We start from the raw sequence: 72,089 nt of genomic DNA on the forward strand, positions 1-72,089 counted from the left end.
AGGCAACAAACAGAACAAGCAAGCACAAAAAGCACACAACAACCTATCACTAAGCTAACAACGGCTAAGAAAGAAACAACAAGGAAAAAGCGAACGGGGTTACCGCAACACAAACTAGAACTCCTTGCTCTCCGCCTCTTCATGCTCCTCTTCGTCTTCGTCTCTGTGGCTAGAACTGGCTTCAATCTGGTCCAGCCTCTGATGCACTGCGACGAACTGTGCCTTCATGAACGCAAAGCCTTCGGCGATCATGCTGTTCTGCTGTCGAAGCAAGGTGACGACGTCATGCTCCCTCTTTGTGCGAGCTTCCTTCTTTCTCCGGCTTTCCTCACCGTCCGAATCACTTTCTTCAGCTTCGGCGGCCTCCGGTGCTCCTACATCTTCTTCTTGGTCAGCTTCCTCCTTAGCTTCTTCGTCACTGCCCAAACTCTGGACTGCGAGGCTCAACTTCCCGGCATGGATTTCAAGCTCAGCAGCTAACTCCGCCCTCTCATCAGGTGCTTTCCTTGCAACCTCTTCAAGCGTGATGTACTCACCATCATCCAACCAAAACAGGTTACAACTCCGGAGATTGGTGGTATCCAACCCATCTTTCCCACGACCTTCGGGAGGCAACCGTCCACACTAACACCTTTCTTGACCAAGATCCAACTCAACACCATCCCATACGGCAAGCTCTTCCGGTTGTGATCCCGGCAAAACACCATGTGTTGCATCATCAAAGCAGGCAGGTTGAACTTAACCATATTCTTCAGACAGAAAGCAAAGGTGCACTCCAACTTACCCAACAAACTGCTCTTGTTGTTATTAGGCAACAAACAATCTGACACCAACATCACCAAGATCCTTTGCTCCGCAGACAGCCACTTCTTCTCCGACCTAGAGGCTTGAGTGAAACCACTCGTACGGCCCAACAAATAGCTCAAATAGTCACGGTACCCCATGGTATCTGTACTAACCCAAGAATGACCACTGTACTGAGCCACTCCGGTAGCAGACAAACTCAACAACTGAGCCAACCTCTTCTCAGAAAACACAACCTTCACACCTCTCACCTTAGAGGTGATCTCCAACTTATCGCCCTCCTTTGTCACAACCATGTGACGATAAAACTCTTTCACCAAACTCGGGTAAGTCTCGGCCCTTATGGCGAGAAACCCATCTAACAAACCTTGATATCTAAGCATATCCAACAAAGAACTAGGAAAAGATTCCGGATCAAAAGCTTTACCTTCAAGAACGAGGTAATGGGTATCCACCCATTCCGCTTTCCTTGCCAAACTTGACCTTCTAGGCATGATTGAAGATGATCCAAAGCTCAACAAAAAGGACCCAAGGCTTCTCCTCTTTCTCTTCTCTCTCACGATGCTCTCTCTCTCTCTCTCCCTCTCTCTCTCTCGCTGCTCTCTCTCTCTCTCTCTCTCGGCGACACAGCGACGCGACGGGCTCCGGCTGCTGCGACGGCGAACGGCTGTAACACCCCCATTTTCCAAAACCAGAATCTGAGAAAATTTTAATTTTTTTCCCTTTTATTTAATTACAACACATTGTTTAAATTGCGGAAGCTAAAACAAAACGAGAGAATAGGGGATGCTACCGCCACGTTCAGGTATTCCTCTTATACCCAAACGCTAAGGCTAAAAACAATTAATTAACTAAAACAACTCAAAATTATGAACTAGTACATCAACAACTAACAATTCAACTGTCTAACTAATAAATGATATCTCTAGGTGGTTCACTCATTCTCATGCCCAATGCTCATGCCAGAGTTCCTGCAACAACAATTAAGGAATAGAAAAGAAAGAAACACACAAATTTAGCATTAAGCTTGTAAGACCTACTTCACCCCGTAAAACATTTTGCACATAGCATGTAACACATAGGAGAAGATAGTTTGCATCTAGAATGACCCCTTAAATATTTTTATTCTCATCAATAATACCAAATCAATATTTCTTATAATAGGAATTTCAGGAACCTTTCAAACGTAATTTATTTTTCTCCAACATGGAGGAACACCAACTTCAATATAATGGGCAGGGTCTTGTTTCATCAAGCCCTAGTGAACAGTAATCACCATACTGAACACTACACAAAATCCCATTCAATCTCAAATAATGGGCAGGGTCTTAATTATTTAAGCCCTAGTAAACAATAATAACTTTACTGAACACTACGCAGAAATCCCATTTAAACCAACCAAATATTGGGCAGGGTCTTATTCAATAAGCCCTAGTGAACAGTACTCACTCTACTTGAACACTACGCAAAAAATCTCATTTAAGTGGAACAGAACTAATACCTTAAGTGTGCACACCCCCAATGGGTTTCCAAGCCCAATAGGTAGTAACTAGTCCTAGTAGCCAGGATACGTTTCTACTTACTACTACTCAACAGGGTAAATACCCTAGTGGTCGACTCCGCTATCCACTCCTCAAAATACAACAGGACTAAAAGTCCTAGTGAGACAAGATATGTTTTCACTGCTCACTCCTCAAAACAACAGAGAGTTTTTAAGCTCCCTAGTGAGTCGGTGTATTCAACCGCTCACTCCACAACAAACTGGGTCATAACCCAAGTATCCAGAATTCACAACAGGATACTACACAAGTCAACAAAACCTTTTTATACTCCGTATTTATAAAAATGATAACACTAGTGATATTTCTCAAGCACGCAACTTCTCAATATCTCAAATAAGAAACTAACAAAAATTTTCAGAAACTATGACCTAAATTGCAGAATTTACTGAGAAAAATAGGTAACAAATTTTCATATGAAATTCTCCAGATAAGTAGTACAAAGTGTCTAGACTACACAAAAAAAGTTTCAAGCCAATCCAAAGCCTAGAAGTATTTTTCCCGAAATTATTCTCAACACAGCGCCAGACTGGCCAAACTGTAATTTAACTGGCAGAACATTGCCATAACTTTACGAAATTATTCTGGAAAAATCGAAACATATTTTTAACCAAAACTTTTTACAAAAATCAAATATAACAAGGCTAGGTTCTCCATAAAAAATCTCAAGCAAAAACAAGTTTAGGAAGCAATTTTCACGAATTTTTCTTTCCAGCTGCGCCAGTCAGAATTTTCTCAGGCAATGATCAAATTGTGTAAAATTTATCATTTTTAATCACCACAAAATTACCATATTACATATGTAGGCTTTCAAAACATATAAACACATATATCTATTCGCATAATATAATCAAATAACTTTTCACGTTAAATATCACATATTCATTAAAATCATGAATCGCATAAACACATAGGAAAAGTGATTTTTGATTTGGGGCAAAAGAAATTTTAGTGAACATAAATCTTACCTCTAATAATGCCCAAAAGCAATCACCTAAGCTTGATGATCTTTACATCTAATTCTTGAATCAATTGATAAGAAGAAAAGGCTAGGATTTTATCTATTTAGGAGGGAGGGATTGTCGACATAGAGAGATAAAAGAATATATTGAATTAGGTTATCTGGAACAATATGACTACTACTTAAATACTTAACTAATAACTTGTATTATAAATAATAATTCTAGTTGTAGGAGACTACAATACTTAAAAACTTAATATAATATTAATATACATATTAGCCTACTAGTACTTAACATATATATATATATATATATATATATATATATATATATATATATATATATTATAATTTTGGTACATACGTAAATATGTATATATCTTTATATCTGTAACATATATTTATGTACATATGTATATAATCACAAAAGTTTTATATATTAATATTATTAGGCTTAGGAAAATATTTAAACAATCTTTATTATTAGGAAAAGTATATGCGTTTACATATTATATCAGGATTAGGAAGCTATTAGGCTCAAAGAATAATATTCCTATAATAATATGAATTAGGAAACTCTAAATAATTTAGTCATGTACACACGTACGGTCCTCGTACAATGCCCAGAAAATATGGGGTATCACAACGGCGGCGAGGCGGTGGCTCGGCGACGGCTCGACGACGGGAAGGTTGGTGGCGGCGGGTTGCAGATGGAGCTACGGGGAGGGGTGGGTGCTGGGTGGTTCACGGGTAGGGAAGGAAGAAAGAAAAAGAGAGTTTGGGAATTTAGGGATTTGGGTGAAATTGGGGGAAAGATGATTTAATTTGGGGATTTTGGGTAAAGTGGGAATTTATGGTTTAGATGGAATTAAAATTGGTTAAGTTTTAAGAAAGACAATTGGTTTAAGTGGTTTAGAAATTAGATTGACAAAAATTAGGCTCGGGTTCAAAACTCAAAGGTTATAATTAAACATTAGGCTTTCGTTTTAAGCTACACAAGGAAAGGTTCTTGGTATGAATTTTGCTATTTTCCAATTCAAAGAATACTTGGAAAATTTAGGAAGTGCACAAGGAATTGTTGTAAGAACAACCAAGTACAAGGGTTGATTGCTAACTTCACAACGAAGCTCATATACCAACTAAAGAAATTACTTATCAAGAAGAGTCTATACTAAGCCTCAAAAGAATTCCTATCAAAGAAAGCGTACCAAGGATTGCCAAGCAAGAGACAACTATGAAACACAAGGTAACACTCAAGATACAACGAACACGACGATTCTGGAGAAACAAACAAGGGTAGGCTAGAAGAAAAGGGGTTACCTGCCACTTCATCCTCCATCAAGCCCTCCGACTCAGCCTGAGAACGCGCCATCACAAAAACTCTTCCGGGTGGCCTAGCTCCGACAGCTCCGCGACCTGAACTCCCTCCTGGTGCTCCTCCGGCTCTCGGGGGTGGCGGCAACGCTCTCTGACAGGCAAGCTGGGGACACTCCGCGACTCTGTGACCACGATCCCCGCATCGGAAGCACCTAAACGCCTGGCCATAACAATCATAGCCCGCGTGCACCTTCCCACATCTTCGACAACCAACCGACTTAGCTTGATCCTGATGCTCCACTCTGATAGGTCCTTGAGAAGAAGATGACACGGCCTTGACTTGAAAGCTCGGTCGGGGCTTCTTGAAGGTGGAAGAACCTCCGCTCTCAACTCTCTTCCTAGCTAACTCAAACGATCCCTTCTGAAGCTGCTGAACACGATACAAATCCGCGGCACACAGATACGCATCCTTAAGGGAACTGGGCCTACTCACCGTCAGCGCTTTTTGTGCCTCATAATTCAGACCGGCAACGAAACGCTCAACCTTAGCAAGCTCTGTAGGCACAAGCATCCTCGCGAAGCGCGCCAACTCTAAGAACTTCTTGTGGTATTCGACCACAGATAAGGATCCTTGCTGCAGATGAAGGAACTCGTCAAACATGGCGGCTCGCACATGCGCTGGGTAGAACTTTTCGCGCATTCTGTCCTTGAGCGCGGTCCAATCAAACCCAGGCTCTTCAAGGAAGGTCGGACCTTCGTGGACACCCCACAGATCAGCTTCTTGGCAGAAGTAGAACGTTGCCAATTCTACTCTCCTTTCTTCAGGGCAACCCACTACGATGAAGATCTTATCAAACACCCGTAGCCACTCTTCTAGGACTACAGGGTCTTCCTCGCCAGCGAAGGTTGGCGGCCGATGCCCCGACACCAAACGACCTACATCGCGATGCCCAGCAGGGGGAAGAGGAGGCACAGCTTGATTGTTGTTCAGCAAGGCTTCACTGAGCGCCTGCATCGTCTGCGTCAGCTGATGGAGATTCTGAGCGAGCTGCTCGTTGGTCGGGGTCTGCGGGGTGCGAGCGCGGGGACGAGGAGGCATCGCAAACTTCTACAACAACAACGAGATTACCAAAAAGAGCAAACAAGCAAGATAGAAAGCAACACACATCTCACCGCGCAACCTAGAGTTCTAAGCCTAACACTTAGCTTCTTAAGGTCGCTTAGAGGTCTCAAAACACACTTAACCACTTAGAAAGTCTAGACTTAACTCTTCCTAGGCTCAAACCTAGGCTCTGATACCAACTGTAACACCCCCCCCCCCCCCAAACAAGACCTTTATAAAAGCCTTAACACATGCAGATTAAACAACAAAACTAGCACAGCGGAAGATAAAACGAAACTGGATAAAAGAAATCCAACGGGATGTCACGCCACGTCTACCAAACACTGTAAACGCTACGGCAAACAATCTGCAAGTGTATACATCTATCCCAAAACATTATTCTAACTACATCAGCGCACAGGCCACAAAAGCGAGGATAAAGGTGCTAAGCTACGAGGCTCTAGACATCGCGCTCGTCTAAACATCGTCTGAAAGATACAAAGATAAACATTGGGACGACGCCCGGTCAGCGAATAATGCTGGTAACCCACCAATACCGTTAAGTATCATAAATAGATAGATATGAGTCATAAAAACCATTTTCGAAACGGAATACATATATATAAGTCAAAACCAAGATCAACTGTCAACACAAGACTCATCACTCTCAAGGATAACACGGGAACACATCCCAAACCACAGAGGTTAACCACACGCAAAGGATAAAGACTCACCCAACGGCAACACATGCCAAAACAACACAAGCCTCCGTGACTACACACGTCACGAGAGAAGATCACACAAAGCCGGCTTTACAAGCCCTCGCAACATCACCCATCACGAGTTGGTATGCCTTCCTTATGCCCTGTTCCAACCTTATGGCTACCCCCAACCTTGTACCTTCTTTCCAACCATTACCTCCAGGACCCCTGTACTTCTTAGTCCAACCTTATTCCCCCGGGACCGTCGTCCCCCACCAACAACCACCAACGAAAACCACCAATCACGGCAACACATGCCCAGATAACACATGTTATCCCCCAAAAACGTGGACCCATCACTCAGGTCACAACTCCATAATCACGTCACGGCTACCATGAGGACCGCTGCAATACCTTGGTGACTAGTGTCCCATACCACTAATCGTGCAATCCAGGTAGAGCCACACACGCACCACAACTCAACAAGAATCAAACAACGGATCACAACGAAGGTATGAAACATACTCAATCAAGGAATGGGTCACAGCCCAATGACAACAACGATGAATAACACAAGTTATCATCAACCAAACGGAAGGTACAAACCACACACACGCTAGCATTAAGACAATAAACTAGCATGTTTAACGATGGAGAAACTCAAGATAGTTCCGAGGAACACACAAGACACCTCTTGGTCCAACGAAACACAATGTTGAACACTTAGCACGATTCAAGACACCAAAGTCCTACATGGATACCTACCGTATAGTTCTAGACATACGAAACATCAATAAGACACTCAAATAGCTCCACAAAAGAACAACGGGAAGCCAAAAGACCAAATAGCGAGTCAAACAAATCACGGGGAACAAATCCCGAACGAACACCACCGTGTTCCCCGCGGGTGGACCCACGGGTAGCGCCCCACCCGTGGTCCCGCCCGCGGGAACACAATCCCACAGGCACTATACCCGCGGGTGGTGCCCCGCCCGCCATTCCGCCCACGGGAACATCCCTGTTCCACAACAAATCCCTTCGGGGATTTTCTTCTCCAAACACAAATTCAAGTCCAAAACATGCCAAATGTCACCAAACACAACAAAATGACTTGAATCATGGAAAATGCCAAGCAATGACACAAAGGAACCCTAAACACAAGCTCTAGATATGCAATATCACAAGACAAATGCATAAACCCTCACATTTCATAGCAAAGCACATGTAGAATCCAAGAAATCACATATAGGTAAGCAAAATAGGTTTTGTAGAGCATGGGTTACCTCTTGAAGACCAAAAGACTTCACTTTACACCACAACAAGCTCTCCACAAGGCTTACTTTCCAAACCCACTTCAAGATTAAACCAAAAGATCATAAAGATCCTATCTTTAAGAAAAAGACAACTAAGATGGAACCAAAAACACAAGATGAACTTAGATCTTACCCTCCTAGATGCCCAAATAGGTGAAAGCTTGAATCTTGGAATCTTGACAAGGGTCTCAACTTGGCTTGGAGAATAAGCTACACTTCTTTTCTAGAGAGAAGGTAGAACTATTTTCTAAGAATTGTAGGGAATGAAATGAAGAAGTCTTCTAGGTTAGGTTACAATACTAACTCTTGGTGAAAAGACAAGAATACCCTTACTAACCCTTAGAAAGTGTAAGGAACAAGGGAACTCCCCTCAAAGCACAAGGTACAACACAACTTAAAGGTTGACTAGTCAAATTCTAGTCCTTGAGTATTAAAAATCAGGATTTTAGGAATTAATTTCTCAAATAAAATAGGATTAATTACTCAATTAATCCATGGATTGAATGTGGATTTTTGGGGTGTCACATCGTCAGCGGTTCTCAAAGGGTTGGTTGCGATCAACTCCCCTCGTACCACGATACTGAGGTTGGGTACTGCGTGGCCGTGTTAATGCTATAAGCATTAACCCTCATGTTCGGGGCATGCGATTGGTCCCGTGGCACCATCAATGATTATGTGATATGAATGATGTTTGGATAATGATGTGTTTGAATTGAAAAGTGATCTGTGACCTTAGATGTCCATTCCTTATGTTAACTCTACTTAACTGTTTATCATTGATTAATGTGCTTGTCCATATTTGTTGAGTCTATTCCTAGTTTTAAAGCTAGAGTCTCCTAAGTATATATCTTCCTGCTTCAAAATGATTTTTCCTATATCTATATCTATATATACACTTATATCATATTTCATAGTGTTGGAGTGGGTTACCAGCATCTCTCGCTGAACAGATATATTTGGCTTTCAGGCACGGAGGAGTAGGCACTTGAGCGCGCTAGAGATTGGAAGCGTAGAGTAGATAGTTCCCTTTCGGCCTGCGTGCCATGCTTATGTATTGACATTATTAAGGATTTAGATAATTAGCCAGTGCACCTGAGTTCTCTAGCTCAGGTGTGGCATAGCACCCCATACTCTTATATTATACTTTTGGGAATTAATGAGAATTTAACTCTATTATATAAGTCTTAAAAATTGAAAAATTTCGGGGTGTTACACTGGGCTTCTTGAAGCTGGAAGAGCCTCCACTCTCGGTTCTTTTCCTTGCAAGCTCATAGGATCCTCGCTGCAGCTGCTGAACACGGTACAGATCCGCAGCACTCAGGTATGATTCCTTCAAAGAACTCGGCTTACTCACGGTTAGGGCCTTCCGTGCCTCGTAGTTCAAGCCAGCTACAAACTTCTCAACCTTGGCGAGCTCCGTAGGCACAAGCATCCGGGCAAAACGCGCAAGCTCTAGAAACCTCTTGTGGTACTCAACCACCGATAGAGATCCTTGCTGCAGATGGAGGAATTCCTCATACATTGCAGCCCTAACATGCACCGGATAAAACCTCTCGCGCATCCGATCCTTGAGAGCGGTTGTTGGTCCCAAAAGAGGTAAGGTGAAAGTCTAGAGGGGGGGGGGGGGGGTGAATAGACTTTCAAACTTTTTCGCACAGCACAACAATTGCTAAGCCAGAGATAAACCAAAACTCTTAACTAGATTGTTAGAGTATGGTGCACAGCGGAAATAAATAACGATAAAGTGTGTGTGAGATTGTGTGAGCAGTATATCTCATGTAGAGCAATTAAGTAAAGAGCAGTAAGTAAAGAAAGCAGTAAAGAACACAAGACAATTATAGTGGTTCGCGAGGTGGTGTAATCCTCCTACTCCACTTGCTCTTCTCTCCAAGAGCAATTCACTATATCTACCACTTCTTGGTTCCAAGATATAATGAATTTCCGTGATCTAGTGCTTTGATCACAAAGCCCGCACTAATCACGCCCAGTGACACCACACTGCTGCTTCGGGTTTCACGTCGCCGCACTACTATCCCAAGATTTCACGACTTCGCATTACTTTCGCCCCGTTTTCCACACTCCGGTAGAAACGTATCCCGTGATCTAGTGCTTTGATCACAAAGCCCGCACTAATCACGCCCAGTGCCTCCGACACTGCTGCTTCGGATCTCACAGCTCCGTGTGACAATCCAGGATTTCACAGCTCCGTGCTACTTTCCTCCCTTCTCTTGTTTTGCTCCAAAACAAGTGTTGTCTTGCTTCCAACTTCTGAGACTCTGTAGTTGATCTTCAATGATGCGCAGGTCTCTTTGATGAAGATTAACACTCTTGAAAGATTTCTCTTGAATGCTCTGAGTGTTTTCTCCCTTTGGATGTATCAAGTAAAGCACTTGATTTATATGCTCTGTTTAGCTCTGCTTTTTGAACTCTCAGAATATTTCTCTTTGAAGCTCTCTGAGTTCTTTTTCTTTTCTCACTTCTCACTTGAAGATTTTTGGTATGCTCTGTACCAAATGAGATTTTTGCTCAATGTATTTTTGCTCTTTGCTCTATGTTTTTCTCTGCTCTGTTCTTCTTCAAGTCTTCATATCTTCATCATTTTATAGCTGGTAATGAGAATCTGTCCGTTGGAAAGAGACGATCTCATTTTTGAAATATTGTATCTTTTGTCAGAGATCTTATCTTATATTCTGCAAAGTGTCAGAAGAGATAAGATAGCCGTTGTTAGAGCTTCATCTCCATGTAAATGAGTTCCCAAACTTCATTTGATATTCCTCTGGTTTTACGTTAAGTGGGAATATCTGGGTCTCTGTTTTGGTGTAAAATGGCTTCTCTGATCAGCTCAGAAGTGGTCCTTGTATCTTTGGGATTTAAAAATATTCTTCATTCCTTGTGAGAAACCGTCTGGGTGTTCTCAAACTTCAAACTAGCTTTGAACTTTGGCTTCTCAAATTTTACCTTATAGAATTGTTGATGGTGAGTTTCGAACTTGAGCCATTTCGCATAACATATCAAGCATCTTCCACTTCGTCCATACAGCTTATTGGTTATATCTCCAATCATATTTGATGTACTCCTTTCTTTCCATAGATGCTTGATCTCCAAGTCAAATTCATGCAATCTTCCAATCTTAATTTTCTTCAACGAAAATTGTTCTGGGATATTTCTTTGAGTAGCATTGACGTGATTTCATATCATTTATCTTCTTCTTCAATTTGTCATTTTCTCCAGACAAATTCTTGATTTTAGGCTTTATATCTTCTTCTTCTATTTTCATGCATCTTCCTTTGTTTTTCTCATTTCAAATTTAAATAATTTCCCGATCACGGTCTAAGACTCTACTAGACCTATAAAATAAAATTGGGGAGTCTACAAATACATATTTGGCATATCAAAATTGTTACACTTTATTCCTAACAGCAGTCCGGCCAAACTCAGGTTCCTCAATGCAAGCTGGGCCCTCATGCATCCACCATAGATCGGCCTCAAAACAGAAGTAGAACATTGCAAGCTCTACTCTTCGCTCTTCCGGACAACCGACAATCGAGAAGATCTTGTCAAATGCCCTCATCCACTCTTCCAAGATAACCGGGTCTTCCTCACCCGCAAAGGTCGGTGGCCTATGACCCGACACGAGACGCCCCATGTCCCTGTGCCCGGCAGGCTGAGGAGGTGGCACGGTGTGGTTGTTCTGCAACAAGGCTTCACTAAGGGCCTGCATCGTCTGCGTCAACTGCTGGAGGTTCTGGGAAAGCTGCTCATTCGTCGGGGTCTCCGGCGTACGTGCACGAGGACGTGGAGGCATCGCAAGCTTCTACAAAAACAACACGATTACCAACAAGACAACAAACAAGCAAACAACTATAAACAACGCTCAGCTCACCGCGCATCCTAAGAAATCCTAAGCTTAAACACTTAGATTCTTATGGTCACCATAAGGTCTCACACCACACTTATTCAATTAGAAGTCTAGAATTTACCAACCTAGGCTCAAACCTAGGCTCTGATACCAACTGTAACACCCCCTAATTTCCATGCTAAATTAAGCCTTAGACATGCAGATAACTAGTCATAACATCATTCACAGCGGAAGACTAAACAGGGAATATATGAATAGGAAATAAATGGTGTTATGCCACGTCCACTCAAAGGTGAACGCACAGGCGAAACATCTGCATAAATCCACAATCTAAATTCGTTCAAAAACAGGAGTACTAGTATCTAACATTGGCACACAGGCCACAACATCTCAAAACAAAGGGATCTAAGCTAACAGGTTCTAGATCGCGCTCTCGTCTACTCATCACCTGAAAGAAACGCATAAAATAAGGGACGACGCCCGGTCAGCGAATGATGCTGGTAACCCACCAATACATGTGAAATACCATATGTAGATAGTTAATATATATACAAAATCATTTGCGGAACGGGATACAGTATATATCAATTTCAAAAGCCAAGATAGAGATCAACACAAGAGTCCATGCACTCACAAAAGATAAGGGAACACATCCCAATACGACAAGAAGCAATAACTACTCACAAGAACGGCTCAAGGTATAATCTACCATCACACATTAGATTAACACCTGACATGCATAACACAAGAGAATAAGAACACAACCATTGGCAACACATTGCCTTTGTGACTACACACGTCACAAAATAGAGAAATACACAACAACGGCTACACAAGCCTTCGTGACATCACCCATCACGAATTGAAATGCCTTCCTTATGCCCAGTTCCAACCTTATGGCTACCCCAAACCTTATGTCTAGTTCCAACCATTACCTCCAGGACCCCTGTACTTCTGAGTCCAGCCTTTTCCCTCCTGGGTCCGTCGTTGTAACACCCCGAAATTTTGAAACTTTTAAAACTTATATAATAAAGGTGAATTCTAAATAAATCCCAAAATCAAACATAAGAGTGCGGGGTGCTCTGCCACATCTGAGTTGGAGAACTCAGATGCACAGGCTAAACTAACTAAATATCCTCAAGTAATGTCAATACATAATCATGGCACGCAGGCCGAAAAGGGAAACTAACTAATCTACGCTCCGGATCTCTAGCGCGCTCCAGGGTCTACTCATTTGTGCCTGAAAGCCAAATATATCTGTTCAGCGAATGATGCTGGTAACCCACTCCAACGCGTTAAAATACAATATAGGTAAATATATATGTAGATATACGAAAACCATTTTGAAGCATGAAGATATATACTTAGGAGACTCTAGCTTTAAAATTAGGGATAGACTCGACAAGTAGGGGTAAGCATATTCAACAATGATAAACAGTTATATAGAGACAACATCACAAAGAGCATGTATCTAAGGTCACAGTTCACTTTCAAATCATTTACATCATCATTCAATCATCATTCAAGTCACACAAGCACACTTTGGTGGCGCCACGGGACCAATCGCATGCCCCGAACATGAGGGTTAGTGCATATAGCACTAACACGGCCCCGCAGCACCCTACCTCATACCGCAGCATGAAGGGGTTGATCGCAACCAACACTACAAGAAAAATCATGATTCGCGACGGAAAAATTCCGTCGCAAAAATGCAAAATTCTGTTGCGAAACGCGTTTTGCGACGGAATTTTGCATTTTCGGGTCAGAATTCATTCCGTAGCCTCCAGGCTTGTCATATTTCATTTTGCGACAAAAATAATCCGTCGCGAGTGGTGGTAACGGAAAATGGCAATGGAATTTTCAGTCGTGAAGTTGGCGACAGAAATCATTCCGTCGTGAGTCCGTCGCAGTTTTGGCAACGGAAATGTTTCCTTCCGTCACCATTGCATTAAAAAATATTCCGTCGCTAAACTCATATTTCCTCGCCTATTGCTGTCGTGATGTATAACGACGGAAATAATTGTTGTCGCTATTCCGTCGCTAACTTTTCTGTTGCAAATTTTATATTCCGTTACAAAATTCCGTTATAAGAAAACGATGTAACAAATTTCCGTAGCAATTCCGTCGCTAAATATTTCATCGTAAAAAATTAACGGAACTCATTACTGTCGTCATTTTGTCGCGATTATGCTAAATTATCCTCTCTTTTTTTTTTAAATATTTTGATAATTATTATTTAATTTATTAAAATTCTAATGCTTGTTTTTTAAATGTTAATATTCAATTATATTTATAAACAAAAGCACTATTTAAACTAAAATACAATCTAATTTGTAATATAAAAGTAATACTATTTTTTTTTGGAAACAATGTAATACTACTTTATTGTTCAATAAATTGAATTTTGTATTTAATACCAAATTTATGTCTAAACAACAATATAATAATCCATAAAAAATTCAATATCAAGTTTAATCCCGTTGTGATGAAGGTGATGAAGTACCAGCTCTCTCACTGTCAAGAGCATCTAATATTTGCTGCATAAAAAAGCATAAAAGCGTCTATATTCTCAATCTCATCTTGCATCTTTGCAGAATTAGCGTTGTCTGGTGGCTATGAGGCCAATGTTATATTGTCTTATGTGTTAGCATTTATTGTACCACAAATGAAGCTACTCTCTATCAATGCACTTCCTATATTCATTCAGTAAGTTGCTCCAATACATCTAAGTTCACCACGACCAAGCATTGATTTCAGTAGATTTCCAGCATCCATTGCCTGATTGTCCCACCGGTAGCACCTATTCATAAATCATAACAGAAAAGCCTAATTCAAGCTTTTACTTTAAACAACAAAGTGAAAATAAACACGTGACTTTTGCTTAGGTTGAGGCCAGTTTAACAAAAGGTTGTGTGAACTGACTAATAAATAAACGGAAAACAAAACTAGTACATAACATAAAAGGAAAAAGATGAAGAACTGGAATTAACTTGACCTGCACTAACAACAATGTCGATCTCATCAATAAATATTATAATCTGCCCAGTGTGGAGGTAGCAAGCATTGAACCTATATCCAATGATAAAATATTTGGATCGCAACTGGGATTATAACACATATCAACAGGACAATAGACAGTTTAGTATTTGGTTTCACAAAATATGAAGCTGTCAACTACAAATAAAACATACCGCAGGTTGATCTGTCTCTAGGACTAGATTCTTCAAGGTTCAATTAGGTTGTCTTTCAAAAAGTTTAAACATGATATCGTCCAGTTCACTACGGGCCCTCCTAATTCTTTTTACTTCATTCAGGAACCTTAACTGGAGCTGCTTTCTTCTTCTCCTGCAGAGAAAGGTTTAAATTAAAGAGGCTATACATTATCCTAATTACACAAGCTTATATGTACTGGAAGGAGATCATTGAGCAAAACCACATAGGTTGTGTTATTGTGGACACAGACAAAATACATATTTCTCCACCATATTCAAATATTCTTTGGTTACACATGTTTATAGATAGCAATAGTAAGCATTCTGTATACAATTTAAGGACTGGATTTATATATATATAAAAAAAAATATCCAGTCAGTGTGACATAGAATCATAAAATCCAATTATGTGCTGAAGCTTTTCTTATATAAGCACTACAACAACGCAAGTATGTAATTAAACAACTCTTCTCTTATCATTGTAGAGAACTGATAGCTATATCATGTATTCATGTATGTAATTAATTCTGACCATAAGTTACAGGATATCATTAAATTTCCCCAAAAAAAATGAAAGAAAATAATTAAAATAATGAAATTATGAAATTAGCAAAGATTTGGATCAAGAAATACCTAGCCTTTTTCTTCGTCGTTGGCAGGGGAGCACGACAGTGTTGGCTTCTACTTCTGCTTCTGCTTGCTTCATCGACGGCAATGGAGGAAATGTTGCAGAATCACAATGGAGGTAGCGGCGACAGGGGAGGATGGGAGAAGGCGGCGTCGACTTCTGCTTTGTGGACGGCAAGGGAGACGACGGCGTCAGCTTTGGTGGAGAGCTACGGCGGCGACGACTTTGGAGGAGAGTTGCGACGTGACCGGCTTCTACGGCATCGACAGTTGGAAGACTAGTCTTTAGGTGAACATTTAGAATATAAGATTTTAGTATTTTAGGGATTACAGAGTTTAAGTTTAAATTTAAATTTTTAATTGTTAAAGACTTAGTCTTTTAAATTACAATATATATATATATATATATATATATATATATATATATATATATATATATATATATATATATATATATATATAGGATCCGGATCAAGTGAGGACCTAATCTTAGGTGAGGACGTGAGGACTAATCTTGTGCGTTTGTTTTTTTTATTTGGATGACCCACATTTGAGTTCCTAAGATGACATGAATTGATCTTTTTTGTTAAAGTGGTGTAGTAGTGTCTTTTTCTATTTTTTTTTTTAAGTGTGAATGCATGTGTAATCCTTGGCCAAATTGGTTTCCTATTTTCTTGCATCATCACCGTTGCAATTTGGAGCCGCGATTTCTTCATAATTGATTGAGTGTTCGCCCATGCAAACTAATCAGTATTTTTTATTTTTTTCGCTCGTTCTTTTTATTATAATATTGTCTATATTTGGATGGTCGTGTATATGTACAAATGCCTGGGTAGTACGATTTTGCATTCGTGTGTGCTGATTGTGCAACCTAGTGTTGTAAGTTGTGCACCATAGGCTAGAGAGTTGTGCATTATAGCACATAGTTCAGTGCATTGTAGGACATTGGGATGTCCACTAGGATTTTTTGGCGGAATTTGAATGCACAACAGTAAAGTTATCGATGCACAACACTCAATATAGGAATGCACAATATTTTGTATAGGAATGCACATCTTTTAATAAGGATGATTTACCCTAAATTTATATATTTTAATATTTTAAAGAGATTTGTTTCCTTAATCCGTGTGATTTGTTCCTTTTAATCACAGCCATACATCATTCTGATTTAATAGTCTTGATTAGTCCTCACGTCCTCACCTAAATTAGGTCCTCACCTGATCCGGACACTATATATATATATATATATATATATATATATATATATATATATATATATATATATATAGACTACATCCTTATGGATTAATAATTACAATAAATATATTTCTCAAATAATTGAAAAAATTAATTATTTAATTATTTAATTATTTTTCTCATTTGTGGATGATCAATATCTTCTTTTATTTAATATTTACACAAATATTAATTATTATCTTTTGGAGCGTATACAATTTGGTAAAAATTGATTAAACGATCAAATCGAATTAACAAATCGATTAATTGAATTGTTAATGTGTGTGTGTGTGTGTGTATATATATATATATATATATATATATATATAGTTATAATGTGTACATTGAACGATTAAATTAATATCCTATAAGAAAATTAAAATCGGTAAATGTTTAGTACAATTGTTAAATATTAAATAATTAATAGAAAATAAAAATGATTATTTTTGATATTATTGTAGATATTTATATTTATAATCGAACTTAACTTAATTGGTGTTGTGAAATAATCCTTTTATTATTATTATTATTATTATTATTATTATTATTATTATTATTATTATCTTTTTTTTTCTTTTGTCTTTTTCCTCCTTATGCACATAAATTTGTTGTTAAAAATAATAATAATAATAAATAAATAAATAATAATAATAATAATAATAATAATAATAATATTATTATTATTATTATTATTATTATTATTATCTTTATTATTATTACTAGTTTTTTACGCGCATTGCGCGATTGGGATAATGCCCAATGTTTTTTTCTTTAAATAAGTACTTTAAAGTACATTAAGACAAGATTATATTGAAATTGTTCATGCATAGATAATTGAAGGTTGAATTTGCGTATTTAAATAGGTAATTCTTCTCCCAAAGGTTGAGTCTCCTACCCCAAGGGCCCCCCACACTCTGACCCGACAGAGCATTGTAGGAAGTTGTAAATTACGGTGACTCAATGGTTCGGCAGACATGACCAAATGCCGGTGCGAACAAGGAATCTGCCCACTTTGGACATAATTCCCGCACTGCCGCCGCCGAGGTTCAAACCTTGGTCTCTTCTCCCAAATACTGCCCACTAAACCATTGAGCTAAGCCCGTGTGGGTTAAATAGGTAATTCTAAGTTTACAAATGCAAGATAATATAGTCAAGATTGATTATAATTGTCAATAAAATAATTGTATAGGTATGGTGAAACCAAATACGGGACATAAGGGAGAACAAATAAAAATTAGGGCATAAAATATTAAATATATACTAATATTGTTTGAGGAGATTTCGACATTAGGATTTGTGGTTAAGTTCTATTAAGACTTTAATATTAGAATTAGATTAATGGTGTAATTATAATTCTATATTAGACGTTAATATTATAATTAGACTAACGGTGAATTAACGGTATTTAACCGGAAAAGTTAAATGGATAATCATATAATTAAGGATAAATTAGAAAAATTTAAAAAAAAAAATTAAAACCTGAACAATTTGAACCATTCATTTGATTTAATAATTTGGCGGTCATTTTGTCTACCCAATGTTAATAATTAAATAAATTCGTTGGTCAAATCCGCTAATATAATCCGTGCGCTAACTGCTGGTTGTCAAACAAGGACATTGCAAGGTAGTTCTCACTTCAATTTGTTGTGTGATTTGAATACTCTCTTTGTCACAAAATCTCTCAAGTAGTTAATATGGTTGGCTTTATTAATTATATATTTTTTTAATTTTTTCATGGTATTAATAAAATACTTGGTAAATAAATATATAGCATTATTTTATATTATAACTTTGATATTTAATTAGAAAAATAGTGCACAAAAAAGATAATAGACAATGTAGTGAATATAATCAATTGATGAATTTGAATGTAAAAATTTTTACATTTGAGAAAAATAAAGACAATATAACTAATAAAAATATTTCTCTTAATTAATTTATTGATAATGAATAATTTTTTTTCACTGAATTAAGACATTGTAAGGACAATGTAGCGAATATAATCAATTAATAAATTTGAATATAAAGAATATTTATATTGTAGAAAAATAAAGACAATATAACTAATACAATTATTTCTCTTATTTAATTTATCGATAATGAATAATTTTTTTTTGAATAAAGGCATTGTGGACACATAATTCTAAATTAAAGAAATGCATATCTATAATTTTTTGTTGTAGCTACTAAATTATTATGTATATAATTTAATAAGAGTAAAATAGAGTACTAATTATGCCAACTTTGATTGGGATGAGGTTCGAACCTAAAACCTTTTTTTTTTTTATTGAAATCAATGAGTAAGTTAACGGTGAACTAACGGCAATTCTTAAAATTTTAACGGAATTAGTAACGGTGTGTGGGTATTTTAGAAAATTTTAGTGTAAAATTTAAATCTTATCAATCTTTTAATCAATCTGAGCCATTCATTTGATTAAAATCTGTGACCGCCATTTTTTCTACCCATTATAGGCCTAACACTCTTGGGCTCTTATTAGTATAGTAGATTTGTTGTATAAATAGGAAAATGAAGGAATGGAGAAATGGAAAACTATAGGAATGGAGAAATGGGGAAGGAAAACTGAAGAAATGGAGAAATGAAAAACTAGAAATGGAAAAAAAAAAAAGGAGAAATGAAGTAAACGACCCCTAAATAATTGTGCAATTTAGTTATAGCATATGAATTCATGTGCAATTTAGTTATAGCATATGAATTCATATGCAATTTAAAATTTGTCACATTTAGAACCAAACATGGTGCAAACTTTGACCATTAAAAAATAATAAATTTTACTTAAAAAATTATATATTCTCGTGACGGACATGTAGGGCGTCGCATTTTTTGTCGCCAATGTGTCAACATATTGCGACGGAATGATTCCGTCATTCCATTTTGTAGCGAAAATAAACTTTATTTTAAAAATTAAATATTTTAGCAATAGAAAAAATGATCGTCGCAAGTTCCGTCACCAACTTCAAACATCAAATTTATCTTTACGCCAAATATCGCAACATAAACAATTCCCATTGCTAATTCCATCGTCATATCACGATAGACATTTATGACGTCACATTTTTTATCGCCAATGTGTCAACGTATTGGCGACGGAATTGCTTCTGTCGTCCCATTCTGTAGCGAAAATAAACTTCACTTAGAATATTAAATATTTTCGCAACGAAAAAAATAACCGTCGCAAATTTCGTCGCTAACCTCAAACGTAAAATCTATCTTTGCGCCAAACATTGCAACAAAAATCATTTTCGTTGCTAATTTCATCGCTGTATCGCGACAGCCATGTAGCGCATCACATTTTCTGTCACGAAGTGTCAACATATTAGCTACGGAATTGATTCCGTCGTCTCATTTTGTAGCGAAAATAAATGTTACTTAAAATATTAAATATTTTCGTGACGGAAAAAATAACCGTCGCAAATTGTGTCGTCACCCACTCACCCTCCGTCGTCAATTCATATCACAAAGATTACATGAGGTTATTTCCCACTTTGCGCCAAACATTGCAAAAGAATTCATTCTCGTCGCTGATTCTGTCGTAGAATCGCAACGACCGATGTTTCCGTTGCCTTTTCCGTCACCACTGTGGTGACAGAACTTAATTCCGTCGCAAAATCTGTCACCAAAATGTGGCGCCAAAATTTCCCTCATTTTTTTTTTCATTTTGCGCCAAAAATCGCTACGGAATTGAACTCCGTCACCATTTCCGTCTCAAAATCGCAACGGAACATATTCCGTTGCAAAATCCGTCACGAATCGACAACGTATTATGCTCCGTCGCGATCTTTCCGTCGTGATTTGTGATTTTTCTTGTAGTGCAACCGTATAGACCGCCGATAGGTCGACGGCGGATCACAGTCCTACACACCGTTGACGCGCTCAGTTGGTGGACTGCGATCATCTTTTGGGGACTATGACCCTACACACCGTTGACGAGCACAGTCGGTGAATCGTAGCGAATCAAGCCCTACACATCGCCTGAGGGACTCATTCGATGGGCGATGATCCTCGGAGACTACGACCCTACACACCGCTGGCCCTTCACTGGGTGGATCGCAGCCAACCATAGCCCTATACACCGCGTGATCACTCATTCGGTGGGCTATGGCCTTCCTCAGTCGGTGGACCATCTGCACACGAGGCCCATGTGGGCTATAGCCCAAGAAGTGAATCACTGACCGCGGCCAGGAAAATGAACCGCAGCTCATGAGTAACCAATTTGACCGCAGCCAACTTCTGAACCGCAGCTCAGGAACTCCCAATTTGATCGCAACCAAATTGGGGAATCATGCATCATATAACACATAGTTGCACGTATTGGCACATTGGGAAGGGGGGAACGCATAAATAAACTTACGTGTGATCATTCACATACTAAGAATAGTCCTAAGGGGTTCATACAACTTTCACCTAGGCCAACGGGTTACCGATTCAGCTAGCATGCAATTCCTAAGACTCTTCTACCTTACGAATGGTACCCGAAACACCAAACAAGACTCAAGCACGACAAACGGGGTCCGTTGGGACACCACGGGGAATGGGGAACATCAAACGGGGAAGCCAAAGACCGGGGTGGGTGACAAACTAGCAGGTAGCCGGTGGGTGGAGGGCAACCCGCCGGCGGTGAACTTCCGGGCAGCGGGTACCCGGCGGGCAGACGTCTGCCCGCCGGCTGCCCGCTGCCTGGCGATTTTCCTTGGGCAGCGGGTAGGTGGCGGATCCCCCTACCCCCCACTGACTCTTTATCAAATATAACGTCATGGGATCCTTTGTGGAACCCGAAACCATGCTTAGACACTTTTTATATGCAAATAACGACACCACATAGGCAATTAACGGATCAAAAACAACAATCACATAGAACATGACCTATCATGACTCCTAAACATAATCAACACCCGAACATGTGAATTCCCACCCAAATATACCAAGAAAATCCCAATACGAAATTCATGATTCCACCTAGGGCTCTAATCATATTTAAATCACAAAATCATGCTTCATCTTTAAATATCAAGAACGTCAAGACTTATCAAGAACACCACATAATTATCAAGATTCCCTTATCATCATCAAGATCAACAAGATCACACATAAAATCATCAGAACAATTATCGAGATCATATCATAATTATCATAGAAGATTTCACCAAGACACAAGTATAGAATAGGGAGCCAAAGAAGGAGAATATAGCAAGGAATATAGGTTTTGTTGAGACATGGGTTACCTCATTCGCTTATTAGTCCAAAACACCATCAACGGAACCTGTGAATCAAATCGGACTTTTCACTAAATAATCGAGCTAGTAAAATAGTTAAACCCTAAGGAATTTGATCCCTAGATTTCCCCTCAACACTGAGAGCACTCTACCCAACTAAGCTAAACACCCCTTTGATTAATTAATAAAACTAACCTAAATTCCGCCTTACCCAGATTCAAACCCTGGTTGGATTTACAATGAAGCCTGCACCTTACTGACTAGGCTAAACACCCTCTTGGTGACTTTACTAATAATAAACCTTTTTATTCTAAGTAGTCAGGACTGACTAAGGTGGCAACTTACCTTCATCTTCTTCTTCGCTTCTGCTTCGTCGAGGTACCGCGGTCGCTCCACTGTTGCGTCTTTCTCCGGCCAGTCACCCGCTGCCCCCGTACCAGTACGCACGCTAGATGGAGGAGGGTTGTCGTCGTAGCCGAAGGGCGCTCGAAGGGGGAGAGCCACCGTCACGTAAGTCCGCCGTTGCCGTCGTTGAGCCGTCCGTGCTGTATATCGTCGTACCACGATTGCCCGTCCGCAGCGGAGGGTCGAGGGAGAGAAAGGTTCATTGTTTAGAGCTCAGGGAAGGGTTTTTGTCATGGTGAGTGTGGCGTGAGAGAGGGCGAGGGTGGTGGTGCGTCGGGAGTTCGCCGGCGGCGAGAGAGGGAGAGAGAGCGACGTGATGGAGGTGGGGGGGGGGGGGGGGGAAGAGGATCATCCGATACGTATGTGTGTGTATGTATTTCGTATTGTATGTCTATCGTACGGGTAGGGGTATTGTATGTATATACATATATATTTATATATGCGTATATAGAGTATATCCTAATCCATCTATGTATATATGTATTATTATTATTATTATTATTATTATTATTATTATTATTATTATTATTATTATTATTATTATTATTATTATTATTATTATTATTATTATTATTATTACTACTACTACCTTTAGTAATAGGATTAGGTTTCTTGGTTTAGATGGGCCAAGGTTGAACAAGTTTGGGCTTGGTATAACACTAATTGGGCATATGGGATATAAATATATATATATCCTATGTATATATTTGGGCTCAGGATTTGGGTATCTAATATCATAGCCTATATACTAATTATCCAAGGTCCATAGTGACATATTTAGGCTTTATGGTCTTTATTATAGGCAAGGGTACATGGTCCTCCGTGGACAACATTAATCGATTAATGGAAATTAACTCCCTATTAACTGTTCTTGGCGAAATTAATTATATAATTAATCTCGGGTTTGGAGATCGTAACACGGGTTGTTACACTCTCCCCGCTTTACAAGAAGCTTCGTCCTCGAAGCTTAGAAATTATTTTGGGACAGAGGGTCGAAACTGGTATGGTGGTCATGAGGGAATATATTCAACGGGGAAGTATACGTAAGCATCTACCTACGTACCCTAGGTCTTGGGAGTGGTGTGGGTTAAGAGGATAAAGAGAGTGAAGGATTTAGGTTTCAATCTCGAGGGCAGGGTTGGTTAGGAATGGGATCAATCATCAAGGTTTTCAAAGTTGCAACTTAGGAAAGAAGGTTGCCCCCTTGTATGGGATCGTTTGGAAATGAGGGATCAAGAGGGAGGTTTTGGAATGGTAGGATGGAGTTTCTCAACGAAACGGTACTTGGCAGACAAGGAAGGAAAGGATTTTGGCTGGAGTAGGGCTAAGGACTCTCGTCTTCGGGCGATTATTCCTGTTTGAGGATTGATTGGGATGTAAAGACGAACTGATGATCCTTTTTCCTCTGTTTTGGCTTTGTTCGATTCCAAGATTTTCGTTTGATCTTTTCTTCCCATGCTGTAGTTTCCTTCATTTTTATCGCTTTCGAAGGAAATCTCGTGATGGATTACACGCATATTCCCCCAGAATGCTTAAAAGTCTGGACCTAGTCAGTTAGTAAGGCCAATCCCCAGGTCTTGACTCTCAATTCTTGCCGAGGGTTCCTAAGGATCAAGGGGTTTTCGGGTTGGCTTCCTTGTTCTATCGAGTTTCATCCCTTCCTTGGCGGATGAAATTCTTAACAAGACCTTATGTCCTCCTTGAAGTTTGGCTTGTTGCGCCTTTCTAGTGATGCTTTTAGTAGGGAGAGCACCTGACACACCTTTCTTTCTCTTGGAACGCAGTCATTTATTACGGGATGGCTTGGTGATCCGTACGGTTGTTCTATTTCCTTGTTGGTCCTTAAGGTCATGGGGGTCTTAACATGGTTTCCCAAAAGAGGGGGATATAAATTTAGAGTAATCGTAACGATTCCAATGCTCGTCATAGCTTAAGGTTTCCAAGGGCTCAAGTTAGGTGTAACAAAGGGTGACTAAGGGCGTAATGGATGCGAACTGCCTTCAAGAATAATTAGGGATTCGAGGTAGGAGTTTCAACAAATAGGGATATCAAGATGCTGAGATTTCAGGGCGGATGATATTTTAAACTAAGGTGAAGGGGTCACAAGACGACGCGATATACTTACCTTGCACCTAAGGATTTAACTAACGGTGTCATCATCTGCCACTTCACTTTCTCGTATTAATTAGCGTCCTAGTTCTCTTTCCTGTTTGTTGTAGCTGTAACCTGTGCTTGCCGAGATAAAGCAACTTGCCGGAGGGTGCATGCCATTTGCTTGAATCGGGGGTCACGGTCTTCGTCAAGTCCTTGGCGGGAACTAGAGCGAGGAGTCTTACCGGGCATGTGTATGTTACCTAGTTATGGAGGTAAACTTATCTACTTGCACCCTTACCTGGTGCTTTAACTAAAAGAATTGAAGCTAGGTAAAGAACGAGTACGGGAACTTAAATGGAAGCGGTAAGCTCACAGTCTCACCGCGTGTCCTAAGGCTCCTATACCCTAAGTACTTTAAACACCTAGAATTCAAGCCTAATGTCCTAAAGTCCCTTCCTAAAGATCTCTAGTACTGAAAATTCAAACCTAATGTCTTAAAGTCTCATCCTACAAGCATTGTCCTAGGGTCGAACTTAGGCTCTGATACCAACTGTAACACCCCGAAATTTTGAAACTTTTAAAACTTATATAATAAAGGTGAATTCTCATTAAATCCCAAATTCAAACATAAGAGTGCGGGGTGCTATGCCACATCTGAGCTGGAGAACTCAGATGCACAGGCTAAACTAACTAAATATCCTCAAGAAATGTCAATACATAATCATGGCACGCAGGCCGAAAAGGGAAACTAACTAATCTACGCTCCGGATCTCTAGCACACTCCGGGGTCTACTCATCTGTGCCTGAAAGCCAAATATATCTGTTCAGCGAATGATGCTGGTAACCCACTCCAACGTGTTAAAATACAATATAGGTAAATATATATGTAGATATACGAAAACCATTTTGAAGCAGGAAGATATATACTTAGGGGACTCTAGCTTTAATATAAGGGATAGACTCGACAAGTAGGGGTAAGCATATTCAACAATGATAAACAGTTATATAGAGACAACATCATAAAGAGCATGTATCTAAGGTCACAGTTCACTTTCAAATCATTCACATCATCATTCAATCATCATTCAAGTCACACAAGCACACTTTGGTGGCGCCACGGGACCAATCGCATGCCCCGAACATGAGGGTTAGTGCATATAGCACTAACACGGCCCCGCAGCACCCTACCTCATACCACAGCATGAAGGGGTTGATCGCAACCAACTGTATAGACCGCCGATAGGTCGACGGCGGATCACAGTCCTACACACCGCTGACGCGCTCAGTCGGTGGACTGCGATCCTCTTTTGGGGACTACGACCCTACACACCGTTGACGAGCACAGTCGGTGTATCGTAGCGGATCAAGCCCTAAACACCGCCTGAGGGACTCATTCGGTGGGCGATGATCCTCGGAGACTACGACCCTACACACCGCTGGCCCTTCACTCGGTGGATCGCAGCCGACCATAGCCCTACACACCACCTGATCACTCATTCGGTGGGCTATGGCCTTCCTCAGGCTGGTGGCCCTACACACTGCTGGCGCGTCCAGTCGGTGGACCATCTGCACACGAGGCCCATTTGGGCTGTAGCCCAAGAAGTGAATCACTGACCGCAACCAGGAAAATGAACCGCAGCTCATGAGTAACCAATTTGACTGCACCCAACTTCTGAACCGCAGCTCAGGAACTCCCAATTTGATCGCAACCAAATTGGGGAATCATGCGTCACATAACACATAGTAGCACGTATTGGCACATTGGGAAGGGGGGAACGCATAAATAAACTTACGTGTGATCATTCACATACTAAGAATAGTCCTAAGGGGTTCATACAACTTCCACCTAGGCCAACGGGTTACCGATTCAGCGAGCATGCAATTCCTAAGACTCTTCTACCTTACGAATGGTACCCGAAACACCAAACTAGACTCAAGCATGACAAACGGGGTCCGTTGGGACACCACGGGGAATGAGGAACATCAAACGGGGAAGCCAAAGACCCGGGGTGAGTGACAAACCAGTGGGCAGCCGATGGGTGGAGTGTAACACCCCGAAATTTTAGAACTTTTGAAACTTATATAAAGAAGGTAAATTCTCATTAAATCCCAAAACATAATATAATGGAGTACGGGGTGCTATGCTACACCTGGACTAGAGAGCCCAGGTGTACAGGCTAACTAACTAATATCCTCGATAAAGTAAATACATAAGCATGGCACGCAGGCCGAAAGGGAACCTATCTACTCTATGCTCCAAATCTCTAGCGCGCTCCAGTGTCTACTTCTCTGTGCCTGAAAGCCAAATATATCTGTTCAGCGAGAGATGCTGATTACCCACTCCAACGCGTTGAAATACAATACATATAGGCATACGTATAGATATAAAAAAAAAACCATTTTGAAGCATGAAGATATATCCTAAGAGACTCTAGCTTTTAAACAGGGAATAGACTCGACAGATAGAGATAAGCACAGCCAATAGTCATAACCAAGCATATACGGTTTACTAGCATGTATCCTATGGTCACGCTTTCATAACATTCGTAACACCAAACCATTCATATCTCATCACATAGCACACTTTGATGGCGCCACAGGACCAATCGCATGCCCATACATGAGGGTCAGCGCATATAGCTCTGACACGGCCCCACAGCACCCTGCCCCGTATCGCAACACGGAGGGGTCGATCACAACTGACCGATGAACCGCAGCTCATCATAATGTTTGATCGCAACCAAACAGTGGACCGCAGCCCAAGAGTAGTCATCTGACCGCAGCCAGGAATATGAACCGCAGCTCATGTAAAACGTATGATCGCAACCAAACGGTGGACCGCAGCCCGAGAGTGTAATTCTGACCGCAGCCAGCTTCTGAACCGCAGCTCAGGAATAACCAATTTGATCGCAACCAAATTGGGGTATCATGCACACATAACACATAGCAAACACATGCAACCCACATTGACACATTGGGAAGGGGGAGAAATCGTATAACGAAATCTATGCGTGATCATCCACCTACTAAGAATAATCCTAAGGGGTTCATACTTCTTACACCTAGGTCAACGGGATACCGATTCAACTAGCATGTAATATATAAGACTCATTCATCCTACGAATGGTACCCGAACATCAAACTAGACATAGGCACGATAGACAGAGTCCGTTGGGACACCACGGGGGGTCGGGGGAACAACAAACGGGGAAGCCGGGACGTCGCCCGACGGGCAGTCGCCTGCCCGCCGGTTGCCCGCTGCCAGCGACGTCCATTCTGGCCGCGGGTAGGTGGCGGGTCCCCTACCCCCACCTACCCCCCACTGACTCTTTTTCACAAGTAACGCCCCGGGAACCCTTGTGGAACCCGAAACCATGCTTAGACACCTTTAAACGCAATTGATGACAACACGTAGACAATTAACGGATCAAAAGCAAGAAACATACGGCACATATCCTATCATGCTTTCTAAACATAATTAACACCCAAACATGCGAATTCCCACTCAATATATCAAGAATAACACCACACGAGTTTCACGATACATCCTAGGGCTCTAATTATATTTAAATCATCAAGAACGTAATTCATCCTTTAATAATCAAGAACCAATCCAATTTATCAAGAACATCACACAATCATTAGGAATCTAGGTTTATCAGGAATATCACACAATCGTCAAGAATCTTTTTCCATCATCAAGATTATCAAGATTACCCAAGAAATCATAACATCAATTATCAAGATCACACCATCAATATCATAGACGAATCATCAATACACAAGAATGTAGAGGGATGCCTAGAGGGAGATCATAGCTAAGAAAATAGGTTTTGTTGAGACATGGGTTACCTCTTAGCCTTAATTAATTTCCTTGGCTATGAAGGATCTTTCTCTAAGTCTTTCTTCTTTCTTGATTTCTCCTAGGGGAATTCTTGGAGCTCCTTGTGTGGTGAGAGATTATTGTGGTGTGGGTTCTAGGTGCCTCCTATGTCCCCTATTTATATATCTAAGAGTCCTAGTTAGGGCCCAATACTATAGGCTTGCTAACTCTATTCCTTTTAGGACTAGGGGTTGGGTTTAGAGATGAGGGCCCATGGACTATGGTGGGCCTTTTCCTAATTAATTATTGTAATTTAATTCTTTCTTTGGATAATTGGTTAAATGATTAATTGGTTTTAGGGGTCGTAACACGGGGTGTTACATGGAGGGCCACCCGCCGGTTGCCCGCTGCCTGGCGGTGTTCCTTGGGCAGCGGGTTTGTGGCGGGTCCCCCTACCCCCACCTACCCCCCCCCCCACTGACTCTTTATTAAATATAACGTCACGGGATCCTTTGTGGAACCCGAAACCATGCTTAGACACTTTTTAAATGCAAATAACGACACCACATAGGCAATTAACGGATCTAAAACAACAATCACATAAAACATGACCTATCATGACTCCTAAACATAATCAACACCCGAACATGTGAATTCCCACCCAAATATACCAAGAAAATCCCAATATGAAATTCATGATTCCACCCAGGGCACTAATCATATTTAAATCACAAAATCATGCTTTATCCTTAAAAATCAAGAACGTCAAGACTTATCAAGAACACCACATAATTATCAAGATTCTCTTATCATCATCAAGATCATCAAGATCACACATAAAATCATCACAACAATTATCGAGATCATATCATAATTATCATAGAAGATTTCACCAGGACACAAGTATAGAATAGGGAGCCAAAGAAGGAGATTATAGCAAGGAAAATAGGTTTTGTTGAGACATGGGTTACCTCATTCGCTTATTGGTCCAAAACACCATCAACGGAACCTGTGAATCAAATCGGACTTTTCACTAAACAATCGAGTTAGTAAAATAGTTAAACCCTAAGGAATTTGATCCCCAGATTTCCCCTCAACACTGAGAGCACTCTACCCAACTAAGCTAAACACCCCTTTGATTAATTAATAAAACTAACCTAAATAAAACTAACCTAAATTCCACATTACCCATATTTGAACCCTGGTTGGATTCATAATGAAACCTATGCCTTACCAACTAAGCTAAACGCCCTCTTAGTAACTTTATGAATAATAAACCTTTTTAACCTAAGTAGTCAGGACTGACTAAGGTGGCAATTTACCTTCATCTTCTTCTTCGCTTCTGCTTCGTCGAGGTACCGCGGTCGCTCCACTGGTGCGTCTTTCTCCGGCCAATCACCCGCTGCCCCCGTACCAATACGCACGCTAGAGGGAGGAGGGTTGTCGTCGTAGCCGGAGGGCACTCGTAGGGGGAGAGCCACCGTCGCATAAGTCCGCCGTTGCCGTCGTTGAGCCGTCCGTGCTGTATATCGTCGTACCACGATTGTCCGTCCGCAGCGGAGGGTCGAGGGAGAGAGAGGTTCATTGTTTAGAGCTTAGGGAAGGGTTGTTGTCATGGTGAGTGTGGCGTGAGAGAGGGTGACGGTGGTGGTGCGTCGAGAGGGTGGTGCGTCGGGAGTTCGCCGGCGGCGAGAGAGTGAGAGAGAGCGACGTGACGGAGGTGAGGGGGGGGGGGGGAAGATGATCCTCCGATACGTATGTTTGTGTATGGTTTCTTGGTTTAGATGGGCCAAGGTTGAACATGTTTGGGCTTGGTATAACACTAATTGGGCATATAGGATATATATATATATATATATATATATATATATATATATATATATATATATATATATATATATATATATATATATATATATATATAGCCGGGTTCAGGTGCGGCAGTGTCTTACGGTGCGGCAACACCAATAGTTCACCAAATATGCACCATCAACGTTAGGAAATACACCACTCAAAACAGAGTAAACAGAGCCCTGCATCACCAAACACACACCATTAGGTGTGAGTAAAAACACCATACACTGTTCGGAAATACACCATTGGGGGTGGTGAGTTATATGGTGTGTTTTTTTGAGTCTGTGGTGTATTTTGTGATGTTTTATTACATTTCATTGGGGTATGTTTTTATTACACTGTTGGTGCATATTGTTAACACTGTTGGTGTATTCTGGAATTTGACCGCACCGCCGCACCGTAAGACCCCGCCACATATGAGCGCTCTTCTATATATATATATATATATATATATATATATATATATATATATATATATATATATATATATCCTATGTATATATTTGGGCTCAGGATTTGGGTATCTAATATCATAGCCTATATACTAATTATCCAAGGTCCATAGTGACATATTTAGGCTTTAGGGTCTTTATTATAGGCAAGGGTACATGGTCCTCCGTGAACCACATTAATCGATTAATGGAAATTAACTCCCTATTAACTGTTCTTGGCGGAATTAATTATATAATTAATCCCGGGTTTGGAGATCGTAACACGGGGTGTTACAGTCGTCCCCCACCAACAACCACCAACAAGACCACCGATTCATAGTACACAAGGTAACGATCACACACACGGAAACACATGCCACCCAAGAAATACGTGAACCCATCACTCAGGTCACAAACTCCATAATCGCGTCATGGCCACCACGAGGACCACTGCCGTACCTTGGTGACAAATGTCCCATACCATTAATCGTGCAATCCAAGTACAGACACACAAACCACACCACAACAGGAATCAATCAACGGATCACAACGAAGATATGAAACCATACTCAACAAGGAAATAGACCACAGTCCAACAACAACGATGATTAACACAAGTCACCATCAACAATAGGAAAGGACAAACAACACACACGCTAGCATTTAAACATCGAACTAGCATGCTTATCAAACGGGTAAACCGAAAGTAGTTCCGAAGAACACACAATTCTCACCATGATTCAACGAATCACAATGTTGTACACTTAGCACGATTCAAGACACCAAAACCTACATGGATTCCTACCATATAGTTCTAGACATACGAAACATCAAGAAGACACTCAAATAGTTCCACAAAAGAACATCGGGAAGTTAAAAGACCAAATACCGAGTCAAAAGAATCACGGGGAACAAATCCCCGCACAACCAACATAGTGTACCGTGGGTGGGGCCACGGGTGGACCCCCACCCGTGGTTCTGCCCGCGGGAACCATATCCCACACCACTTGTACCCCGCGAGTGGGGCGGCGGGTGGACCCCTACCCGCCGTTCCGCCCGCGGGTACATGTCCTGTACCAAAATAATCCCTTCGAGGATTTTCAACTCCAAGCTCAAATTCAAGTAAAAAACATGCCAACTCTCACCAAATACAACAAAATGACTTGAATCAAAGGAATAGCCAAGCAATGGCATACAAGAACCCTAAACACATGCTCTAGATATGCATTTTCACAAGACAATGCATCAACACTCACATTTCATAGCAAAACACATGTTGAATCCAAGAAATCATCATATAGGTAAACAAAATAGATTTTGTAGAGCATGGGTTACCTCTTGAAGACTTATCCTTCACTTACAACACTCCACAAGGCTCCCAACAAGGTTCCCTTTCCACACCCACTTCAAGAACACACCAATACAACATAAAGATTTCACCTTTATAAAAAGATACCATAGAAAATACTAAAAACACAAGAGGAGCTTAGATCTTACCCTCCTAGATGCTCAAAAGTATGAAAGGTAGAATCTTGAAAGCAAACTTGAAAGATCTTGGTAGCCCTAGGTGTGGCTTGGAGAGAAAGCTAACTAGCTTTTAGAGAGAAGAGAGAGAGCTTATGATTTTTCTCGTGTAGAGTGTTTGAAGAAATGAAATGTGTCTTCCTAGGTTAGCTTGAAAGACTATTGCCAAGGAAATGTCTCATTTACCCTTACTAAGATGAAATGTGTAAGTGAACAAGGGAACAACTCACAAAGCTTTAGGTACAACTTTTGACTTTGTGTTGACTAGTCAATTACTAGTCCCCGACTATTGAATTTTTAGGAATTTAAGGAATTAAATTAGCAATTGGATTAGGATTAATTACTTAATTAATCCCTTAATTGAATTTGGATTACGGGGTGTCACATGAATAAACTTTTAAACCGTTTTCGCAAATACAACAATTGCAAAGGCGACAGAGAAACCAAAACTCTTAACTAGATTGTTAGAGTCTTGTGCATAGAAGAATAAATATATAAGTGTTGTGTGATTGTGTCAATTATATCCACGTGATAAGCGAGTAAGAAGCAGTAGGTAAATAAAGCAGTAAATGACACAAGACAATTTATAGTGGTTCGGAGGTGATGTAATCCTCCTACTCCACTCGCTCTTATCCTCCAAGAGCAATTCACTATATCCACCACTTCTTGGTTACAAGATACAATTAATTCCGTGATCTAGTGCTTTGATCACAAAGCTCACACTAATCACACCCAGTGCCTCCAACACTGATGCTTTGGATTTCGCAACTCTGTGCTACTTTCACTGGATTTCACAGCTCCGTGTTACTTTCCCCCCATCTTCCATGATCCGGTCGACGTATCCCATGATCTAGTCCTTTGATCACCAAGCCCGCACTAATCACGCCTAGTGCCTCCGACACTGCTGCTTCAGATCTCACAGCTCCGTGTGACAATCTAGGATTTCAGAACTCCGTGTTACTTTCCTCCTTCTTCCAAGACTTCACAGCTCCGTGTGACAATCTTCTTCCTACACTCCCGTAGGGATATCACTTGTTTGTAGAAAAACAAGTTTTCTTCTTGCTTCCAACTTTGGGACTTCTTGACGGATCTTCAATATGCAGCAAGTCTCTCTCAATGATGAAGATTTTAAACACTCTTGGATATTTCTTTGAAGGCTTCGAATCTCTGAGTGTTTATCTCACTTGAATATTTTCTCACTTTTGAATATAACACTTGTTCGTATGTACTATTTGTTGCTTGTGTTGGAAGTATATGGTAGTGCTTTGATCTGCTTCAATCTTCATCCTTTTATAGCTGGTTTTGAGAATTTGTCCGTTGGAAAAAGACAATCTCAAATTTGAATTCTTGTAGCCTATTCAGAGGATTTGTAGCTTTTTCAGATGATCTTATCTATGAATTAATGTAATTTGAATTCTTGTAGCCTATTCAGAGGATTTGTAGCTTTTTTAGAAGATCTTATCTCAGAAATAATGTCTCTGACATTTGAGATAAGCTCTTAAAATCTTATCTCAGAAATAATGTAGTTTGAATTCTTGTAGCCTATTCAGAGGATTTGTAGCTTTTTCAGAAGATCTTATCTCAGAAATAATGTCTCTGACATTTGAGATTGCTCTTACTATATAAAGTTTTTGAAACTTCATCTTGTAGAGAGTGAGTTTCAAACCTGAGATTTTGGAGTTAATTTGTTAAGCTTTTAACCATCTTGTCTGTACGAATTATTGATCATTGTAGCATTCTCTTTGATGTACTTCTTTCTTTCCACAGATACTTGATCTCCAAGATAACTTCATGCAATCTCGTTTCTTTGTATGAGATTATCAGTATGACTTCTTCTTTGAGTTGGGGCGTGTGGGCTTGTTTAAGTATACATATCATATGCATACATCTTCTTCTTCTTCTTCGTATTTTTCCCTTTTTCTATATTTGTTAATTTTCCTTCCATGGTCTATGACGTACCTAGACTTAACAAATCAAATTGGGGATTCTAAAATACAATTTGGCATATCAAAATCTATTACAATATATTCGTAAAAGCCTTTTGTTGGTGCGGTAAAAACTTGTTGTTGTTGTTGTTGACCTCCAAGGATAAATTCCTGTTGTTGTAAAGCCAGATGATTGAGAATTTCTTCCCCCCCTTTTGGCATTATCAACCAAAAAGTCAAGGGTTTTGGAATCACGTTCCTGATTGGCTTTAACAAGGTCAACACCATCACGTGTTTTGAGAGAAACATCCTACAAAACAGACATTTTATTAGCCATAGATGATAATTCCACCTCAAGGTGATTTATCCTGGTCTCTTGATCTTGTATGGCATTTATTTGCCTCAAGTGTCTTTCATTGTTGATCTTCTCGGTTGCTTCTCGTTCCTTCCTCATGAGTTGGATTATCTGTAATAATCCTTCAGTAAGATCTTCTTTCAGATGTCTTTCGGTTCTGTCTATTCTTGTCTGTAAAGTATTTTGGTACTCCAATAACTCCTTTAGATTGGTTCGTGTGTCCTCAAAATGTTTCAAAGAGAGATGTCATTGCCTGGTTAAAGTGTTTCCAATCCTTTGACACACTACATCACTTGTATCTGTAACTTTTGCAAACAATGATGTCAACAAATCATCTTCATCTTCTTCACGGCTTCGGGTTGCACTTAGATTCAGAGAGTGCAAAGATTTGAATAAATTTCTTCATGAATCTGGTAGGACTGGATTTTCAACAAGCTGCATATTTCCTTCTGGTAAATCGATTTCTAAATGTTGATTTCCAATTTCTTCTTCTTCAATGATCTCTGTTCTTGTGATGACATCTGTATTTAAATTGACTTCCAGAGAGATTTTTTGATGTGACATCACAGGGTTGTTATCATGTACGGGGGCTTTATACAAACATCCCCCCCAATTGATAGTCTAATTTGACCGTCAACTTGGTCCCTTACTGAAGCCATAGTAGGGTCCATTCTCTGACTTTTACCATATAACGTGATGAGTAAGTTTGTTCATTTTATGGTTCTTTTTAAAGGGGTAGGAATCAAGACATTTTAGAGACAACCAACAAGACATTCTTTTATTTAATACTCCTTTAGTCAAGAGTACAAAAACAATCACATTGGTTTTTGGCAATACAACCACATCAGCTGCGATTTGTGGAACAACATTCATCTTCACTGTTGTCCGAATTGGTGTGGGGAGGAGATGGGCAGTATCCGGGTCCTGAGTCTTCACTGAGCATGTTTGAGCTTGAGGACAAGTACGTAGCATTGAAAAACCTGGTGAAGTTAACAGGAGGGCGAATACGCGGATTCATTGGTGATGGAGGAGGTGGAGGAGGCAGAATGAGTTCCAGTGGTATCGGTGGTAAGTCTTGTTCAGTTGCCGGTGGTGCATCAACTTGATCAGGTGCTACAAGAGGTTCGGGCGTCGGTGGTCAAGAGAGTCCTTCAAAGCCGGGTGGTGGCTATAACACCCCGTGTTTTCCTAAATATTTATATTAAGTATAAATATTATCCAAGTAGAACTATTTAATTATAATTAAATAGTTTGCTAAAAATATATACATATAGCTAAATCCCTTAAGTTATTGATATGGTCTATGGTGGACCGTGGACCTTTGTCTAAAATAAAGCCCATTAGCCTTTTGGATAAAGTAAGGAGGGCCCTCTTACCTTTTCAGATTTGTATTACGAATCCTAAACCTCTTACCTTTTCAGATTCGTATTAGGAATCCTAAACCTCTTACCTTTCAGATTCGTATTAGGGATCCTAAACCCCTTACCTATTCAGATTCTAACTGGGAATCCTAAATTTATTTAAAGGGGATTAGAAAGCATTCAGAACCCGTTCCACCCATCCCTATTCCCTCACTCGAAAATCCCTCCCCAAAACATAGTCAAGGAAATCCCCATCACCGAGCTTAGGGAGGATCAATTGAGGAAATCTCGTAGGGATGTACTCGATTTTTAGATATTTCCTTTCAACATGGTCCCTTATGAAATGATGTCGTATGTCGATGTGTTTGGTTCTTGAGTGAAGCACCGGATTGTGAGTGATAGCGATTGCACTTGTATTGTCACAATAGATGATAACGTTGTCGCAATTCACTCCATAATCCTTCAATTGTTGCTTCATCCACAAAATTTGCACACAATAACTTCCTGCAGCAATATATTTGGCCTCGGTGGTACTAGTTGCAATGCAATTTTGCTTTTTGCTGAACCAAGAAACAAGCCTTCCCCCCAAGAATTGGTGTAACACCCCTGAATTTTAAGATATTTAAAACTTATAAAATAAAGACGAATCTATCATTTAAATCCCAAACAGAGTATAAACTATCCATAAGAGTCGGGGTGTTATGCCACACCTAGGTTTGAGAACCTAGATGCACAGGCTAAACTAACCAAGCATGGTCAATCCATAAATCGATATTCAATTACAACCCAAGGCACGCAGGCCATCTATTATGCTAGAACTAATTAAACTAAGTCCAAGGTTCTGACTAGCGTGCTCCGTAACTAATGCTCATCACCTGAAAAAACATTCGGTGTAACAACCGTCTGCAAATAATGCTAGTAACCCACTCTAACGCGTTAAGTACAATATAGGTAGATATAAGAAACTCATTTTGAAACTGGAATATGTATATATTTACGATACTCTAATTTAAATCCAAGATCAAGACTCAAGGCACATTAACAGACTCAACAGTATAGAATAATCATACGGACTAACATGCATCCTAAGAACACAATGCACGACATAACAGGCAGATAAACATATAAATAGCAATTAGAGGCAAAGAAGGCATTCAAGACAAACAATTAGCAAGTAGTCATCAAATCACACAATTCATCCTCCAACCTTATACCAAGTTCCAACCTTGTAGCTCCCCTCCGTCCTTATATCAGTTCCAACCTATACCTCCAGGCCACCCTTATACCACCACCCCTTATCCCTCTGGGCAACTACATGCCCCCACCGACAAACCACCTATCAACCACCAACATATCAAGATGGTGCCGCAGTGCCATTCACATGATCCGCACCTCTAGTGCCAATATCAAGGGGTTAGCGCGTATAGCTCTAACATGACACCGCAGCACTTATAACCTGACTCATGCTCAACGGCAAGCTAGTCGAAGGTGGGTGTGTGCCTTCAGCACAGTCACCGCTATGGCCTGTACCTTTAGTACAATGACTGGGCACAAGTGGTGCCAATCTCCAACAATTCATTTCCACCAATCACAATCTCATCATCATCATCATCATCATCATCATCATCATCATCATTCACACCGGCCATTGTGCAATGACCACGATACTCATCACCAATCAATCAATCAACACATAATCAAATAACAATCAAGACACAACAACAATGACACGTATTACATATAAATTCGTAAAACGATAGCTAAAATGCCAAACGAGACTCATACAGGACAAACGGGACACAACGGGACACAGGGAAACAACAAACGGGGGAAAACATCACGCCCTACACCAAGATTCCAGTGGGTGGGCGGCGGGTGGAGGATCACCCGCCGGCGGCGGACATACCTTCTAGCGGGTAGTCGCCTGCCCGCCAGCTGCCCGTTGGAAGGCAGCTTGGGCAGCGGGTAGGTGGCGGGCCCCCCTACCCCCCACTGACTCTCAGACAACTTTTCGGTCCCGGGATCTCTCGTGGAACCCGAAACCATGTCCAGACACATTCAAACACATAACGACAACACCACGTATTCAATTAACGGGATTAAATCAAGAATTATACCAAAAATGTTCTAACACAATTCCTAAACATGCCAAGACCAACACCCGATCATGCATAATCCCACCCAAATATACCAAGAACATCATAATACGAAATTCACAATACAAACCCTAAGCCTCTAGACATAATCAAAATACAAGATTATTCATATAATCAATCACAATATCAAGAACATCAAGATTATCAAATAAACACAATATAAATCCTATGCAAGGTCTCTATCAAGACTCAATCACAGAATTACACATACGATTATCAGATGAGCCAATGAATAAGATATAGCGAGGAAAATAGGTTTTATCGAGACAAGGGTTACCTCTTAGCCCTAATCAATATGCTTGGCTACTAAGGTTCTTCTCTAAGATTTCCCTCCAGTGGATTCCTCTACGTTTGGTGGCAGGGGGATTCCTTTATAGGTTTCCCTTCGGGAATATCGTGTGTGGTAGAATTAACTGTGGTAGGGTTTTCAAAATGCTTCATAAGTCCCTATATATAGATTTAGGAGTCCTAACTAGGGCCTGAATGGTAAAGGTCCACTTTTCCTATTCCTTATAGAATTAAAGACTTGGTTAAGGATAAGGGTTCATGGTCCATTTGTGAACCACACTAATTAATTAATGGGGATTCTAGTCTAATTAAATCCTTCTTAATTATATGGTAACGGAATTAATTAAATAATTAATCCCGAAGCTCGGGTACAGATTACTCTTTTCGCTCCTAGGTGTCATGCAGAATGGTCTTCTAATTAAGGAAATGTGGCCCAAGCTTGCCATTTAACGAGTGTAGGGTGGGGTTTGATTAGTTCGGTGGTAAGTGAGGTTTGAGATTTCGAGTATACCTTGGTTTCCCATTCCCGAGCTCGAAGCTCCACGTGTGCCCAACATGGTTGTGATTGCCGCCACTCTTTTGTCCAATGAGCTCGTCGCGAGAATCAAGGACGAGAATCCCTCATCCATGATCTGATTCTGCCTCATGAGTTGACGAGGATGCGCTCATTGGTGGGCCTCTCATCTCGGTCCTCCGTGTTTCCCCTTCCTTGTGCGGGTTCAGGTTGGCTAGGCTCGCTCTCTTCTTCCTGCTCCTCCTGCTCTTCGCTTTCTTGCATTGCCCGTCTCATTTTCTTGTTGGAGATGTCCAACTAATCCATTAACATCCGTCGTTCTTCAGGGGTTTTCAGGAAAACCTCCTCGAGGGTGATGTACTGTCCCTCTCCGACATGGTAGATGTCGTTGCGGCGAAGGTTTTGGGCAATGAAAACCATTCCACTCATGGGTCTGGCTTCAGTCCGGCTTAGGTCCACTCCCTTCCTTTCCATGATCCAACTTAAGATCATCCCGTAGGGTAAGCTGAGCTGGTTGCTAGATTTACAGAATTCCATGTGCTTCAACATAAGGGCAGGTAAATTGAACTTGACCTTATGCTTAAGGAAGTAGGCAAAGGTACATTCCAAGCTTCCCATGTACTTGCTCTTGTTGTTAGTGGGCAACAAGCTGTCGGACACAATCATAACTAGCAGTTTCTACTCGGCGGTTAGCAACTTCTTGATTGGCCTTGTGGCCGAAGTAAAACCGCCTTCTCTTCTCAACAAATACCCGAGGTAGTCCACGTACCCCGTGTCTCGGTTACTAACCCATGCCTTTCGGTCGTAGTCTGACACACCTGTGGTGGTCAATTTCAGGAGTTTAGCCAAGCGGCCCTCGGAGAGCACTATCTCCTTGCCTCGGACTTTGGAGGTGATCTCCAACTTGTCCCCCCATTTGGTAGCTACCAAATGGCAATAGAATTCCTTAACCAAGTCGGGATACGTATCCCCTTTAATTGTGAGGTAGGTATCTAAAAGGCCTTGGAATCTAAGCATATTAATCAACTCTGGAGAGAATTGGTCGGGTTCTAGCACTTTACCTCCCAATACCGTGTAGTCGGCATTGTTCCACTCCGGGACTCGAGCATTGGTGGATTTCTACGACATTGTAGAGATTTTTGGAGGTGGCTACGGATGCGGGGTCGACTTTCTGGCGGGATTTTCCGGCGAGCCCAGCCGATGGCAGCTACGGGGGAGGTCTTTGTGCACGGCGCGGTTATGGTGGTGGCGCGGTGGCTGGCCAGTTCGGCAGCGGGTGATGGCTGGGCGGTTGGCGGGACGCGGCTGGTCGACGAGCGGGGGCGGCGGTGTGACCGGTGGCAGCAGCTCGGGACGGCGTTGCGTCGGCTGTGGGCGGTGGACGGGCGTCGAACGGGAAACTCGCGGATGGCGTACGGATTTTGGGCGGGGTTTGGGTGGTCGGCCGGCGTGGAGAAAGAGAGAGGAAGAGAGAGAGAGGGAAAGAGTGGGAGGAAGAAGAAGAAGAAGAAGGGTTTTTGATTTGGGGATTTTGTGGGTTTTAGGGATTTGGATTGGGTTAAGAAGGTTGTGTCCCCTTAAGGTTTCAAGAAACAATGGTAGTTTAATGGTTAAGGCATTTATTTGGGAATGAAAGGTTAGAGGTTTGATTCTCACTACTTACATTAAGTTTTTTAGTGCACTCCTTCTATGTTTTTGGGGACTTCCTATTATTTGGTTGCCCTAGGGTGGAAAGAGTTTCGAATGGGCTTAATGGGCTTTCTAGTTGCACATTGCCGAACGTTGGTTTCGAGAGTTATAGTTTGTTGGAGGCCCGAACTTAATTCTTTAATTAATCCGAGGGGTGGATCCGCAAGAGGGATTTAAACGGATTACACTAATTAACTTTGGCTTTTATTCAAAAGTACGAGGACTCTAAATAGTCGAACTAAGTAAGCGATTCTACTTAAAGGTAGTTTACAAGGGTTCGTAGTTTATCCTAGACAGAATTCTTCTTCCGGATTCTCTTCCAGTTGATTTGTGGGCTCCTCGTCTCCTAGAGCTACGTTTTCTGTGTCGATCCCGGCATCGGCTTTGAGGTCGGCTTGGGTGCGGCTACTGACGAATACTTTTCCGGGTGCCCCGTAATTCCCCCGATTGTTCGCGTTCCCTTGTTGGGCCATAACCGTAGGCTTCACACTTGGGGGTTGAGTGCATTGGAAGGCCTTATGTCCTTCTCCCCCGCAGTTCAAGCATCGTAAGGCAGTCCTTGCCCCTATGGTCCTTATTACATTTTCTGCAAAGGAATTGCCTTGTGTTGGTTTCGTTGTACCTCATGGACGATCCTTGATTAGGTAGATTGACCGTCCTTGTGTTAGATTGTACCTCATAAGACTTTGGGGCATTAAACTTGAACTCTAGGTATTCCCTTTTTGGTATCATAAATTGCATCTGTAACACCCCCATTTTCCATTAACCAAAATAACTTATAAAAAATGAATTTATTTTATTAAAAACCATTTTTACTTGCGGAAGCTAAACAAAACAAAAGGAAAAAGGGATGCTACCGCCACGTTTAGATAACAACCTATATCCAAACGCACAGGCTAAAAACAACACTACTAAAAACAACCCATAATTTGTTCTATTACAACGCATTAAATACAATTGTCTAAGAATTCACTTCTAGATTTTTCTAAAATAATATAAAACTTCAAAGTTCTAAAAGATGAATCGCTCTCATGCTCCAGATACTCGTGCCACATTACCTGCAAAATAACTAAAGAGGGGACAAATTCAGCAACAACAGCCGGTAAGACTTACTCCACCCCGTAAAACATTTTACACATAGCACATAACACCTTGGAGCACATAATTCCACATTAACCCCTTATTCATATTATATTTGCAATATTCCTTCATACCACTTCTTCACATTTAAGTACCAATTATCAATTCAACCACATAATAAATCTAATTTATAATTTCACATAACATTTCAGAATTTACCATAACATCAATTAATTTAACATAAAATACAATAACTTTCATGTTTTACCACTTTTCTCAATATTAGGATTTAATCCTTTATTTACCACCAAGTCAATGAGGAGGAAAAATACAAGGCAAGAGCCATTACTTCGGCCCCAGTGACCAAAACCAACCAACCAGAGACCAACCCAGTTGGCTCGAGATCAATCCCTTAAGTATGCATACCCCCATTGAGAGACCAACCCCAATGGGTAGAACGAACTCGATTGTGAGAGACCAACCCCACAAGGTACATAATAATATTCCAGAATCAAATGTGAGAGACCAACCCCACAAGATCCATAACCAAAAGTGAGAGACCAACCTCACAATAAAATCCAAGTACAAATCCTCCATGACCAAAGTTAATTAAATGTAAGTTTTATACCAAATAGTTTGTACTCTTCACCATAATCAAATATATATAAATATATATATAACAATACAACGATTACACCATTTATCATCCCATCTACGAAGTACTCGTTCCATGTACTAATATGTATTAGTATAATATATAATCCACGCACAACCTAATTGATATGCTTGAAATGTACATATAAACAAGTAATATATGTATTCATACAGTACACCAAACACACATACATAATCACGTCCTTAAACATCATACAGATCAAAATTATATGCACATCCTAATCAAACATTTTAATCTAATCCATAATTCTTGAAGTTGAAATATATATATATATATATATATATATATATATATATATATATATATATATAATCGAACATGGAATTAATCAAACAGCCCTATAACATACGATGCACTAATATTACATATACATAAGAATTAACATATTTGGATTATTGAACATATATTCACGAATCACGATCATATCACATGTACCAAACATACAGATTAAAAGTCCATTCTAAAATCTATGTTATCTATTCAAACAATTTACATAATAACAATTATTCGAAAATAATAACGAATTAGAATAATATTAAAATTCTAAATAATTAGAATAAATTATAAAAAGAAATCAATTTTATTAGTCAATAAGTAAGCCATGCTCCCGGGCATAACATAGAACTGCTTTAATTTTCATCCAAAGTGATAATATGGCATTTCTTTATGAAAGTGTTTATTGGGTTGAATAAAAAGAATTATGAAGCATTATTCCCCTCCTTGGGCATGCAGCAATATAATACTTGTGCAGATTGAATTTTGTTGTGTAGTTCCAAAGCCATTAAGACGAGATGAATCTTTTAACCATGAAGACAAGAAAAAATGACTTTAATGCTATGTGAAGTCATTCATAAACTCCCCACTCAACTCCCAATATGCAAATCTTTGATATATGGAGTGCACAGGCCCTGCCTGCCCACAGAGTCCAAAATCTATAATTCATTACCCGCTTCTCAGGTCAGACATTTTTCAGATAAGATTTTAGCTCGGCAAATAATATTCGCTGCCTCTGAAGCTTTTCCTTTTGCTTGCTTAATTCCATTCACCAAATAGGTAAAAAAGAAGCCTACTCCCTTGCTGCTTTGGCTTTTTACTTTTTACTGCCCACAGATTCTTTCCATCTCATATTTGTTGATAGTATATGATACAATCAAATATTTCATACTTAAAAATGAAATATTTGATGGAGTAATATTAGAACTAGTACATACTAATAGTACTCAATATAAACGTATTGTTTTTTATTTTATAATAATATTGATTTTTTTAAAAGCAGAATAGTCAAATAGTCTCATCTACTACCATTAACACTTCAATTCACACTTTAGACTAAAATAAAATCTAATTGGACATATTTACTTTTAAAATTTTATCCATTTAGCATTTTTTCCAGGTTTTCCCCCGGATAACCATCCCACAATGTTGACATGCAATTTAAATAAAAATAATTTTGCTCAATTATTGTTAATTGTTTTTTTTTTTTGAATAAAAACCATTTGTTAATTGTTCTTAATTGATACCCGTGCCAATAATATTTGGTACGGTTAAGTATTTCATACTTGAAATATTTATTTGTGCCAGGTAATATTAACATTAATATTAATAGTGTTCGATACAATCAAATATCTATCACATTAGTTTTATATGATACTAATTGAAGCATGTGTTACATAATTAAAAAAGCTTAAGCTAATTGTTGGATTGCATATTTATGTTCTATATATTATATGTTCAGCACGCCTCACACATAGGCTAATTTCTTTTTTATGAGTTCCAAGCAACACGTGGACTATATTCTCTTTCTTATCAAGTGACACAAAAATTCGAACCCATGACTTTTGGCATGGGATCGGCTCACCAAATTGAAGCGTATGTTGAACTAAAAGTCTAAACTAATAGTTGGATTATACATTTATGTTTTAGTTAATTCCACCAGAGGTCCCTTGTCTTTGGTGTCAATTCCAAATTTAGTCACAAACTACTGTTTTTGCCATTCAACATCCCATACTATTATTTTTTGGACACTTTTAGTCATTCTCATTTCTTTTTTCTATTTTTAGTAAGGGCATTTTTGTCTCTTCATATTTTTTTCTCTTGTTATTTTTTGTGATTTCAACCGGTTTAATTAATTTAGGACTTTACTAAAAACTGGTTGAAAAAAATTATTACTAAAACCAGAGGTTACCTAAAGTTCTAAACCAATTAAACCGGTTAAAATCATAAAAATAAAAAAAACAAAAATATGAAAAGACAAAATTACCCTTACTAAAAATAAGAAAAGTTATGAGAAGGACTAAAAGTGTCCAAAAAATAATAGTCTGAGATTTTAAATGCCAAACAAGATAGTCTGAGACTAAATTTGGAATTGCCATCAAAGACAAAAGACTTCCGGTGGAATTAACTCTTTATGTTTTATATATTATATGCTCAACATATTATTCACACTATAAAAAACTATTATAATAATAATAATAATAATAATAATAATAATAATAATAATAATAATAATAATAATAATAATAATAATAATAATAATAATAATAATACAACAACAACAACAACAACGACAACGACAACGACAACGACAACGACAACAACAACAACAACAGCCTTGTTTTGTCTTATTCATTCTTTATCTACCCTCGTATGTATTTTCTGCCATTGTTTGCTTTGGTTGACAACGTATGCTTTTACTTGTATATAAAGGAAGTTTTGCATTGCTAGTAGTTGCAAGGTTTGATTCTTATCAAGTGTAAAAATAGAAGTATGAAATGGCTTTGTTAATTCATTATAGATACTGTTTTCAAAAAAAAAAAAATCATTATAGATATTAATATACAATTATTTGAGGATTTGTAAACCGATTGGAGTACATTTTGTAATTTATATTATCCATCAAATTTTAAGATATATATGCAAGAGCAGGACTCAAGATCAAGGTGTAATCCTTTATAAAGAGAATTTATAGTAACTTTTTGAACTTCTAAAATATTCTAAACTTTCACAAATTATGTTCAAAAAAATAATCTCTTGAAGGCAACTAAAATATCATACTTGTTTTACATATGCACTTCATTTAGGGTGCGTTTGGAAACCCGAAAAATGATTTCCGAAAAATATTTTCCGAGTTTTTAGTGTTTGGCAAGAGGAGGGAAAACGAGGTCAATAAAAAAATGATGCATTAGTCAAAGGAAAATATGTATATTTTAGGAGAAAATAACTTCCCCTTTTTTTTGGGAAGTCATTTTCCAAGGATGCACATGTAAAAATTTTCAGGGCTAATTTTTTGTAGGCTTTTGCGAGTCGGCCCAACAAACCCACAGACTAGGGTTCATGAAACCAAAGCCGCCCCATGCGGGTTAGTGGGCCCCGCGGGGCAATCCTCGGACTTTTTTTTTTTTTTGAATTTAAAGTTCAAAAAAGTAAGTAAAGTCTACAAATAATATTAATTTTTTCGTATTTCAAAATATAAAAAAGATTATATTTTTTAAAATGTTAATATTATATATATATATATATATATATATATATATATATATATATATATATATATATATATATAAAACAAATATATCTATCATGCAAATCACAATCATGCATATCATAAGAACATATATATATCTATCTTTGTAGAAATCCATAAAAAAAAAAAAAAACAAATATATCTATCATGCAAATCATAAAAACATATATATATATATATATATATATATATATATATATATATATATATATATATATGTATATATATGAATCAGAGCGCGACACGTGTCCAGATCTAATAACTTAAAAAAAAATGCGGTGGCATTTTCGTAAATAATTGAACATCGAAGTGCAAGTAAAATCACTACCAGGACTATGTGGTCCAATGGTACCCGGGTTGGATTTTCATGTGGAAGATTGTGAGTTCAAGCCTCAGTGGAGGCAATACTACATTGTAATAGAGCTAGTAGCATTCAAAAAAGTTAATACTCTCTCTATTTAACTTAATAAAGTTCACTTTAAAAAAAAAAATGTCTATTATTAAAAAAAAAAAAAAAGTAAAATCACTTACAAGTGCACCTACTTTCACCTATAAGTGCATGTAATTTTGCCTTGTTAGCATTCACTTTCTGTAAACATTCATGCACCTGGGTGTGCTTATAACTATATGTGCAACTACTTATAACTATAGGTGCACCTACTTTCACCTATAAGTGCATGTAATTTTGCCTTGTTAGCATTCACTTTCCGCAAACATTCATGCATCTGGGTGTGCTTATAACTATATGTGCAACTATTTATAACTATAGGTGCAACTACTTATAACTATAGGTGCACCTACTTTCACCTATAAGTGCATGTAATTTTGCCTTGTTAACATTCATTGATCTGAGTTTAGCGGGTAGTAATACCCCTGAAAACCACTCGCAAACATTCATACACCTAAGTGCAACTACTTATAACTATGTGTGCAACTACTTAGAACTATAGGTGCAACTAAGTATTGATGCTAAGTGTAAATTTTTACTTGCACCTATAATACATTTTACATGCACTTGTAATACATTTTACTTGTACTTCGATGTTCAATTATTTACGAAAATTCCACCGCGTTTTTTAAAAAAAATCAGTGTTTCTCATCCATTAGATCTGGACACGTGGACGAACAGAATTCATTCCTATTTCGCGCCTGGGCAAAGCATTCGCACCTGAGTGCGATTCTATATATATATATATATATATATATATATATATATATATATATATATATATATATATATATATATATATATATATATAGATTTCAAATTCTGTGCACCCCCTTACCAGGTGAGCTTGTGAGCCCCTCTTACTATCATTGATTTTTTTTAATCAATGGCTCAGATTATGTGAGTATTCTGCCCACGTGCGTTATGGGGGTTGGGAGCAAGGGGCGGTTTTGTAATTTGCCATAGTGTTTAATTGTGCACTGTCTTTATTGGCGCCGAGCTTTGTGCGTGTGTTTATTTTTATTCTTGGTATCTCCAGTAGAAATCATCATCGCTTCGTAGAGTAGGCATCAAGTCTCCGTCTTTTCACCGCCCGTTGCAGTGTTCTTCTTCCTTCGCAGAGGCCGTCGAGTGTGGTCGTCATGGCTGGGTCGAGCGTCCGGCGGTCTAAGCGGCTTCGGAGCAACTCTTCGGGTGCGGTGTCAGGTATTCCATTCGTCGCCCTTTTTTTATAGGTATTTTTTGTGCTATTTTCTGTGATGTTTGTCCCGAATCGAAGGGGTGGGTGTTCATATGCTTGGGTGTGTAGTCATATTGCTTAGTGGATGAGGTTTCTGGTGTTTTTTTTTTTTTGGGGAGGGGGTGTTTGCCGTGGAATTGGGTCATCGACGGTGGCCGGAGCCGGGGTAGGCTCGTGCGTGGTCTCGTCTGTAGCGACGGATACAGTTTTGGGTTCCGATTTAGGGTTTTTTTTTTCTTTTTTTTTTTTTTGTTTTTTGAAGCGTTGGGGGTTTATTTTTTGGGGAACCATTAGTCCCGTACTTAGGTCAGTAGGGTTGGGTTGGTGCATGTGTGTTTGTTTGTGCGGGTGGCGATGTTGCAGCGGTTGGCGGACGGGTAGTTCGTCCGGGTTTTCTTGGTGTTTATTTTTTTTTTTGTTTATTTTTTTTTGTTTTTTGTGTTGAACTTCTTGGCCGTGTGGTGGTGGGTGCGAATTGCTGTTGTCACCGGGTGGCGGGTGCTTGGCGTGTGTTGATTTTTTGTCGTGGGGTTGTAAAAGGTGGATTTTGTCCAGTACTGGGCATATGCGGGGTTGTTGTTTTATGGTCTTAGTTGGGGGGGGGGGGGTGTGGTCGACCGTGTCCCCTTTTTTTGTTTGCATTATTGTGGTGCTTTATTGTGGTGGTTTTGGCGTAGGGTTGAATGTGGGGCAATTATTGGTGTGAATTGTGTGGTTTTTGGTTAGTGCATCGATGTGTTTCAAATTGTGCATGATAGGCTATTTGCAATTTCCTATTCCGGGTTTGTCCCCCCTAGTATGTGCGGGGGGTTAGGCGTGGCTGTATCTTCGGGTAGTATTTGGATGTTAGCTTTATGCAGTGTTGGTATTTGGTATGTGCTTAGTGAACTTGCTTTTTTAATTTATTCGATGGTATGCATTTGTGTTTGTGTTTTAAGTTTTTGTTTAATTTTAGGATATTTGGTTCGTGGTTAGAACTATGTGTGTGTCAGCAGAAATGCTAGGCCCCACGTGTGCGCAGATGTATGTCACTGTTTGCATATCTGTCTAAATGGTGCTATGTTGTAGTTGGGTCTTTATTTTATGGGGTTTATCGTGTTTGGTTATGGCTCTTTGTTTTGTGTCATTTTTGGCAGTAGATGGTGGAGTTGAGCCGGTAGATGTAGTTGATGATGTCGCAGCTTTGCTAGAGTTGGAAGCAGTGGAAGTACCATAAGGACCCGCTCAACCGGCGCCGGATATGGATCTAGAGGATGTAGAGGATGCGCAGCCTGACGAGGGTGTAGAGGATGCGCAGCCTGCCGAGGTTTATGAGGCAATTTTTCTCCCATTGAAGATTCGCGCCTCTCCGAAGCATCCGGTCAAACCCATCAAGCATTTTAATGCCTGTCAGCGGAGAGCTGTAGTCGAGCTGGGTTTGGGAGAGATTTTAAACCTTCAAGTAAAAGACATCCCAAAGCCGTTGGCTAGGTGGCTGCTTACGAACTTTGATCCCGTGGACATGGTTTTGCGAGTTGAGAATGGGTTGACCATCCCTGTGTCCGAGGCTGATGTTTATTCTGTTTTGGGGCTGCCGCGCGGTGATGTTATCATCACCAAAAGGCAGAAGGACAATATTAGTGACAGTTTGAAGCTATGGCGTTCGAAGTTTGAGAAGTCCAACCATTCCATCACTTTGGCCATGATTGCCAAAAAGTTAAGAGGTAATCTAGAGGGGGACGTCTGGTTTAAGCGGCACTTTGCGGTGTTGGCGATTAGTACTCTGGCCACGCCTATGATGAATGGATAACCGCCACTTTGAAGATGTTGACGAGATAAAAAATCTCAATTGGTGCAAATTTGTGATTGAATGTTTAGTTGACAAGCATGCTAAGTGGATTGTGGATCCTAACCAACCGTTCTCCAGACCCTCTATATTCTTACTGGTAAGATTTATGTTGTAGCCTATATTATATTGTTCGGTTGTTTGTTAGTGTGGTATGGGTGTGAGTTCCTAGCATGTGTCATTTTTCCAGTTGCTCTATATTGATAGGTTAGTACACTCGGAGAGGGTTGTGCCCCGAGCGTCGCCAGCCTTGAGGGGGTGGTCTACAAGTTTGTTAAAGGCCAGACAACTTGCTGAGTTCGGGACGGGTGGGTTTGGACGTGGTGAGGTAGTTGGTCCATTTATTCCGGAGGTATTGGTGTTATTCTCCCCCTTTGGTGTTTATACTCGCTTACGGGGTTGCTTTGCGTCCTAAAGTGGTTGGTTTTTTTTTCTTTAAAATGGTTCGGTTTAGGCGCTGGATGCACGAGGGGATATTCATTCACCTGCTGTTGATGCTCCTGCTAAGGTAAATTGTTTCGGGGTTTCTCAGATGGGGAGTGGGGGGCCTTCATATTGTTGTGTCTACGTTAACTGATTACGGTTGTTGCGTTTCGCTGACTGGTCTTACAGGGTGGTCTGGTTTGTGCATTCCGTCTCAATAGTATGTGTATATTGCTGCACAGGGGGTGTGTGGGTCTCCAATTAATGGGTTTTGATTGGGCTATTGCTCTTTTGGCATATAGGTGACTGTTTCCTTTTTCTGGTGATGTTGGTGTGTGGGGGGTCGAGGCTTGTTTGTGTAGTAGATTTTTCGTATGCGTACCATAGCATGTTTGTTTTTACTAATATGTCGCTATTTAATTTGTGTCTTGTTTAATGAAATTGTGTTACAAAACTGTAGACTGAGGCAGAAATCTATGCTGAAAAGACCATCAAGCTCTCTAATATCTCCATCCTAGTAAGAGGAACTTCAAGTGTTGTAAGAGGAATTGACAACTTCTCTGGTAAGCTTGGATTGTCTTCTTCATTGATTATTGATTGCAATTGCTATAGAGTAGGTAACTTCATTGCATTTAATTCTTCTAATTTCTTCCATTGATTGCTCAATTGCTTTTGTTATTCAATCTAGATCAATGATGCTTGGCTAGAATTTTCATGTGAATTGGATCCTATTTCATTGTGTTGTGTATGAATTGATCAAGGTAGTTGTGACTATGTGTTGATGTCTTCTTGGAAATGGAATGATTATATTGACTCTTGTCTGTGAAGTGCAACACATGCAATAGGTTTAGGTAGGGTTATGCTGCTTGCAAGAGATTAAGGCCTAATCGTAAACTCCTTCCCCTTGCAATTCCCGCCCTAGATCCGAGAGGACAAGGTCCGGAATGAAATGTAGACAACATGTTTGATTAAATGCCTCATAGGGAATGTTGACACTAGCGTGCTTCCTTGCCCTATGATAGTCCGTGTAGACCGAGATGTACATGGCATTGGAAGTCATCTCACATAGACTTAATTCCTCACATAGTTCCACATCATGCCTAGGTTTATTCATGTCACATGATCAAGGGTAGGCAATCCAATTCACCTCACGGTTTCTTTGTTTACTTCTTTTACTAGCTTGCACTTTTACTTACATTGCTCTTTACTTTCTTGCACTCCTTACCATGAACTCTTCTAGCTTCCTAGTGCAAATGTGTGATTGTGTTTGATAATACAACATTCAATTCTAAGTGTCCATCCTCGTGAGATTGACATCCCGAGAATCTTCATTCACACCTTTCTTTCCATCCACCGCTAAATTACACCTTGTCTTGATCAAAGCCTAACTCCCCAAGATACTGAAAAAGTTTTTCAAAAGTAGTGGCAAAATTCCATGATTGAGTTTCGGCTATTTGAAGGAGTAGTTGGATCAACTTCTAGTCAGGCATTGAAATTGGAACAATCATCAGCTTTCTGAGACGATAGAGTACCGAAAAGTGGACCAGTTATACAAAAGGAAATTTTGAAAAGTTGTGGTTCGGAATATCATGCAAATGCTATGGAAAGTCAAGCAGTTGTTCCGGAAAGTGATCATCCAGAAAGTGAAATGGATGTCGTAGTTCTAGAAGGTGACCATCTAGAAAGTATATTGAAAATTCTGAGAAATGATGAGCTAAAAAGTTAGACAGATCCAACAAGTGCACTACTAGAAAGTCATATAGATGAAACCATCCAAGAGGTTGCATGTGACACCCCGTATTTTCCTAAAATAAATTATAGTCCCGATATTAAATACTTTTATTAAAAATATTTATATAGCTATTTAATTTAAAATGGGCTCGGGTCTACCTATTATTGTGAATCAGTATTTTTGTGCCCAAATGCCTTAAGCCCAAAAGTGATTTTTAGCCTAGAAGTTTATTTGTTATCCTAAGCCCAAAATGTATTTATTTATTATATGTTATGTAAGCTTTGAACCCAAACTAGTCAAACCCATATGTTTGTATAAATATATGTGTTATAATTATTTTTGTGAGCCCAAGATGTTTAGCATAAAATTCATATTTAGCCTAAGCCCAACCCAACCCACAAATAGAATTCTACCCTACTCAAAATAGATGGAGTATACATGTACTATGTTTCTTCCTCTGCCGTTGCACCCTGTTGGTATGCATTATCCTGGTGAAGTTAATTTACATGAGAAATTTAAGTGCTTATCTTTTTTATTTTTTTTTTATGTGAAAAGTTTTGGGTAAACTTGAATTATTTGTACCCAATTTGTATGGAATCCTAATATAGAAATCATTTGGAGTAACCTTAAAAAAATAATAATAATAAAGTACTGCCTCGTAGAGATGGCTTCGGTGAGGGATGTTGAAAACCAAGGTGCTCCGACCAACATTGAGTTGGAACAAGAACTACAGCAGTTGACACAGTTAACTCAAGCCAAGTATGAGGAATTCATTAATTTAAGACAAGGCGATATGACGGTCCAGGAGTACTATGCAAGATTTATAGAACTTGCTCGTTTCGCATCTACTCTAGTCCCTGACGAGGTGTACAAAGTTCAAAAATTCATTAGCGAGTTAAACTTCGAGACTCAAAAAGCCATATGTGTGTTTCAGTGTCAGACTCTGAGGGAAACTTACGATAAAGCAGTTAGCTGCTATCGGGTTCAGGCGAGGTACCACGATGTAGAATCAGTTAAGAGTTTAGTTACGAGGACGTAACTTTTTCTTTAAGGGGGGTAGAACAGCATCGTTCTTTTAGTGTGTTAATTGCATCATTCTATTATTGTGTATGAAACTCGAGTTTAAGTTTCTTTGTGAGGTTGAGTTTGAGTTTCTTTCCTTGTTCCCTTGTTCCTTGTTGCTTTATGGTTCTGCTTCGGGGACGAAGCATCTTTTAAGGGGGTAGAGTGTGATACCCCAGTTATTTGAGTATTTTGTTATAAATATTATTATGCTAAATAAAATTTTACAATATAGTCGTTATGTGAAATATAATATTTTTTATTGTATGATCCATAGTGTATTATTTTATGAGACCCAAAACTATTTGAAAGTAGTCTACTATTATTATTTTATGGTTATTACTATTCCTAAACCCATAATACTTATATGATATAATAAACTAATCTTTAAATCCTAAAACTAAGGTGTTATATTATAGTAAATAAACTTAAAGTTTTAGTATAATATAGGTTAGTCCCGTACAGCTAAAAGTATATATATGTTACGTGTATCCATGTTAGTTCATATATATGTTTATGTATGTTAATATTATATTTAAGCTTTTAATGGCGTGTTTGGTTCATGGAATAGGTCAGGAATAGAATACCGTTTCCGGGAATAGACCTATTCCATTGTTTGTTTTGTCATTTTATTCAAGGTAATAGCGTTCCCGGGAATGAGCTATTCCCTTTGCAAGGGGAATAGTCATTCCTAGGGGACCCCCTGGTATTAGCTATTCCCAAGTATTTGAGAATAACTTTAGTACTATAATACCAAAAATACCCTACCATCGCCACCACTGCCGCCGTCTCCACCACCACCCCACCACCACCACCACCACCACCACCATCGCCACCGCCACCAAAACCACCGCCAGCACTGCTACCACTGCCTCCACCACCACCTCCACTGCCACCACCGCTACCACAACCACTGCCGCCACTGCTACCACCGCCACCACCACCACCACCACATATTTTTATAAGGGTATTTATGTATTTTGAAACATATTTCATTCTATTCCTTAAACCAACCAAACACTGTAATATAATTGCTAAAGTCTATTCCTTTCGCGAACCAAACAATAGAATAGAATTCATCTTCTATTCCTTGCTTATTCCATTCCATATGGAATAGCATTCCTATTACCTCAAAATTCATTCTGTGAACCAAACGTGCTGTAAGTATTTTAGTTCCATACAACTAGAATTATTATTTATAATACAAGTTATTAGTTAAGTATTTAAGTAGTACTCTAATTGTTCTCATCCTAATTGTTTCCGTCCTCCTCATCAGTAGCCGATTCGTTAAACTCTCCCCTCCTTCATCATCATCTTGAGCCGAAACATTCTTATTTTTTTCCCACTTCCGGCTTCAACGAAAGAGAATTTCTGCACGTCAATTTTCGTTCTTCTATCTAGTGTCATCTATTCAAGGAGAGTTTGCAGAGGAGTAAACGTAGGACTAGATTCTGGTGCATGATTGATTGTACGAATCCAGGTAAGTGTTTATGTCTATCAAAATTTATTTTTACTCTGTAAAAATGTATATATTTTTCTTGTTTTGTGGGGATATGTGATATGGTGATTTTGTGGTGATTATAAAGGAATTTTTTTTTTATTCAATTTGATTATTGCCTGTGAAAGTTCTGACTGGCGCAGCTGGGAAGGAAAATTCGTGAAAAATGCTTCCTAAACTTATTTTTGCTTGAACCTTTTTCTGGAGAATCTAGACTTGATATACTTGATGTTTGTAAAAATTTGTTATTAAAAATATGTTTAGGTTTTTCCAGAATATTTTGTGAAGTTGAGGCAGTGTTCTGCGAGTTTAATTTCTGTCTGGCGCAGTGTTGGGAAACAATTTCAGAAAAATACTTTTACACTTTGGATTGGCTTGAAACATTTTGTGTATAATCTAGACTCACTTTACCTCTTATCTGGAAAATTTCATATGAAAATGTATTACCGGTTGTTCTCAGTAAATTCTGCAATCCAGGTCGTTTCTGAAAATTTCTATCAGTTTCTTATTTGAGGTGTTGGGAAGTTGCTTACCTGAGAAATATCATTGTTGTTATCATTGTTATAAAGATGGAGGATAAAAAGGCTTTGTTGACTTGTGTAGTATCCTGTTATGAATTCTGGGTACTTGGGCTGTGACCCAATTTTTTGAGGAGTGAGCAGTAGAAACATATCTTGTCTCACTAGGACTTTTGGGCCTGTTGTATTTTGAGGAGTAGTTAGCGGAGTCTACCACTAGGGTATTTACCTTGTTGAGTAGTAGTCAGTAGAAACGTATCCTGGCTACTAGGACTAGTTACTACCCGTTGGGCTTGGAAAGCCATTGGGGGTGTGCACACTTAAGGTATTAGTTCTGTTCCACTTAAATGGGATTTTTGTGTAGTGTTCAGTAGAGTGACTGTTCATTAGGGCTTATTGAATAAGACCCTGCCCATTATTTGGTTGGTTTAAATGGGATTTTTGCGTAGTGTTCAATTGAGTGATTACTGTTCACTAGGGCTTAAGTAATTAAGACACTGCCCGTTATTTGATTTGATATTCCCCCATACTTCCTAAAAATGATTTCTTTTGGAAACGTGTTATTTTGAAAAGGATTGTTTTGAAATCTTAAGTTGAAATCTCCATGTGGATTGTGATGTGGAGTAAGTGTTATGTTGAAGTTGAGAACTGTTAAGCCTTGTGGCTAATTGTTTTGGAATGTGAATATATACTGTATTAAACTCGTTTCACGGGGTGGAGTAAACCTTACTTAGCAATGTTTTGCTAATTTTATTGTTTTATGTTTCTCTTATTTGTGATTTGTGCAGGTGAATTAGTAAGTTGTTGGCTGAGAGCACGCGATAGAACTTAGTAGTTGTTCCATTTATGATGTTTTAGAGTGGTTGATCCAGATTGTATTTCTTTCTTTAATTTCTGGATTAAGTTGGTGATTGAATGTTATGGTTTAGAGCCTTACATCTAGTCAGTGTTAGATTAGATGTGGTGGTTTCACCCTCATTTATATTAAGGACTTAAATTTATTTTGTAAGTTGAATTGTTACTTAGTTTCTAAATTGAGGTATGTACTCTTTGGGAATTCTATTTTTTAGCAGTTTCTATTTTAAGTAAGTTTGTTTATAGTTTGTTTTGAGGGTGTTACATCCGGTCTTCATCTTCTTCCGGCGAAGACAAGGATGTAGCTTCGGATTGAGCTCCGACGACGTGGTGGCTCTGGTGTACCCCGCGGGCAGTTGGATAGGGTGGTGGTGTACCCACCGCACCACCCGCGGCTCAGGCAATATGAAGAAACGAAGATGATGATGGTGAGACTCTGCTTCTTGTTGTTTGTTGCTATCTAGTTTGGGGTTAATTAGTTTTATGGCTGATTAGGTTATTAATTGGTTTGTTAACTTAGTGGTTTATTGTGTGTTTATTATGATGAGAGGCTAGGGTTCAATTCCCACCTTATTTAATTAATTAAGTTTAGTTATTAACTTTTAATTAATAGCTTTACCTTATGAGCTTAGTTATTAGCCTAATAATTAGTGTTGTGATTAAGTTACTAATAGGGTGCTTAGCCTAGATGGTTGTGCGGGTGAGTAATTTAAAGAAGGATTAGGGTTTAAATCCCTTTATAAGCTTAATTAGTTTTTCTTAGTGTTTTGCTATTAAAGTGAAGGATCAGTTTGATTCACAGGTTCTCGGTAGATTGGCTTTATGAGTTGAGCCCAAGTTGGCGTTGTTTTTGGATGGTTAAGCAAAGGAGGTAACGCATGCTTTACAAAACCTATTTTCTTACTTATATGATGATTTCTTGGCTTCTGCTTGTGATTCTTGTGTTGATTTGTGAGATTTGATGCATTGTCTTGTGGTGATGCATGTTTAGAGCTTGTTCTTAGGGTTCTTGAATGCCATTGCTTAGCTATTTCATGGGTTCAAGTCATATTAATGTTGTGTGTGAGATTTTGGGTGTTTTGGACTTGAACTTGGCCTTGTTGTTGAAAATCCCCGAAGGGATTATTGTGTACAGGAGGTGGTACTCGCGGGCGGAACGGCGCGTGGAGGCCTACTCGCCGCCCCACCTGCGGGGTACGTGGCTCGTGGGTTGGGTACCCGCGGGTGGAGGTCCACCCGCGAGGAACGTGGTTGGTTGTTAGCGGGGATTTGTTCCCCGTGATTCTTTCTTCCCGGTATTGATGTTTTGACCTCCCGATGTTGTTTTATTGGGCTATTTGTGATTCTTCTTGATGTTTCGTATGTTTAGAATGGTATGTTAGGAATCCATGTAGGATTTGGTGTCTTGAATCGTGCTAAGGGTCCAACTTTGTGATTCGTTGGGCTAATGTGAGTCTTGAACATTCTTTGGAACAAATTTTGGTTTACCCGTTTGATAAGCATGCTAGTTTGACGTTGACATGCTAGTATGTTTGGTTTGTTCATTTCTAATGAGATTGCCAATTTGTGTTGATAATCATTTGGTGTTGGATGGTAATCCTTTGTTGATTGAGTATGGTCTCATATCTTGATTGTGATCTCTTGATTGATTTCTATGATAAGATCGTATGTAAATCGTTGTTGAGACTATTGTTGAGCCTTAGTCTTCTTGGTAATGATGATGATCTTGTGTGACTATGATTTGAATGTGGGTGGTTGTTACTTGAGATTTGCTCACATGTAGGTGGTTGTGTGAAATGAATAGTACCCTCGTGTACTGAAATGTAGGTGGAATGTGGGTTGATGTAGGTGGGGGGACGACGATCCCCAGAGGCATAAGGTTGGACTCAGAAGTACCGGGGTTACTTGGAGGTAATTGTTGGAACTGAAATAAGGCTGGGGGTAGCCATAAGGTTGGAACAGGGCATAAGGTTGGAACTATGATACTCGTGACATGTAGTTGTCACCTTGTGAATGTGCTTTCCTTGCTTATGAGCATGTATTGATGTATTCTACTTTGTGATCAGTAGAATGCCTCGCGAGTTGTATTGTATTTCATGTTTGTTATCTTGTTGTTGTTGAGGGAATGGTGATTCCTATTTCTTTGGGAGTGATTTGATGAGTCTATGAAGTTGACTTCTCTCCTTGGTTTTGAAATGATATATACTATATTCTGTTTCAAAATGGTTTTGATTATACTTATCTATATATGTTATTTAACGCGTATTGATGGGTTACTAGCAATATTCGCTGACCGGGTGTTATCCCCATGTTTATTCCCTTGTTCTACAGGTTTTGACTACATGTCTGAGAGCGCTAGACGTGGATCGCTATATAGTTCAGCTGTCCTGTGTAGACGTTATCTTTTGGTTGGCCTGTGAGCCTAGTATAGTGGCCTGTGTGCCTAGATACTTTATGTTTTGATGATTTCAGAGTTTTTCCCGCCTGTGCACCTATGTCTGAGATAGGTGTGGCATAACATGTCCCGATTTTATATAGCTTCCGTTTGCTTTATGTCCTGATGATTAGATGTTTTCCTATGCAATTAAGTTTTTAAAATGTGGTAAAAATCGAGGGTGTTACATTGCAAACCAGATGGTGTTTGAAAAGTTGAAGTTACTCAAAGGTAGAAGCACTAGGTATTGAAAATGTTCAGATGTTTGAACTGGAAGGTCAAGTTCCCATCATTGAAGATCAAGATGGTGACCTTTCGCCAATTGAAGCATGTGCTCCATTTATATGCCCAACACGCCCCCTCACGTGTGCGAAGATTCAAATCCTTGACCTTTGGCATGACTCTGATACTAAATTGAAGCATGTGCTCCATCTAAACTAAAAACCTAAGTTGATAGTTGGATTGCACATTTATGTTTATATATATAATATATGCTCAACATCGCCGACTCCAACAAAATGAAGTCACTTTTGTTCAAAGCCCAATTCTTGCCAGTGATCAAAGAATACAAGTCTTCTAGCATATATCACAAGGTGGAATTTCGGATGCACCTCTGGGAAGAGAAGATAAAGAAGGCTTTATAGTTGATACTGAGTAGGTTGCTGGTGGAAACAGGGAAGCACCAGCCAATCAATTTGATGCTAAGGATGAACCATCTCAACCCTATTCTTTCAGATCAGTTCCCCACTTCCCCATGATTTCTTGACCTAAGAAATAAAAAATAGTGCAAAAGAATAGTGTTCTTTCTTCAAGTAGGTCAAGAAGTCCCTCAAGGCCAGTAATGTGAAAATTGTTGATACAAGGAAGCTTATGCCAGTACAAAGCACAACCTTGGAGGGGATTCAAACTATGAACAAGAGCATAAGGATGATTTGTGCACCAAGATGTGGAAGGTGGTGAATTATGTGTGTAACATGGTGGAGGATATGGAAATGAATATGGATGATTTGTGCACCAATCAAAACACTCTAGGTGAAAATCAAAGCACATTTAGAATGACACCAAGTAGATCACAAATGTAATTGAGAAAATAGACAATTTGATTGAAGGTCTGGTCCAATTTCATAAGAAAGTTGATATGATAGATAATGCAAAAAAAGGGGGGAAGGAGGTAGGACCCTTGCATCTCAGTCAAGGATTAGTGATCATTGCACAATGGACAAAGATTTGAAATTTGTTTCCCTCCAACGAAAAATTTGAACATGTCTATAAATACCTACATTCAAACTTGAATGAGGTGCTAGTCAATTTAAGAATTTATACAAGAAGTGCAAAATTGTAGTCAAGTGAACCTAGCTGACCAATGAGAGAGAAAGTTCTATATTTCAATATCAAGAAAGACTTTGGTAAATACAAGAAGCATTCAATGCCAAGTCTACATCAAGTTGGAGAAGAACAAATCCTTTGTGTTCAACCCGACATCTCTACTCGTTGAAGTAGAAAGATGAAGAGTAACAAGTGAAGCTTGTGAAAACATTGAGGCTTGTGGCTGGCTTTGTGATCAAAGCAAAAGTCCTCTCCACTTGTATAGGAGTGATATATTAGTGGAACCTCCTAGGATTTCTAGGAGAAGATTGGATTAGGCCAGATTGACTGAACCACTATAAAAGGCTCTCTATCTCTAATATTTATTTTTAAGCATTTACTTTACTATTTACGCATTCAAAACGTAACAATTTGTCAAGACAAAAACATGTTAAATTAAAATGGATTATATAACAATCTGTTGTGTTGTTTCTAAAACTCTATATTGGCCCTGTTTGGTAAAAAATTGGCCTATAGGCCGATTTTGGCTTATTTGACCACTATTAATTGTTTGATTTAGTTAAAATATCAATACAAATGTTTGGTTAATTAGCTTTTTGCAACTCCAAAAGGCTAAAATTCAAAAAGCTACTCCAAGCAACTTTTTCAATTAGCTTTTTGAGAAAAGAAATTATACCAAACAGCTATCAGCTAACATCTAATTTACCAAACACTTTTTTACAATCAGCTGTTGTTATCAACTATTTATACCCTCTAATTAACATAATCAGCTAACAATCATTTTACCAAACAGGGCCATTATTATGAAATTTAAGTTCACTTCAATTTCACATTTTTTTAAAAAGATAGCAAGCCTATTCACCCCAGCTCCTCGGGACCAATAGTGAGCACATTATTCTATAATATTGGCTTGTTTAGTGCACGAGTTAACTCTATAATAATGTTTTTTTTTTTTAAATTAAAAGTTGTTGTTATGTTATTATGATAGTCATAATAAGTGTATAACCATTTCAACCATTCTGCTCTAACATAACGAAGAAAATATCTAAGATTAAGAAGGCTGCATTAGGGTGTCTAAGAATTTTTAGTGGTTTATGAAAGAATGACTAAAAATGAAATGACACCTATAAATCTAGGACCAAAAAAGGAATTAACTCATTAGAGCAAAGATGAGTTGAAATGATGGTAGATTGAATAGATCAAAATGGCCTCATGTTTAACGCCATTAAAATAGATTTGCTGACGGAGGATAAAAAATTGTCATGCCACAATAATGATAAACCAATTGGAGATGTTTTGAATAAAAAATTAAAGACTAAAAGTTGAATGACATATATAAATCTAGAACCAAAGATAGAATTAAGGCCCTGTTTGGTAAAATGGCTGTTAGCTGATAGCTGTTTGCTGTTAGCTGATTGTGTTAATTAAAAGGTATAAATAGTTGATAACATTAGATGATTGTAGAAAAGTGTTTGGTAAATTAGCTGTTAGCTGATAGCTGTTTGATATAATTTTTTTTCTCAAAAAGCTAATTGAAAAAGTTGCTTGGAGTAGCTTTTTGAATTTTAGCCTTTTGAAGTTGCAAAAAGCTAATTAACCAAACATTTCTATTGATATTTTAACTAAATCAAAAAATTAATAGTGATTAAATAAGCTAAAATTGACCTATAAGCCAATTTTTTACCAAATAGGACCTAACTCTTTTTCCAAATAGACACAAATTTTAACGTTCTAACTACTTTTGCTATAATTTTAGTGTCCCTATTTCAATTATCTTAAGATTGGTTTGGAAATTTAGAAAATGTCTTCTAAAAGTCATTTTCCAACTTTTTGTGTTTGCCTATTCAAGAAAAATGAAGTTAACCCAAAAAAAAAAAAAAAAAAAAAAATACATACATACTTTGATCAAAGGAAAAGAAAAAAAAAAAAAAAAGACTCACTTTTATGCAAAAAAAAGTGTTTCAAAATCTTTACTTGTAAGACATTTTTCGAATTCCTCTCTCGTGTTAGATTTTATATCGCTCCATGAATGACGTCAAATGAGTAGGCTAACTTGCCATCTACCCAATTATTATTTGAAATGAACCAAGTTATCCTAGTTAAAATTAAATATGGGTTAGGTTAACCAAATAATTTGTAAAAAATGGTCAAACCCAACCAACAATTCAAAAAATTTTAAAATTAAGTTTTACTCCCCTATTACGTACTGAAATTTAGTACACAACGGAAGAAACCTTTTGAGCAGGCTTTGGCTCTAATCCGTATTTGAGTTACGGTAAGTCTAAAAGAAAAACAATATAACGATAGAAAATGAAGAACTCTTCAATATAAATGATTTATGCATCCTTTAACATTACATAGAATACCGTATATATACTATCTCACTTCCTAAAATAATGTAATTATAATAATGGAATGACTAATTATTCTCCTAATTACCAATTACACATAAATGCCAATTATTTTTCATAATTACATATATAAGGTAATATACATTATTCTTACTACAGGATCATTGTCAATCAATGGCGTAACACCCCCACCCCCGGTCACTTTAATTTCTTTAATGTGAAGTCATTTATAATTTGAAATAATTAATATTTTATAAGAATTATGAAATAATGTTTATCTTTTTTAAATAACCAAAAAAAAAAAACAAAGTTTTATTACTTTAAGCTAAACACAAAAATTAAAATATTTTTGGAAAATGTGTCATTTTTAAATTTATTTGTCAATAAAATATTTCTCAAGTTTACAAATCAACTCTTCATTTTATTTCTCTCTCAATCATAACTTTTATATAATTTTATAAGCTTTAAAAGTTTGGAGGTATTCAGTTCAAAATTTGTTGAGGAGTATTTTAAAAGTCGAGTTATGTTTAATTCAAAAATTTAAAAACTCTTTGAAAGTCAGGCAATATTTAATTAAAACTTTTAAGAAGTTTTTTTAAAAGTTAAGTAGTATTTGATTCATACTTTTAAAAGTTTTTTAGTATTTAAAAAAATCATTTACTTTTATAGACTCAAATACTCTATCATATTAAGACTTTTGTACTATTTTCTTTTCCACAAATATATATAGTTGAAATTAATTGAAATCATTTCTCAACCTCTATACTTCTAAATTTTCTTCTTGCAAATCTTACATATATTTTTTATGTGCCTAAACTCTACATACATTTTCTTCTACTTAAGCTTTAGAAACCATTTATTTAAATCTAAACTCTATAGACTTTTAATCGTCTATAAGCTTCTTTTATTATTATTATTATATTTTTTTTTCATGCCTAAATTCTATTAATCGTTTTTCTCGTCTAGACTCTACAAATTTTTAAATGTCTAAACTCTACTAACCTTTTCTATTTACCTAAACTCTACCCTATACAGTTTAAAAAAAAAAAAAATTAACCTAAACTTTTTCCCGTTGTCGGATCTACGTAACAATTAAATGGAGTAAAAATTAATTTTCTTAAATAGCGCCATTTAATAGTAAATTATGATAGACAAAAGAAACTTAAATATTTCAATCACACATTTTTTTTTCTTTATTAGTGTAAAAATGTTCCCATCTTCCACCCAACAAAACATTGAGAGTATTTTTTTTAGTGTTGTTTAGCATGATGCACTATTTTTCTTATAATATTATATTGCTTGGTAAAATAGTAAAATTTCTCTTTAAATTTATAATGATTTTTTCAATTATAATATATAAATTTATTTAAAATCTCTCTCTCTCTCTCTCTCTCTATATATATATATATATATATATATATATATATATATATATATTATATGTGTGTGTGTGTGTGTGTGTGTATGTATATGTATATTAGAAAAGTTTTGAAATGAAAATTATCATATAAACAAATATTAATAGAAGTAAATAAAAATTTATAAGACTATATTCAATTTAGAGTTATAATTATTTTTATAAATTTTTTAAAATATAAAAAACTATTAAAATTTTATAAGTATGTGTGATAATATGATTTTTATAAACTCTTATATAATCTACAAAAGTTTAAAGGGATTTTTTAAAAATTAAAAAATTTTAAAAATTTATCATTTAAAAAGTATACAAAAATCTATGAGACTAATACAACGTTTTATAATATATAAAAAATTAGACGAAATGAATCAATGATACATAATATAGAATTGATTTTTTTTTTAAAGAGGTAGATAGAGTATAACATTTGGGGTCAAATCCATGCTTTTTAATTTTGCCAAAAGTGTAGACATTAAAAAGGGTTTTTGGTGATGGCCAAGTTAGGGCTGTATAGTGGCTTCCCTTTTATCTCTAGTGTTTTGTTTGAGTTTAATTATATAGGTTAGTCAGGTATCCACGTGCTCCTGGGACTACCATCTCTTCTTCAATGCCATTTCTCTTTTGTTTTGCAATTTCCCTCGCCGCCTCCTTTCACCACTATCTCTCCATTCTCCATTGGAATCAACTCTTCTTCTTCTTCTACTAGCTACCACGCTTATATGAATCAAGAAAATACATCAGAGGGCGTGTTGAGTTTATTGGTTTCTGGGATTTGAGCTTCGTTCTATCATTTTACCTATTTGTTTGTTTGTTTGTTTTGTAGTGTGTAGAAATGGTAATGGAAGGGATTCAAGAAGACATGGGTGAAGGCAATATGCTGTGTACAAACCATCCATACAAGAATAGTACTCCGGGAGGGATCTGTGCTTTTTGCCTTCAGGAAAAGCTTGGGAAGCTGGTTTCTTCTTTCCCCTCAGCCATTTTCCCTTCTTCTTCATCTTCCTCAACCCCTTCTTTTAGATCTGATTTTGGGGGTCCAAACAACATCGGTTCTTCTACTTCCTCTTCTTCTACTACTCTGCCCGTGAAAAGCATCAGTAAGAAAGGCAATGAGTATCAGTTTGACTCTATCAGGAAGTCAAGAATGCCCTTTCTGTTGACCCAAAGGAGGAAGAAGAAGAGCAATGGTTGTGGGGGGGTTTCAGGTTCAGACTCCACTGCTGCTGTGTTCAAGAGAAGCCAGTCCACTGCTACCCCTAGAAATAGGCTAAACTTCTTGGAAGTTGAAAGGAATGGAGGAGAGTACAGCCCTCACAAGAGGGGTTTCTGGTCTTTTCTCTACTTACCTTCCAAGAAAAGTGGTAATAATAAAGAGTCCACCTTTGCATCATCATCATCTTCATCTGTGAATGGGTCAATGAGGGGTGCATCAAGGGAGAAGAAAAGGGAAGAGTTTGTGGTGGTGGAGGAGAATGATGAGAGCCCTGATGATCAAGCTTCTTCATTTGATAGGAAGGTGTCAAGATCCAGATCTGTGGGGTGTGGAAGCAGGAGCTTCTCAGGGGACTTCTTTGAGAGAATCTCAACTGGTTTTGGTGACTGCACTCTAAGGAGAGTTGAGTCCCAGAGAGAGGGGAAGCCCAAAGTGGGGTCTGTTCATCATAGAACCAGTGGGGCCTCAGGCCAAGATTGCATCAAGGAAAGAGTGAGATGTGGTGGGATTTTCAGTGGCTTCATGATTACATCATCTTCATCTTCTTCTTCTTCATCATCTTATTTGGTTTCTTCTGAAGAAAATGTGAATGGGAATGGAAGGCCTTCAATGGCATCAGTGGGGCATCATCATCACCAACTTGCCCATGGGAGAAGTAGGAGTTGGGGTTGGGCATTTGCTAGTCCTATGAGAGCTTTTACAAAGACATCAACTGGGAAGAGAGAAGCTTCTTCAAACAAGAACACAACTCCTAACTTGGCTGTCATTCCTTCCTTGTTAACTGCCAGGGGCTAGGTGAACTCACTACATATGGAGTAAATTAGCTAAAACTACTACTATAAACACATTTAGTTTTCTAGTCTTAACTATGTTTCTTGTCTTGTCCATGTTAATCTGTGTTTCATCACTGTTTATTGACCTCTGATCTCTTTCCTAGTAAAAGTTGATGTTAATGTTGGTGACGTTTATTTTGGTTTTCTAGTAGTATGTAGTTGCTTTGGATTTGGATTTCCTTGACATATGATTCTTGGATTCATGTGAGCGGAGGAGCTTTTGATGAAACACCCAAATCATGAGAGTGATGTCTCCTTTGATCTCTTCTTTGTTAGGCAGGACAATCCAATTATCAAATCATGTAATTTGCTTATATGAAAATTATGAATGATTGTTATTTTGTCACTATGATAATATATATATGGCTTATATTTTGCCCATTTGCATGTTCCCAAAGAGAAACCTATTAATCTTGATTGAGATTCATTTTTGGTTATTTATCTAAAGGAATCTACTTTTACCATTGGACTGAAACCAAAGAAGTTCTAGTCTCAAACTTTGATGCATATTTGGCTTTGTAGTAGTGTAGTAGTTGAAGTAGAGCACCCTACTTTATTTTTTTGGAGTACACTCTAACCTATCTTTCTGCCCAACAAATTGTGCCAACTTTGATTGAGATGAAACTCGAACCTGAGATCTTTTTTATAGAAAGTAAAAGTGATCCTATCAAACCAGTGTAATTGGGTAGAGCACCTTTTGTGTGCACAATCACAATCTTTAAGAGCACCTTACTTTTGTGTGCACAATCACAATCTTAAAGATTGTGGATCCATTCATGTCTCTATCTATGAGCTTCTCTAATGCTTGTGTTGTCTATGTGATGTTGGACAAAAGCCAAAAAATATTGATAAAGAAAGAGTTGAAGTCATGTGAGTTGGTTGTTCATGTGCAAAGTCATGGACACAAACCAATGATTGTCATAAAAAAATTTGAAGTCATAAAGTTGGAGAGGAAGACACAATGCTTTCAACTTTTAGTCAAATGTAAAGCACATGCTTGGTGGATAAGGACACATGTGAGGAGAGGGTCTGAATCAAAGGGGTGCAGATAAGCCAAATTGTCTATGAAAACTACCTATTGCTTAACGAGCACTACATTACATGCTCTTCTTTCTTTTCTCTATTTCTTATTTTGCATCTCAGATCTGCCAATTAAGTTGTATTACTGTCTTAATGCTAAACTAATTATATTAATTAGCAGTGAAATCACAAGCTCACACACTAACATGGTATTTGGGGGACAGAATAACATTTAATAGAATTGGTTATTCTCTTTGCGAAAACTAACAAGTCGCATGTAACATGTTCCTAAAAGCTAGATGCGACTAGTTATTTTTCCCTCATACGAATATATAATGGCTCTGTTTGTTAAATGGTTGTTAGCTAATTGGGTTAATTAGAAGGTATAACTAGTTGATAACATTAGCTGATTGTAGAATGATGTTTGGTAAAATAACTGATAGATGTTTGATATAATTTTTTTTCTCAAAAATCTAATTGAAAAAGTTTTTTGAACAGTTTTTAAATTTTAGCATTTTGGAGTTACAAAAACCTAATTAACCCAACACTTATATTGATTTTTTAATCAAATAAAAAATCTAATAGTGATCAAATAAGTCAAAATTAATTTATAGACTAACTATTTTACCAAACTGGGCAAATATATTATATATACGTGTGTACGCCGGCAACCAATTATTGTAATAGAATTTCTATTTTATCCTTATGAAATTCTAATAATCTTTTTTTTTTTATGAACCAAATACCAAATAATTAAAATGAAAAATTTCACTTTTCGTCCCTAAATTATACGATAATTGTAGAATTTGTCGCTAATTATTGGTCATGTTCATTTTTTGCCCCTAAGCTATCATTGACATTGCACTTTTCATCCCTTTACTAACAAAACATTAGGGACGAAATTTGTAACGGTAGTGTATAGCTTAGGGACGAAAACAAAGCACGAAAAGTTAATAAAAGGACAAAAAAGTGAGCACAATTATTAATTAGGGACGAATTTTACAATTACCCTATAACTTAGGGATGTATTCTACAATTACCCTAAAACTTAAGAACGAAAAGTATAATTTTCCCATATAAAATCATGTGTCAAATTAATATGGGGTAACATTACTAACATTTCTTAGTCATAACTAGGTTGTTAGGAACATTTGTAATTTAGATTTTGATGATACCAAAAGATAGGAATTTTAGTCCCCTGTTTTATTTCATCTTTTAGACTTAGGATCTCTGCTCTCTAATTCAAATAGTCCGAATGATTAACCCAAGAGGTTACACACGTTTCGGATAAAAAAAAAATAGTTTGAATGTTAACCCGAATGGTTACGTTTCGAACAGCCAGAAGAAAACCTCGAAGAATTGAAGGTCAAAAGAGTTCGAGATGAAGAGTCGAAGAATAGAAGATTTCAAGACCGAAAGGTTGCAAAGGCCGAATGGTGGAATGGCATACCTTTCAAGTAAAAGTATGAATGAACGGTAAGGACAACCATTCATAACCGAGAAGTAGCAAAGTGTTAAGGTTCAAACATTAACTCGAATAATGCCAATTAATCATTTGAAAAGAACTGCTCAAGACATTCTCTAAGCAAACAGTTTGAAACCTTAAAACACTAGTGCTTTATGGTAGAATGTGACCAAGGCAAAGAGAGTCCTAGGTACACATCCCAAAGAAGATTTTCCTCAAAAACCTTAAAGCCAAGTCTTCTAGTTGTAGAATTAAAGAAACCTTTTCTTTGAACCTTTGTAACTCTACTCGGTAGAAGTAGAAAGAGGTAGAGTAAACTCGGTATTGAGTTGAAAAACTTGAGAAGTTTAAGGTCAATCGGCTTATTGTCCAAGGCTTGGACGTTCTCTTTCTACTAAAGGATTAGTACAAATCTCCTTAGGAGTTTTAAGGGAAAGTTTTGAGTAGGTTGGGGTTATAGCCGAACCATTATAAAAATCTCTCTCTCTCTCTCTCAATCTTTACTCCACTGCATATATTCATACTCAAACACACAAAAATCTTAAATTTCTAAAAGAACAAAATTACGTGCAAACTAATTAAAAAAAATGGGTTAACAATATATTTTCGTTGTGCATTCTCTATGAAACATTGAAGTAATCATTTGGTTCACTTGAATGAATCGTTAAAATTTTTCAAAGCCCTACAAGTCTATTCATCCCCCTCTAGACTTGTACTTCAAACCCTTCCGGGACCAACATAGGTAAAATCACCAAGTAGCTTGTAGCTCAAGAGCACCTTTTTGGTTCTTCCAAATGGGAGGTTATAGGTTTGAACCCTAGTGGAGACATTAATTTTTTGTGTTTTAATAATTTGAAAAAATATATATGAATAGATACTATATTATAATAGAGTCTGTAGTACTAAAAAAAAAACTAATACAGAGTTGTACACAGTCCCTTGCACATTAAAGCATCCACAATAGAGCATAACATGGGGTTAATGTCAGATGAAATAACTTGGGTTGGGTTATTTATAGATGTGGGGTGGGGTTAATGATTGAATTATTTATCTTGCAAAGTGTTGGTGATAATGAACCAAAATCGATTTAATATCGTAAAATAATATTTGTATATACACACACAAGGTATATAAAATATTATTTGATATTTATCCGAAATATATATATACACACAAATATATATAAAACGGATCCAACGGTTATATATATATGTATATCTACGAAAAGGATATCCCAATATATATCAACCAAAAATTGGAACAAATAATCGTCAGATTATGAGTCCAATCCAACGGCAAAACAAATATGGAGAGCGGATTTTGCTTAGAAGCATAATCCAAAAACCGAAAGAAGGAAAATATGGCTCGTGTTTGGGTAAGGATTTTTAGCGTGAGTCAAGAGACCACTCATTCCTTAAAACCTTATTTGCCACCTCCCACAAGTGCTAGGAGCGCCGTGGCCTAGGTTTCCCAGAATAAAACGCGCTACGGTTCGACGTTTGAGCACCCAAACGAGCGAACCCGGCGAACTAGAGCAAAGCTATGAACACAGTTTTGGCAAAGAAAGGAGTAGAAGCAGAGTTTTGAGGCGAGAAACCACTTTCTGTGTTGTGTGTTCTTATAACTATGTGCTTGAAAAATCTGCTGCCCTCTACCCCTTCTTATATAGGGAGTGGTGTACTAAATAGCATTAAGCAAGTCATTAAAACTTGGCTTTGTAACATCTGAAACAGCAAGCCATTTCATGGGATTTAAATTCAAAATTAAACTTGGAATTAATTGAGAATTTATTCCCACTTTTGTCCGTTGGTCTTCAGCTATGGACGCACTGTCAAAGTTTCGGCCCCAGGCCGAAACATTGCTGTTCAACCCAAGTGGGCTATTGTTGGAAAAAATTGATACCGAAAGTTGGCATAACTTATGCCCGCATTGTTGGAAAAAATTGATACCGAAAGTTGGCATAACTTATGCCCGCAAGGTGGGCCAATTTCGGGACGACATTCATGCCCGCGCACACGAGCTCGGGTTTGTTAAAGCCTTTTTGAACTCATCTCTAGTTCGAGAGAGCATCTATGCTATACGATTCTACAAGCTTTAAAAAAGCTCTTGTATAAAAGGGGGGTCATTTCCTATTTCCAAACCAATGTGGGACAAAAACTCACTTTTTCTCTTCATTTTTCCAACTCAATGGGTCTACTTTGAGAATCAATATCTCATTCACCCATTATCCGTTTTGAGCGTACAATATATCAATCTCTTCGTCTCACTACGAAGAACCCGAATCCACTTTGACCCGACCCAAATCGGAAGTGGACCTCACCGATAATTGTACCACAAAATAGCCACTTAAAATGTCATTTTAATGTTATTTTTCCAACACAAAGATTAAAATAATGTCAGAAAAAAAAAAGAAGAAAAGAAAAAGCAACACATGTTGTGCGTGTTCGCACACAGCCGATGGTGCACGCGCCCATGTGGCGCGTCAAGCGCGCTGTCAGTGCGCCTGACACACTATTTTTTTTTTTTTTAAATTTCAGTTTTGTTTTTTTTTTCTTTTCTTTTTTCTCTCCCCTCCCATCTTCTCTTTCCTAATCACTCTTACAAAAAACCCTTAAAAATTGCACCGAGATTAAACTGATAATGTTGTTCTTACAATGTAAGAAATAAAGATGAGCTATATATGTAGCTTCCGTGACAGCAACCGCACATATGCTGGCCGACTACCTCAAACATTTGGAATTAATGATGGATCTAAAGGAAAGGTACGCTTTTAGAATCTGAAGAGCAATCGCAATAGTAAACCCAAATGTGACTTTTTTGTTAGATTTTGCTGAGTTGAAGGATAGAGAGTAAAAAACATAAAATAAAAATTTCAACACTAAGTACCTTTCTTTCCATTCCCTCACAACTTATCATTTCTAAGTTCACATACTCTAACTTGTTATTTTCTTACTTAATTTCATTCTTAGTTCCTCACCTTTCATAAAACACACTACTTACTTACAACTTTTCTCCTCACCTTCATACACCTCACAAGTCCAAAGTCGTTGTCAATCATCTTAAACTTTATTTTTTTCGGAGTTCACAACTCCTAGTTCATCTCTTCCTTAACTTTTTTAAAGATAGACGGAATTGTCTTACTTTTGAATAACCCGATCTTAAGTTTCAATTCTCTATGTTTCTAATTCAACTCTTATTCTTTGGGTCTAACCTTTAAAGGTCTCTTCACTATCAATCCAAAAGCATAACAGTCACAAAAGGTTGAAATTCCAAAATCAACTATGTTTACTTAAACAGGTATGCCGTTCATTAGGAGTGTACCTGTCTCCACGCTAACAATCTTCACTTGAGCTCTCCTCATCAACTGATTACCACTACCACCATTTTGATCTTGATTTTTCTTTATACTTCTCTTGTTCTTGATACTGTCGTGGTTGCCCCTTTGTCCACCTTTGTCATTCTTGTTCCTAGACTGGTTACTAAAAGATCTTTTCTTCGGCTGGCGTCCACTCTCATCAGGTCCTTGACCTAAGGCGTTCCCTTTCTGATTTGCGTAGCACTCATAGGCCCGATGTCTAACCTTTCCACATTTGAAGCACCTTATCGGATTCCCACTACAGTTGGTTCTTGGGTGATCCTTCCCGCACTTCTTGCGATGATAGTGTCTCCCTTCACTCTTGTTCTTCCTTGCTACACTTGGGTCTTGACTTGGGCTATCCTTGCTATCCACCGTGCCATGGTTCCTTCGAAAGCTCTTGACTTGATCGTGATGGCTAAGTCTTGACTTCTTCTCTACTTGCGTCACGTCTTTGCTAGCTTTTCTCTTACTTTGGCTTTGCGTGCTTACTTGGATCTGGCGTGCCTCAACAACGGGAAGATCCACTCCATGAATGCTCTGGATCCACACATTGCTTCTTGGCGCCATTATGATGCTACATGAACTACACTTAATCACTAACGCTTGTCTCATTCAAACACTCTACGCACAACAAAAGCACACCAACAGGATACAAACATAACTCTTATACTTATCACATTAACAACTTTCACAAAATTTTCAACTTTCAACTATCAAAGGTATTAACAAGGCTAAACAAAGCAACCACTTACTAGCAAGCATGAACTCAACAAATAGGTACACGCTTGATTAGAAGGAATTTGACTTTTCAGAGGAAGAATGTAAGAGGTTCCTAAATTGAAACTCGAGAGTACTATTGGTTACAACCAAAGTCATGATTATCAAGGTCACGATTTTCCAAGATTTGTGAATCAAAAGCTGTGGATCGAATTCCAAGAGAAGGACACATCAAAGAATATTCTCAACAAGTTAACTCAATACTAACGGATTCCAAATAAAGATGCAATAAGGGTTTAATCTCAAGCAATAGATCAACACTAGCGAATTTCAAAGGAAGGTATAGAAGAGAGATGATCTTGAAGCATTAGCTCAATAGTTCAATAATAAGGAAAGAATACCACAATGGACGATCTCAAGACATTAGCAACAGGATCCGAGAGTACAAAAAAGGACGCATAGTCAATAAAATAACTCTTCAAAAACAAAACACTTTCAAGAGTACTCAACAGATATAAGCTCATAGGAATTACTCAACAAATACGGATTCCAACGGCATAACAACAACGAATAGATCTTGACTCAACAACTCAATGGATTCCAATAATAAGGATTCAAGAATAATAAGCTCAAATCAAATTCAATGAAATTCCAAGAGTAAGGCTTTCAACAAGGTCATACTAGCTTCAAGATTCAATTATACTAGCATTGTAAGTCAACGATAGCTCATAAG

General features: G+C 38.3%; 1 protein-coding gene and 1 long non-coding RNA gene across 2 annotated transcripts; one reads left to right on the top strand and one right to left on the bottom strand.

Moving 5' to 3' along the window:
* Positions 1–24,707: 24,707 nt before the first annotated feature.
* LOC109179552 lies at positions 24,708–50,861 on the bottom strand. The gene is made up of 3 exons (XR_002053927.1): positions 50,783–50,861; positions 27,476–27,484; positions 24,708–24,720 (listed from the first exon to the last, which is right to left on the bottom strand). It is a non-coding gene; the product is annotated as an uncharacterized LOC109179552 (long non-coding RNA).
* A 12,353-nt stretch (positions 50,862–63,214) lies between these two features.
* On the top strand, positions 63,215–65,145 carry LOC109179534 (uncharacterized protein DDB_G0271670-like). Its single transcript, XM_019329040.1, has one exon. The coding sequence runs from the start codon at positions 63,583–63,585 to the stop codon at positions 64,756–64,758; it is 1,176 nt and encodes a 391-aa protein (XP_019184585.1). The 5' UTR covers positions 63,215–63,582; the 3' UTR covers positions 64,759–65,145.
* The last annotated feature ends 6,944 nt before the right edge of the window (positions 65,146–72,089 follow it).

The sequence above is a fragment of the Ipomoea nil genome, unplaced genomic scaffold (assembly GCF_001879475.1).
Source record: "Ipomoea nil cultivar Tokyo-kokei standard unplaced genomic scaffold, Asagao_1.1 scaffold0927, whole genome shotgun sequence".
Taxonomy (NCBI): domain Eukaryota; kingdom Viridiplantae; phylum Streptophyta; class Magnoliopsida; order Solanales; family Convolvulaceae; genus Ipomoea; species Ipomoea nil.

Excerpts from the sequence above, each read along its gene's own strand:
- LOC109179534 (XM_019329040.1), top strand. The coding sequence starts at position 63,583 with ATGGTAATGGAAGGGATTCAAGAAGACATGGGTGAAGGCAATATGCTG.